The sequence below is a fragment of the Oreochromis aureus genome, linkage group 3, assembly GCF_013358895.1.
Source record: "Oreochromis aureus strain Israel breed Guangdong linkage group 3, ZZ_aureus, whole genome shotgun sequence".
NCBI lineage: Eukaryota > Metazoa > Chordata > Actinopteri > Cichliformes > Cichlidae > Oreochromis > Oreochromis aureus.
Genome location: NC_052944.1, coordinates 85,061,375 through 85,133,463, shown reverse-complemented (window position 1 = coordinate 85,133,463; position 72,089 = coordinate 85,061,375). Strand labels below are relative to the sequence as shown.

General features: G+C 40.5%; 1 protein-coding gene and 1 long non-coding RNA gene across 5 annotated transcripts; one reads left to right on the top strand and one right to left on the bottom strand.

Moving 5' to 3' along the window:
* Positions 1-11,331: 11,331 nt before the first annotated feature.
* LOC120437730 lies at positions 11,332-14,176 on the bottom strand. The gene is made up of 3 exons (XR_005611367.1): positions 14,163-14,176; positions 12,917-12,943; positions 11,332-11,411 (listed from the first exon to the last, which is right to left on the bottom strand). It is a non-coding gene; the product is annotated as an uncharacterized LOC120437730 (long non-coding RNA).
* A 33,702-nt stretch (positions 14,177-47,878) lies between these two features.
* LOC120437722 lies at positions 47,879-65,148 on the top strand. 4 transcript variants are annotated; one of them, XM_039608258.1, is made up of 10 exons: positions 47,879-47,925; positions 48,233-48,268; positions 49,809-49,876; positions 50,029-50,113; positions 59,035-59,399; positions 59,697-59,905; positions 61,896-62,013; positions 63,926-63,971; positions 64,065-64,109; positions 64,793-65,148. In XM_039608258.1, the coding sequence occupies exons 1-10, from the start codon at positions 47,901-47,903 to the stop codon at positions 64,801-64,803; spliced, it is 1,008 nt and encodes a 335-aa protein (XP_039464192.1). In that variant the 5' UTR covers positions 47,879-47,900; the 3' UTR covers positions 64,804-65,148. The 4 variants fall into 4 exon arrangements, with proteins under 4 accessions (XP_039464192.1, XP_039464191.1, XP_039464190.1 ...); XM_039608257.1 differs by having other exon boundaries at positions 61,896-62,016; XM_039608256.1 differs by having other exon boundaries at positions 61,896-62,016; positions 64,786-65,148.
* Positions 65,149-72,089: the final 6,941 nt, after the last annotated feature.

The following is a 72,089-nucleotide window of genomic DNA, read 5'->3' as shown; positions in this document are numbered from 1 at the left end:
TGTTTGTATGAATTCAGCTTGCTATACTTATAGACTTAGATATATTAATCCACTATTTACCCAAACAAGTTACATTGTTTGGGTAAATAGATTGGGTTTGTCCTACAAAATAATTATTCAACAATTAAAAAAAACACAAAAACATCTGCACATTAATCCAGAGTTCAGTTTCATATGTCTGATATTGTTTGTTAAATCTGGTGACACAAACACAGTCAAAAATTCATTGCTAGTGTGACATGTGGTCCTTTTTGCCTTTGACCAATGATATGCTGGTTACTTGGACCAGTTTAGTATTTGCTGTCACAGAGGAATGTTAACCATAAATCCAAAAGACAAAACTGAAAAAAATATGTTAATTACAAACATGTTTTTGCTTAGTAAAAGGATTGAAATTACATGGAAACTGTCACCTTAAAGCCTCATTGTAAATATAATCACAAACAGATGTTTTCCACACAGTTAACAAAGCTCCACCACATTCGATCACTGCATATAAATCTAAAAGAAAACAACAAACAAACAAAAAAAAATATAATAAAAATTAACACAAGGGAAGACTTTTGATTTAATAACTAAGCTTAAAATAAGTGTTACCTTTGAATATTTGTGGGAAAAATCTGATACTACCCCAAGAATACAAAGCCACACTGGAAACGATGACAGGCTTGCAGCCCTCTGTCTTCCTGGAGTGAGGTGCCTGATCAGTAGCAGTGAGTTGACAGAAGTCGGTGTCTGTAAGGGTGGCCAAACACTGATACTCTGTCCACTTGCATAGAGTCTAAGAAACTGGAATGCAGGCACACTGTACGAGCTTGTTCTAAAAAATACAGAAAAAGGAACATTTTATTTGTGTTAAGGCCTAAAAACTAGAAATAAGTTATAAAATGAACAATGTTGAAATACCTTATAGGTGCTGCAGGCCACATAACCAGAATCCAGAGCAATCTCACACTCACATGATGGTGAGGAAAGACAGGAGCTCTGTGGTGAGGTTTGAATGTCTCAGTTGGGACACTGAAGAACTCAGAAGACAGCAATACCTGCACAGAGAGACAGAGTAGAAAAAGCATAGATTTGTAATCCATAATGTGAATTAAAACTCAAAAAGTGTCAACAAGTATAATCATTTGAGTGTGTAATTCTTTATGCAATAATCAGGATTTAAATTAATTAAATGAATTAAAAGCAATGGCATTTTTTATCAAAGATAAAGAATCATACCTCTCTCTGCTCTGAGGATCACTGAGCATTTCTGACAGCAAATACAGTTTCCTCAGTATGAGTCATCATTGATGGTCTCAGAGGTGTGTAGTGTGGCAGCATGATGATGGTCTCCAGATCAGGCAGGAGCTCAGGTGATGGGTGTGTCATCTTCTCCATTGAAGACACACCGGTATGGCAGTTCATAAAACAGCAGTCTCCTTGTGGCATGTAGTTATCTGTGCAGTCCAGCACTGATGGATCAGGTTTGGCTCAGCAGTTCATGAAGATGGTGTTAAGATGTTGTTGTTTCAGCTGAGGATGGTGAAGTTTGAAGGTTTTCCCACAAAGGAAACAGGACTGTGTGTGCCCTGTCTGAAAAAATAGATCTACAAAACATAAAGTGCTTTTAACACCACCCACCCTCCCCACCCACTCATCTCAGCCCCAAGTGTCTATGTAATGCTGGTATGGGGTGTCAGTTACTAAATCTAATTAGTGCGTCAGAAAGCGGGGCTACACCTAAAGCCCCGCTTTCTGATGTCTTTGTTTATTAGCAGCTTTTTCCAGCTGCTCAGAGAATTCTGACTTGGCCTTTATCCACCCAAACCCAAACCCACCCGGATAAAGGCCAAGTCAGAAAATGGATGCAGAAACTTTCCATGTACTTCTAAATCAGTTTTTATACATATTCTGTAAGCTGTAAAAATGTTTTTCTCTACGTAATGTATCGTTATAGACATCTCTGGTAGCCTAAAGATAAGCAAAACCTCATTCATCCCAAAAACATTTGATTCTACAAAATTTACTATAATCAAGAAAATATAATTGTCTGTATTTATTCATGTGACCCATAATAAATACCTGCATTTATCTGGGATTTATTTATTTACTATTTCATATTTGAAAGCCTTTGGAGGGGAAGATCTTGTTTGTTGAGCTACATACGTCAGAGTAAAAAAAGTATCAAAAAAGGAGATGACAATTAACATCCATGAAAAAATGCATTAGTAGATTTAGTCATTTAAAACATGAGAATAAAAAATAAATTATGTCTGTTTAATACTTTTTGCAGCATATTTCAGATCTGAGGTGCATGATAACAGAAAGCAGATCTCCCGGCTCTGCATGAAGTACAGCCATGATTTGGTGAAATGATTAATAACATTGCAATAAGAAAGGGTCTTCTTACAGACAGAGTAGGGAAGACAATATGAAGAAATATGATTTTTCAATGAAAATCTTTTTTCATGCTCTACAATCAGTAAACTCTGTAACAAACATGATCTGTAATTGTTTCAAAACTCACCAGACGACTTCATGATTGGCTGGAGGACAGGACACAAAACACAGGGTTGTGGTAACTGTAATATGTTCTCAGGACACCTGAATGAAGACTGTGCTGTGGCTGAGAAATAAAAATGAGGTCAAGCAAGGTGTTCTTGTCTGTAGTGGCAGAAGTGATCAGCTGTGAATACCCTCTTGACTGAAACTGCTCCAGAATCTGTTTTCTTCCACTCTGTAACTGGTTTTCATTAAAATCTCCACACACAATTATTGGGTGACAGTCCATTATTTCAAGTGAATCTAAAAGACTTACCAGGTTTTGCATGAATGGTGTCAAACTGTAGTCTGGAGGTCTGTACACAACAGCAATGAGCGCAGGGAATGGAGCCTGAACCTTTAACACTAAAAACTCAAGATCAGTGACATTATGCAGATACTGTTTTACCTGAACCTGAAAATGATTCCTCAAATACACAACAACTCCACCACCACTTCTGCTGGCCATGTGAGGAAAGTTTGTGTAGGACACATGTCTGTTGCGTTTGAACATGGTGTAGCCGTCCAAATGAAGACTATCTGCAACAAAGGAGCCTTGGAGGTGAGACTCTGTGAGACACAAAACATCTGCTAAACACATTTCATGATGACTCTTGATGTCACTGATGTGAGATGGCAAACCCTCCGTATTGTGATGGATCAGTGTAAGAGTGTCAGGTCTGCTGGCTGTTTCTCTGACCTGAAGAAGAGGCATCATTTCCTCAACGCTGGCTTGTCTCATGGTTTGGGCGCTGCAGTTACCTCGGGATTGGCATAAATCTTGTTCTCATCCAAGTCCTGCAAATAGAGTCCACTGAGAGACGTCACCCTGCTGAGAGCAACATAAGCCATACCTGGTTCAAAAATGTTCTTCATTGAAACTACAGCTGTCTGTGTTGTAAGACCCTGGGTTTTGTGGATTGTGCAGGCAAATGCGAGCTTTACAGGAAACTGTCTGCGTACCGCTCCTTTAAACTTCAGACTCTCCTCTGCTCTCTCAATGTAAACCAGATCATCAGATGCTGCATTAGCACTGCGGTTGTGTCTCATAGGCTGCCGGTTGTCCATTCTGAGCCCCAGTTTAATTATGTGTCCATCATTTTCAGATCTCACCACCTTTATCAGTATACCAAAAGCACCATTGACCAAACCGTTTAGTGTGTCCAAGTTTCTGGTCAGCATCACTCGAGCTCCTTCAGCAACATTCAGGGTGTCGGGTAAATCATTTCGCCCACCTGTAAATGGTTTGTCTCTCCGTGCCATTCTGCCTGTACATTTATCCTTCTGGAAATCGTCTGCAGTGATGATTATGATGTTTGAATGAAGCTTCTTGAGCGTATCTGTGTTGTGGGATTCAACATTCTTGTTGGTGGCATAAATGTGTAAGACCTCAATTGGACATTCTTCTGGTGCAGTCACAGCCTGTGACAACAAATCTCTGTCGCACTGAGAAAGCTCATCTGTCTTTTCTTTGACTCTAATCCTGTTCAGCATCTCTGCAAAGGCCACATCATCTTTCTGACGCATGATCTCGGTTAGAGTGATCATCTGAAAATGTTCCTGCCATAGGTCAATCTGTTCTGGATCATAAACACAGAGAGGCTTAGACTGTCGCACTGGTGGCAGCTGGTAAAAATCTCCAACAGCTAAAACTGACATTCCACCAAAAGGTCTCTGAGTGCCTTTGATTTGTTTCAGTCTTGCATCCACATAAGCAAAAAGGGGTTTTGAAACCATTGAAATCTCATCAATAACAATAATTTCAGCATTTATAAGCTCACATCTGACTTCATCCAGTTGATTACCAAGTCCTTGAATGGGTGGTTTCAGACTCCTGGGTAGTTTCAGTAGGGAATGTAACGTAGAGCCATTGATAGAAAAAGCTGCTGTCCCGGTAAATGACGTCAGTAAAACAGTTGGATTTGATATGTCAGCTTCTTCTGCATTAGCAGGCAGTCTGCTCAGGATCTTTGATGCTTCAGAGTGAATACATTTAATCAGATGTGACTTTCCAGTTCCTGCACCACCGTTGATATAGAAGAAAAATGGATCTGGGTTCAAACCACAAACTCGCTGAATACACCAGTCTCTTATAGCATAGAACACGCAGGCCTGCTTCTGGTTCAGATTCTGATACATTACACGTACCACAGCTGGATCGACTGCAGGTTGTTCTCTGATGGCTCTGATCTCTGTTACAGCATCAGACTGACGACTGTAGTCAGGGACATTCTCCTGTTCGTTCTCATCATCAGAATGTCTCTCAGGAAGATTCTCATCACATTGCAGCCTCACAACTTCAGATTCAGGAGCAAGATTACACCATTCATCAATAACAACATCCCTATTTTGTTCAAACTCTTCCAGTGCACTCTCAATATCCTCAGAGTTCTTCTCATACTTGTCTTTATTTCTCTTCACAACCCTTTTCACAGACTCACTGTGGTCTGAACATGGAAGTCGTACAAAACCTGAGTTGTAGAAGGACTGATAGGTTTGGAACCCTTGTGGTTTCAGTTCCTGCTCTGATCTGTGTGGAAGGTAAAGTCTCAACAGTCGTCCATAATATTGCTCAGGATCTTTTTCCTGTGAACAGTGGTAATACCTGATTATAGCTGGTTTATCATTCTTTCGCCTTTGTACAAATCCAAGCTGGTTTAGAAGAGGAAGCACATCTTTTCCTTCATTTGGACCACTCACCAACCGGCACAGGGCAGCAAAATCAGCCAGGGACATTTCCTCATATTCTGGTGTCTCAGGTCTGCATTTGTATTTATCACTCAAACTTGTCATCCAAATATTACAACTGTCATGTGTTGTGGATTCCAGGTAGCTCATCGGGCGACTCATTTTTACTGGGTTATCATCTGTTGGTACAAATACAACACTGCGGGAACATTTTTTCATTTTTAGGCCACAGACTCGAGTCACACACTCCTGTGCGCTGATTTCTCTCTTTTTTGAATAAGCCTGCATCACAGCTCTCATTTCATCACATTCATTGACCATGTTCTTATCAGAGTTATCAATAACTGTCTTCAGGTATTCAGAGAGGCCAGATTCTCTCTTCGTTATATATTTACAGAGGTATTCTATACAAGAATAGGCATTCAAGATTAACGAGACATCTAAATTAGAGTTCCAGGCTTCAAGCAGGTCTGGGTTGTAATTGTTGATCCAACAGTCCTTTGGGTCACGTTTCAGAATCAGCGCTGTTTTCTTGTTTATGTCTTGGAGGCATTGCTCATACTCATTCATTGTCAAGTTGCATCGTGACAGAATCTGCTCTATGGTGAGAGAAGCAGCTTCAGGTTCCTTCAGCAGGTTCAACAAAGGTCTGAGTTTGGCTTTTGCAGCTTCAGTGTCTGAATCCTCATCCTGTCTCACAATCATTGTTCTTGTGGCTGGTGGTTTTGGGAACCCAAATCTACAACCAGAGTTCACACTCTTAAAGCATGTCTTTGTGTGGTTTTTGCTGTGCTTTTGTAGTTCAGCAACTTTTTTGTGCAGTTCAGGTTGTTTTTCTGGATCAGGGAGTTGAGCTGAGATGTATCTGTCCACAAAGTCACAGACAGTTTGGTCATCATCCACATCTACTTCTACCTTTTCTCGAATCCACAGCAACATGTGTATATGTGGACTACCTCTGTGCTGGAACTCAACTCTGTAAAAGTAATCAATGATTTCACCAAGGGGCTGTGCAGGAGAAAAAAGCAAATCTCTGAACAAAGCCTCAACACGCTTATCAAACATTCGCATGGTGGTTACTGGATTTGATCTTAGAATTTCACACTTTTCTGACCAGTCCAGGGCTTCAAAATCAACCTCTTCACCTTGTTGTCTCTTTATTGCTTGAATCACTTCAGGCCATCTCATCTCAGCAGCAGAGAAAGTGACAAAGAACTGAGGTGTTCCTATTTGACGGACCATACTGAATAAATCTCTGGTAGTTTTCTGCCAGTAAGCTGGAGTTCCTCTGAGTGGCTGCATAAATCTGATTGCATCTTTATTTCTTACCAGCTTCTCTACTTCTGTCTTACTTTGTAACATTCCTGATGTGATTTTGCGTCCATCTTTGGTCATAGTTTTACCTTTCCTTAGCTGTATTGTCATGCTGGAATTAGCCAAGTGTATTTCAGTGACAAACTGTGAGAAAAACAGGTAATTTGTATCTTTAGCAAATCTTGCATCAATGTTGAAAAGCCTTGACTTGAAGTAAGCACTTGGTGTGAGTTTAAGACGTCTCTTTTCATCCAGTGTATTCTGACCAGTAGGAAACTGCACAGGAAATGCCATGGCTTCCAAATGAGGAGTTCTGAAGAAGCTAACAGGATTGTTTCTTTCTGCAGGAGCCACACAATATGTGTTATCAGTGAAACAGAGAATCTCTTCTGAAATGTCAACAGGCTGCAGACAACTTTCTAGAGCAAAACCTCCATTGTTCAAATCACTTTCTGGTTCCTCTGGATTTTGTTCCTCTGGTTGTTCATCACAGGATTGCATATTAATATCTTGTTCACTTTCAGACTCCCTTTCGCACAAAAGGGCATCTTTTTCATAGTTGTCAATTTCCATTAAATCTGCTTCATCATAATCATCACTTGCCATGCTGGCTTCATCACTGCTGTCATCATCAGGTAACGTTGGATCACAAAGCAATGCATCATCTCTGATAACAACATCTGTGTACTGCGGATGAATTTGTTTCAGTTTACGCAGGGCTTGGATCAGTTTAGACCAGGTGACAGTCTGGAACAGCTGATGGCCTTTGTAGCACAGTCGTCTTTTAAGCTTGATCCTCATTATCTGTGATTGGCTTCTGAGCCTCGGTAAACAGTCAACTGTTTGTTGGACTTCAGATGGTACACACACCACATTACCACGTATGAGTCTTTGTCTGCCCTTTGGAAGTGGAATAATCTTAGCAAAAGGTATGCATTTGGCAATCAGATGTCTCTCCAGAATGTTGAGATCACACAGTTCAGCTGGAATATCCTGCAGATCTAAACCGTTAACAGCAGCAAGCCTTGGCATGCGTCCACTTTTGAGGAACTGTGACACGTGTGACAGATATACTCCTTTTTCTCTCAACAGGAAAGCTGCAGTGATCATTACATGCTTCATCACACATATGAACAAATTTACCAGTTAGACACTGCTGAGCTACAGTTTCGTGTTTTGAGTAATTGTTTCTTTTGCAGATTTTCACCTGATTAGGAAAAGAAGCTTTTAGACAAACAGTACAAACATAAGATGGTGCTGATTTAATGTTTGATCTGAAACGAGATATGGCCTCATTCATTAAAGTGTTATCTGGGTGAGACTGTAAACTTTCAGCTGGTCGATGCATCTGACGATATTTTCTTTTTTATGTTCATTGCACATCTGATATTATGCATCTGTCTAAAGAAAAACTGTTCCAATATTTTACTCTCATTCGTTCTCTCATATTGTCCTTGTGTTGCTGCTGAAATTGTCTCTCTTCTCCATAACGTTTAGTGATATAACATTGTTTTTTCTGTCTAAATTCTTCACTTTCTTTATATAGGTTAGAAACATATGACCTCATGTAAGCTTTATGTTTCTCTCTGAATTCAGCACAAGTTCTGTATGTTCTTGTTATTCGTTCCTTCTGCTTTTCTCGGAACACGGGAGATTCTCTGTATGCTCTTGTTATTCGTTCCTTCTGCTTTTCTCGGAACACGGAGATTCTCTGTATGCTCTTGTTATTCGTTCCTTCTGCTTTTCTCGGAACAACACGGAGATTCTCTGTATGCTCTTGTTATTCGTTCCTTCTGCTTTTCTCGGAACACGAGAGATTCTCTGTATGTTCTTGTTATTCGTTCCTTCTGCTTTTCTCGGAACACGAGAGATTCTCTGTATGTTCTTGTTATTCGTTCCTTCTGCTTTTCTTTGAATATAGGATTGTCTTTATACATCCTTATGACACGTTCTCTTTTTCTCTCTCTAATTTTGGCACTTTCTCTATAGATCCTTCTCATTTGCTCCTTCTGTTTTTCCTTAAAATCATCTCTTTCCTTATAGATCTTTCTCAAATGTTCCCTCTGTTTCTCTCTATATGTAGGATTTAGCTTATATAGATTACTTTTGTACACACTCTTCTTTTGTCTGTGACCAGGATCATTAGACTTTCCACTGGAATTTCTTTTCTTTGCCTCAAAGCTTTCATTGGAAGTGTACATCTGCCTTTCTTTCTTTTTCTGATTTTCCTTTCTTTCTGGTAGTTTTTGTTGGGCCAGTGATCTTCTCCTCATTTTTTTCCTTTCCTGTTTACTATATTTCAGCAGTTTATGTGAAAGTTCCTGTGTTGTCTTGGTTGAACAGGAGGCAGCGGTTGGATCCTTCTGAGGAACAGAATCTGATGTTACCTGAGTTTCTCTCACAGAAGATGCAGATGTTTCTTTTTGTAAAAAATCAGAAGGACGATGGTTGCTTTCAGCAGCAGCTGTCTCATTTGAATAATCCACTCTGGATGATGTCACTTCTCTGGTTAAAGTGTCACTCACAGTTTTCTGTGTCTGCTCAGTGGATGTCTGGGAGTTTAATTCAGGAACAGGTTCATTTAAATCTGGTGCTGGAGCACTTGTAGCGCATTGTCTGTATTCGGTGTTTTGATTAGCATCTCTTTGGTAAGCAGCGTTTTCACTGTGAAACTCGATGGGCTGTAGCTCATAAGTGCAGGTTGGTGCGATGCTAAACATTCGGTACAAACATTTGATCCTGTCAATCATGTCGTTAAGACGTGTGAATTTTAACATTACTGCAGTTCCACCACTTACACTTAGTGACAATGGCATTCCTGTAGACTTACGTGGGTGAGGGTCAAAGTATGCGTATTCACCTGAAGTCAGCCTGCAAACTGCGATGACTGTTCCTCCCATGACTAGCAAAGCGTAGCGAAACTCTGAAGCCAAACACTGTAGTCCCTGTTCAAGGCTCGGAAGATGATCTGTACTATCAAATGTGCCATAACGAGCAAACTGAGACATGTCCACTTGATACTCGTGTCTGCGGCTGGTGACCACTGTGGGAAGCTCATCACAGGCTAGAAACACGCTGTTCACAAACCTCTTTCTGGCATCTGAATACACGGCATTGCCTTTGTCCAACACACGGTTAAGATCTGCTCTGGTAATGAATTCATCCTCGTGTAAGAATGAGAGGAAAACCAAACTGTTCGCCATGCATTGCTGATTCCGGTACTTTCCATACTTAGCAGAGGCCTGGCTTCGGGATGCACAGATGCTACTCACTCGTGGACGACTTTCACTGTTTGTAACCTGTACATGAGATGGTCCTGGAGCTTCTCCATCACACTGCGTTTGCATAGTTACCTGGGGTTCAGTCTGGATTACCTGCTGTACTTTGGCATCTGGCACACATGCTGAGCAAACACCTCTCTTTACCACATCTGCATAAGACTCTGCGGCTGTCTGAACGCTGAGCTGCACTTCTGGACTGGGAATACTTGTAACAGACACCTTTACCTGTTCACCGATCTGAGAAACATTTACCTGTTCCTTCTCCTTTTGCCATCTAAGCTTCTGGGACTGCGACCTTTGACCTTTCCTTGGCATTTTGTGCAAGTACAAACTGGACCTTATATGTATTTATACACAAATGTAAACAAAACTCAACCTGTAAACACTAAAAAAAAAATCAATGACTCCTCAAGTTTCTATTAAATGGATAAATGTAAAACTATACAAATGGTAAAGTATTCTTATAACTATGTAATTGATGTAAAAGGCTGACTTAAATGCAAACTCAATATAAAAGTTATTGAAAGTTCTTTAAAAACAGTTTTATTGTAGCTTTTTCAAAAACTGTATATTATTACTTCTTTTTTTTTTAACCAGACTAGTTAATGAATAGGTCTATACTTCTGTGAAGTAATATGCAGAATAAATCTCAACAATCAATCAGCAGGCTATAATAAAACTCTTAGCTTTGAAGTAGACTTTGTGTAAATCTTTCAGATATCTAAAATTTAAAGCAAATATAAGGAGCTGTGATGGTGTGGTGATCAGATGACAGGCGATGGGGATTCTTCAGCTGGATGTTCTGCAGCAGTCAGGAAACAGGAAGTCTGGGTTCTCAGGGCAGCCTCTAGATAACAATTGTAACTGAATACTTACACTGAGTGACAAAAAAGGGTTTGCCCTTAAATAATAATAGTTTAAACTTGTAGTCAAATGTTACAATCAATGAAACAGACTTGAAAAATGTATTTGAATCTAATTTAATATTTATGTAAATACAGCAGTCTGAATGTATATATTACAAAATAACCAGATTGTCTTATTACAAATAAACCTTTAAGAAGAGGTGTATATTTTATATAATTTATTAAAGCAATTGCACCTGTAAGCCAAACAGCCAATCAATGTTTATTCCAAAGTGTAATGCAAAATTAAAATGACAAATGTAGGGCTGTGTAAGTAGTTTCTACTGTGAGTTCTACTGTACTGTAATTCTACTACTGTATATTCAACATTCTACTTGTAATTTCCAGTAAAATGAGTGGATGAGTTTAACGACAGGAAAGAAGGAGCAGTGAGAGCAGAGATCTCTCAGATTTCTGAAAACAGATCGACGAAGTTGTGGTAACTTCAATTTCCAAAAACTTCCTTTTTTGTCAAACTTGGTTTCTTGTCAAACTTGGTTTCTTGTCAAACTTGGTTTCTTGTCAACACAGGTTTAAGCTTGTCAAAATTAGATAGAGCTCATGGCGGAGAAATGATAGAAGATAGAATGGCTTGTCAAAAAGATGGAGCAGGGAGAGGAGAGTGATAGGACAGACTGAAATTGCTTGTTAATTGCTTGTCAACGATAGAGGGAGAGGGTTTTCTGCAGCAGGTCACCTGTAAGACAAAAAGGGATTGGAATTAGGCATATTTCCAATAAACATGGCTTTCCAGTATTTTTCGGACTATAAGTCACACTTAAAATCCTTTAGTTTTCTCAAAAATCAACAGTTTACCTTATGTATTAATTCTGGCTGTGCTTACTGACCTCAACCCAATTTTATGTGCTACGGCACTCAAACATCTGTCAAAATGTTTTAGTATGACTTTGAAAGCTACAAAGCTGCAGCACTTGATGGATTGTTGGAGCATTACAGCTACAGTAGTCAGGAGCCTTGCCGAGTAATTCGTATTGTTGTTAAAACATAATATTATGGTGTGTATGAGGACCTGGCATCTGTTTAGAGACATGCGTACGGAGCAGATTTCAAACCGATCAATCCATGAAGAATTTGATAGATTTGTGGAAGAGGACTGAACAGAAAAAGTGAGTGTATTGTTATGTGTTACCACTGAAAAATGTTGAGAGTTATTGTGAATGAGTTGAATAGTTTGAGTTATCTGAATATTTGGTTAGCTGCATACGCCTTATAATCCGAAAAATACAGTACATACAGGGCCTTACGTATTGAAGAGTTCCACAGTACATTATTCGACTGAACTTATTGAAAATGCTCAAAAATGGTGGTGGAACTATTCTAAAGAAACTTTTAGATTGTATTAACACAATAAAAACAAACAGTGTCTATAAACTTAAACCAAGATGTGCTGCTACAATAACCTACTGTAAATATCATATGGTAGAACAAAACCCATACACGGAGGTTAGAGCAGACAGTTTCAGGCCACCTGCTTAAAATTTATGCCACATCACATGTTCCTTAATCCCCAAAGTTCTCAAATTCCTGTTTCTGTGTGTACTTACCTGGGACAACAGTACATCATAATATCTGGGCACACAGAAACAGGGATTTGAGATCCGTTAACATAAAAGTAAACAATACTTTATTCAGTATGACTTTTAGCAAAATGATAAATTTGGAGATGGATGGTTCCTACAAAACAGTTTCTACATATTTCAGTCACATGTTTAATACACAGGCATAAGCACTAAATCTAGGACGTACTTATAATGGCTGAGTATGACGATAATTTCTTTGTAGATCATTTAATCATAAAATACAGAAATGAATGCTGTATCTGTGCTTTTGATTTTTTCCAGTCATCAACAAAATCTTTAATAAAAAGACTAATTCAAAGAGCAGTTTTCAGACAGTGACTTAATTTAATGAAGGGAAAGAAGCTTTTGAAATCCACAAGGCCCTACTTGAAGACTTAATTGTATCTAAACTGCTGTTCATGAGCTGCTCTAATGTGAAAAAAGATGCGCTGCTACAATAACCTACCGACCTCTGTAGGTCTGGAAATGTTTACACAGACTTTTCTAGGATTTTATGACTTTTGATGATCACCAATAGCTGTGCTCACTCACTGCACTAAACTGAATCTCCTATAATGAGAAACATTTCCCAGCACTGCACCTCAGAAGAACCTTTACTTACCAGACTTGAGACGATCAGATCAGCAGTCTAGAGAAAGGAAACAATTCATCAGATCACTGTTTGATGATTCAGACTGTTGAGCCTCTTCACACACAATCCAACTTACTGTGACACAAATTAGCTAGTAAAATCCTCAATTACTTTAAGCTTTTTTAAGTTTACTGTAGTCTAAAGAGGAGATAACTGAACTGCAGGGTCTCACATAGCTATAGCAAGTGTAATAAAAGCATTATTACTACAGAAATGCAAAGAACAGCCACCAATAATTGTTGGCACAAGTGCAGGATACACCAAATATTTCCTACACAGAAGCCTTGTGGCTCCAACATTTTCTACAATAGGTCAGAGCTAATAAAGTGTGAAAAACCAAAACTTTTAATGTCCTTTCAGGTTAAAAACATTAAATATAAAGTAATTCTTTAAATCAGAAGCAACAGAAAACCTCATCATGTTTTGGTTAGTCTGATATGAATATGCAAATCCTAAAATACATGTAAATACTGACATGTTACAATAACAGAGGTGCAGAATGTTTGTGGTTAAAATTAAATGTCTTAAAATATTACACTAAAAAGTCCTTTAATTGTACCCGTTGCTAGGAATATTTATGTATTTTGCAATGTCCATTTTTGGCAACATTTCTATTTAATTTTAAAACAAATTATATTCACTAAATAAGTAATAAACTAATAGACACACTGGTAGTAATGTACCTAACAATTTTCACTCACACCTCTGGTTCTCTTCGTTTTTATTATTGCTTAACTGTTAAAGCTATTACTTATACCGAGTCAGGCAAAATACTTCTACAGTGTTCTGACTTTAATGTACTACATCAGCAGAATTTGAGAGACAATATGAATCAATACCTGTGCAGCTCTTAAGTGTTTGAGCAACCACTTATACTGACTCCCCTAAAACACTTTCATTGTTTTGTCTGCTACTTAAATCCACAAACATAAGGAGAAAATGAACAACTGTATAAAGACTAAGACTACTAATTTAACTATGTTTGGATTCAATAAGCCATAAAAAATTTAAATCATACATAAATGGGCTATTAAACTTCAGGGACAGTCAGAGGCCCTGTGTGGGGGCTTTGCTGCTACAGGTCACAAATCCTGTGTTTTTGCCAATCAGTAAATGGAAACATATCACAAAAAGTCAAACTACTGTATGTAAGTTGCCAAATGTGCTACACAATGCCAGGTTCATACTGCTTCAGTTACAATCACTGTTTACTTACCAGCAAAGGCAAAACCAAAGATCTCTTTCACTCTGTGTAACAAAAGACAAAGCACAAAAACACAGAATGAAACAACTCAAATCAGCATCACAATCAATACTGCATCACTCTGTGTAGTCCAAAAGATTCAGTACACTTCTTTGTTTACCACAGCAACAAACAACTCACCTGTTTTTTCTACACCTTATTAAATATTACTTTCTTCATTAAGGTAAAGTGTGGTTTCATCCATTTATAATAAGCCACACAAGTTTCTCAGTTATGTGATAGCTCTATTAGTTTGGTGCTATTAGATAACAGAGTAGATTTAATAAGCAATGATTTGCTACACCTAGCAGTGCACACTTTATCAAATTCTGACATCACAATTTAAAAGCATGAACAATCATAAATGAAAGCTTGGATGATATATTTGTAGGCTTCAACATTTGAGTTGGTGGGCATTCAAATTCTGCTTCCTAAAAATATCATCACCTGCACACAGTATCATTTAGTATCATTTAATATGCTGTTGTTTTAAATATCTACATATCATAATTTATTATATTAATGGCGCACTGCTGCATTTTATTTATTTGAAGGTGGCCTTTTTTATATTTCATTCATTTTTCACAAAGTGAGAAGTTAAACAGAGCTGCATGTGTAGGTTTTATTTAAAAAAAAAAAAAAAACAACCTGCACAAACAAGTGTTTGTTAAAGAGTTCTTAAAATTTAACTAAAAAACTAGAATGAATTAATTTAAAAAAATTTCTTGTTAAGAGATGTTATTATTCTTATATTATGGGTTTTATCCTTACTCTCTCTCTCCCTTCTGTTAATTAACCCACAACACAAACACACACTGGCACAGGCACGTGACTCTTTTTCTCCCGGCTTTCAGTCAGAGGGAGTAAAATGGCTCCTTTGAAGTTGCCACCCTGCTGCTTCAGCAGCTAATCAGTGGTTCTAAAATGGCGGCTCATTACCTTACAACCTAAAGAATGAGGCCGTTTTAACTGACTGATTTGTGAAGAGGAGAACTAACTTCAGCTTCCCTAAGAGACTCAGAAACACTAACACACCGACTGAACCAAATAAAACACAATAACTGTATTAAACAATCAAATGAACCATATTAATTTCACACTGGGCCTATAGGAGCTAGGCTAGGCGTTAGCGCTTAGGTTGTTAGGGCTAGCATACCAAACACTCCTTTTAAACACTAAAATTACAACGTTTCACTAAAAAAAGCAGCCATTGTGTTACTTTTACATGACTTGTACTTCGACTGGCTTTATAAGTCACTAACAACAACTGGGTAAATCACTCAAACAGCTTGTAGACATTTCATTTCAGAGAAGAGAGACAGAGAAGCAGCGTTTACCGGCAGGGATCCAGCAGAGAGTGGGCGGAGATTAAGGAGTCAGCCAGAGACGTAAAAAAAGAGGCATTCACGGGTAGTGGGAAATTTCGCCATTACACAAACTTGGCATTGAAAACGTGAAAAATATATGTAAATTTAAATATTATTATACTAGATTTTTTTGCAACAAAAAACAACTAGCAGAAATTTAATTCTATAAGTTTAATAAATGTTTCAAACAGGATTCTTTGAATTTGAAATAATGGTTAAAAGACATAAATAAACAAGGTCATTATGTTAAAATGTACTGTATTATGATAGATTTATTTAACTGACTGCAGTAATAGGAACAGTCTTCTTCTGAACACCAACACCAAGGAGCTGGTGTTGGTGTTCATGAAGCTTCAGCTTCAAAGCTTCAGCTGTCTGCAAAAACTAGCTGACAAGCTGAAACGTTGCAGAAATTTGTAATAACTTTGCAGAAGCATGAGAACCTAGCAAAAATGTAATTACTTAGCAGAACTGCAATAACATAAAGAAAACATAATACTTGGCAGAAATACAATAACATAGTAGAACTTAGCAGAAATATTGTAACTTACCAGAAACATGATATCTTCTCAAAAATACAAGAATTTAGGAGAAATAGTATAAGATAACAAAAAAATATATTTAGCCAAAAATACTTAAACATTACAGAAACACTATGATTTAGAAAAATAGTACAACATAGCAGAAATACTGTGATTTACCAGAGACACTGTGATGAACTATGAATATTGTAATTTTAAATTAATACTATGTTTTAGCACAAATACTATAATTTGACAGAAATACTATCATTTGGCAGAAATACTATGTTTCAGCACAAATACTCTGGTTTAGCACAAATATTATAACATAGCAGTAATACAATTATATAGCAGAAATGCTATATTTAGAAAGAAAAATATAATATAGTAGAAATACTATGATTTAGCAGAAATACTGTAATCAGCACATATACTGTAACATGACAGAAATTCCTCCACTTGGTAGTAATACTATAACATAACACAAATGTTATGATTTGGCACAAAAACCATGATTTGGCCTGTATTTATATAGCGCCTTTCTGGTCCCTAAGGACCCCAAAGCGCTTTACATATCCAGTCATTCACCCATTCACGCACACATTCACACACTGGTGATGGCAAGCTACGTTGTAGCCACAGCCACCCTGGGGCGCACTGACAGAGGCGAGGCTGCCGGACACTGGCGCCACCGGGCCCTCTGACCACCACCAGTAGGCAACGGGTGAAGTGTCTTGCCCAAGGGCACAACGACCGAGACTGTCCGAGCCGGGGAGGAGTAATACTTTAAAATGGGAGAAATATTTATACACACAGACATGCACAGAGCCTAGAGGGAAGAGTATTTGTGCCATGGAGTGTTAAGAAGAATGTGAGGTCCATATTAGAAAAGCTGCTAAAATCCTAAAAGTTTGCAGAATTGTAATAAATGATGAATATGAATTAGTGGTCTGTGATAGTGTATTAATTTGTAGGGAAAAAAAAACATGTTACCCAAGGTGTAATTGAACCCACGGCCTTTGGGTTGCAGACCTGTGTCATTACCAACTGCGCCACTGGGAAAGACAGCGAGCACCTGGAAAACAGGGTGATGAGCAGTCAGAATTAGATTGCGGTGAGAGGCGAAAAACGCTGTTTTTTGGAGTTACAAAATGTCGTGTAACTCAAAAACTAGGTGGACTAGAAGCATAATTCTTGTACTGGGTGAATCAGCGTACTTTCGTGTACTTTGACTGTGATTTGCATTGCTCTTTGTACATCTGTCGCTGAGATATGACGAGAGAAGAAAGGGCAGACCTCAGATATGATTGGCTGGCTGGGAAGCCGTGCAGGCCCTGATATGTAAATTTTATATGTATCAGTCCTCACAGAGGATTAGCTGCCTGGGGACCTGGCAGAAATATATACAAATAGTATGATTAAGCATAAATACTACATTTAGTAGAAATACTATGTTTTAGCACAAATACTATAAAATGGCAGAAATACTATAATTAAGCAGAAATACTATATTTGGCAGAAACACTATATTTAGTACAAATCTTATGAAATAGCAGAAATAGTATGATTTAGCAGAAATGCTGTATTTGGCACAAATCTCATAAAATAGCAGAAATAGTATGATTTAGCAGAATGCTGTGTTTAGCACAAATACTGAAAAGCAGCAGAAATGCTATGACTTAGCACAACAGTAATAACTTATAGAAAAATTGGAAAAGCAAAATGGACAGCTGGAAAAATCCTGAACATGCTAAGGGTCCCTCAAATCTAATTGTTAAATGAAAAAAAAAAAATCAGCAAAAAAAGTATAACAGTCACACAATCACAAATATGGGCACATATGGAAACACACATGCACAGAGAGACACACACAGGACCAAATTCAGTCAACCAGTCTAAATATATTGAATTTAAATGATATAATAAGATGCTCCCATCAAAAGGCTCTCTCTCGCTCTCTCTCTCTCTCTCTCTCTCACACACACACACACACACACACACACACACACACACACACACACACACAGAGCCTAAAGGGAACAGTATTTGTGCCATGGAGCGTTAACAAGAATCTGACGTCCATATTAGAAAAGCTGCCAAAATCCTAAAAGTTTGCAGAATTGTAATAAATGATGAATATGAATTAGTGGTCTGTGATAGTGTATTAATTTGTAGGGAAAAAAAAACATGTTGCCCAAGGTGTAACTGAACCCATGACCTTTGGGTTGCAGACCTGTGTCATTAGCAACTGCGCCACTGGGAAAGAGAGTGAGCGCCTGGAAAACAGGGTGATGAGCAGTCAGAATTAGATCGCGGTGAGAGGCGAAAAACGCCGTTTTTTGCAGTTACAAAACGTCGTGTAACTCAAAAACTAGGTGGACTAGAAGCATAATTCTTGTACTGGGTGAATCAGCGGACTTTGGTGTACTTTGACTGTGATTTTCATTGCTCTTTGTACATCTGTCGCTGAGATATGATGAGAGAAGAAAGGGCAGACCCCAGATATGATTGGCTGGCTGGGAAGCCGTGCAGGCCCTGATATGTATTTGTATGTATCAGTCCTCACAGAGGATTAGCTGCCTGGGGACCTGGCAGAAATATATAGAAATAGTATGATTAAGCATAAATACTACTTTTTAGAAAAACTATATTAAGCACAAATCCTATAAAAAGCAGAAATACTATATTAAGCAATATAAATATCCTCTAAAGATCCTATAAAAAGCAGTAAAACTGTACTATGATTTGGTAGAAAAACCCTAATTAATCAAAAATACTATATTTGGCAGAAATAGCAGAAACACTATATTTAGCACAAATCTTATGAAATAGCAGAAAGAGTATGATTTAGCAGAAATGCTGTATTTAGCACAAATCTCATAAAATAGCAGACATAGTATGATTTTGCAAAAATGCTGTATTTAGCACAAATACTGAAAAGCAGCAGAAATGCTATGACTCAACACAATAGTAATAACTTAAATAGAAAAATTGGAAAAGCAAAATGGACAGCTGAAAGAATCCTGAACATGCTAAGGGTCCCTCAAATGTAATTGTTAAATGAAAAAATCAGCAAAAAAAAAAAGTATAACAGTGACACAATCACAAATATGGAAACATATGGAAACACACATGCACAGAGAGACACACACAGGATCAAATTCAGTCAACCAGTCTAAATATATTGAATTTAAATCATATAATAAGATGCTCCCATAAAAGGCTCTCTCGCCTCTCTCTCTCTCTCTCTCTCTGTCACACACACACACACACACACACACACACACACACACAGGAGAGAAAAATCAAGTTTCTAGGTCAGTCAAGCAGCCTGGGAGCTGCTAAATTTGAATCCACCAATCAGAGAGGCTGTGTACTTTTTCCCGCCAAAACAGGTGCACCTGTTTTTACACACATGCAGCACAGAGAAAGGATTTGTGCTGTCTATTTTTCATAGTCAGGATTCCCCTCAAACAAATGGCTATAATTTCCTAACCGTAGGGGCTAGAACGGTCATTCTTACACCGTTTTGTTCAGAAGAGATGGGGGAATCTTAAAGTGTTGACAATTTATCATTAAAATATGAATTATTAAAGATATTTGACTTGTAATGCACCATAACTGAGTAGAGGCGAAGCAAAAACTGCCTTGACCTGCCCTCAAACAACGCTTTCTAACTCTAAATCTATTTGGAGTATCGATATCATTCTTTCACCGTAAGAGACAGCAGGCTTTGGTGAACAGTCATGGAAATTTTCAGGTCTCTGTGGAAATCCATCAAAAAGATATGACGAGAGAAAAAAGTGGTTCATTTCCAGAGTTTGAAATCTGAAGAAATCTGAGCGAAGGACGAATTTCCTACCCTCAAACAAGTCTAACTCATTCCAGAATGGTAATAGGTGAGAAAAAAATTCTTGAATTGTGAGCGTCAGGAGTGTCTGAAGATATACCGGGACAAGCCTCATGTCTTAACGTCGCTTCGTTAAGGAGATATGACGATTCGAATATGCCTCTCATTACAGAAATCCAGAGGTGATTTTGAAGAAACTCTCCATTGACTTTCTATGGAGAGTTTTCCGACTTCGTGTTGGTCTGAGGAGATTTGCCAGAATTGTATAAAACTCACAACAATGATAGTGACATTTTCTGAAAGCCAGCAAAAATACCTACGTTTTGATGTATAATTTGTGGAAGTTGAGTGAAAATTGAGCAAGTAGCAAGAAGTTGTTTGGACATGAAGAGAAAATTGCCAAAGGTACAGTGGCTCACTTAGAACCAAGTGCATAGCAACCATAACAACGCATGTATTTTGTGAAAAATCACAAAGATGAAACTCAAAACTTAAAGAGGGATAAGATGAAAACGGTAACAGATATGAAAAAGCTGAATCATTCATGAATAGCCCAATAATTTGTGAACATTTTAAAATTTGAATGGTTGTTCTAGGCGAAAGTATGAGAAAGTAGTTAAGTTTCAAAAAAGAGTAAGTTTTAGCAGAATTGCGGAAGTTTCCCATTCATTTCAATGGGACAAATTAAAGGAAAAAAGCTTAATATTTTAAAAAGTATAATAGCAGAAAATACCAGAAGTCATTGCAGGAATTAGCAAAAATAGCAGAATAGTTTAAAATTTGAACGGTGAAAATCGGCTGAAAATTGTGGAAGTAGTTAACGGACGAAAAAACGGGAGCAACTTGAAGAATAATAATAACTAGAAAAATTTGCATTTCCTGCGAAAATGCTGTGTGGATGCCGGAACGCTGAAGCTGTCTGCTGCAAAAATTGTATGGCAGTAAAGAAACTGAAAAATTATGTTGAAAACAAGTGAAAAAACAGAAACTTTTGCTGAAAAGAGGTGAAAAGGCAAAGATTCTGCTTCAAAGGGTACAAAGTTCAAATTTCTACTGAAAAGAGGAGAGGTGAAAAGGTTTCCTCTGAAATGAGCAGAAGATACTGAGATTTGTATTGATAAGAGGTGAAAGGCTGAAAATTCTGCTTAAAATAGGTGAATCAGCAGAATTTCTACTGAAAAGAGGTAAAGAAGTAGAACGTTGCACTGAAAACAGGTGAATCAGCAGAATGTCTGCTAAAAAGAGATTTCTGTTGAAAACACCTGAAAAAGCTGGGATTTGTGCTGAAAAGGGTGAAAACACTCACAATTCTGCTGAAACGGGGTGAAGAAGAGGTGTTGGGCTGTTGAGAAGAGTTAAATAAGTTGAACTGATATGTTTGGGTACAAATACAATGATTTGGCAATAATACTGCGTTTTAGCACAACTCCTGAGATTTGATTGAAATACTATGATTTAGAAGAAATATTATGACTTTGTACAAATACAATATTTTGGCACAAATACTATGATTTGGTTCGAATGCTATGATTTGAAACAAATAATATGATCTGGCAGAAATACTATTATTTAGTAGAAATACTATGATTTACCAGAAGTACTATGTTTCTGCAAAAATACTATGATTTTGCAGAAATACTATGCCTTAGTAGTAATACTATAACATCACAGATATATGATGATTTTGCAGACATTCTGGTTTTACACAAATACTATAATGTGGCAGTATACTATGTTTCAGCACAAATACTATGATTTGGCACATATACTATATTCAGCAGATATACTATAACAAAACAGAAAGTCTACGACTTAGTAGTAATACTATAACATAATAGACAGACTCTGCAAAATCATAGTATATGTTTTTGCACAACTAGCACAATATGGCAGAAATACTATGATTTGGCACAAGTACTATGATTTAGTACAAATACTCGTGTTGGCAGAAATACTATGTTTCAGTACAAATATTACAATTTGGCAATAATACTGGGTTTTAGCACAACTACTGAGATTTGGGTGAAATACTATGATTTAGAAGAAATACTATGACTTCATTACAAATACAATGTTTTGGTTCAAATAATATGATTTGCAAAAATACTATGATTTGACACAAGTACCATGATTTAGTACAAATACTACGATTTCGCTCAAATACTATGAAATTGCAGTAATACTATGATTTTGAAGGAATACTATGATTTGGTAGAAATACTATGCCTTAGTAGTAATACTATAACATAGCAGATACACTGTGATTTTGCAGACATAGTATGTTTTTGCACAAATACTACGATTTTGCTCAAATACTATGAAACTGCAGTAATACTATGATTTTGAAGGAATACTATGATTTGGTAGAAATACTATGCCTTAGTAGTAATACTACAACATAACAGATATACTGTGATTTTGCAGACATTCTATGTTTTTGCACAAATACTACAATTTGGCAGAAATACTATGTTTTAGCACAAATACTATGGTTTGCTATAAATACTATGGTTTGGCACATATACTGTATTCAGCAGATATAATTTAACAAAATAGAGAGTCTACGACTTAGTAGTAATACTATAACATAATAGATATACTATGATTTTGCAGACAGTCTATGTTTTTGCACAACTAGCACAATGTGGCAGAAATACTATGAATTGGCACAAGTACTATGATTTAGTAGAAATACTCTTATTGGCACAAATACTATGTTTCAGTACAAATACTATGATTTGGCAATAATACTGCGTTTCAGCACAACTACTGAGATTTGAGTGAAATACTATGATTTAGAAGAAATACTATTACTTAGTTACAAATACTACTATGTTTTGGTTCGAATACTATGATTTGCAAAAATACTATGATTTGGCACAAGTACCATGATTTAGTACAAATACTACGAATTGGCAGAAATACTGTGACTTAGTACTAATACTTTAACATAACAGATATACTGTGATTTAGCAGACATAGTATGTTTTTGCACAGATACTACGATTTCACTCAAATACTATGAAATTGCAGTAATACTATGATTTTGAAGGAATACTTTGATTTGGTAGAAATACTATGCCTTAGTAGTAATACTATAACATAACAGATATACTATGATTTTGCAGACATAGTATGTTTTTGCACAAATACTACAATTTGGCAAGAAATACTATGTTTGGGCACAAATACTATGATTTGCTATAAATACTATGATTTGGCACATATACTATAATCAGCAGATATACTATAACATAACAGAAATTCTACGACTTAGTAGTAATACTATAACATAACAGAAATTTTAATTGGGCAGAAATAACATGATTTGGCAAAAAAATACCATGATTTGGCGCAAATTACAAATACTATGATTTGGCACAAATACTATGATTTAGCAGAAATAGTATGTTTTAACATAAATAATATCTTTTGACAGAAATTTCTGCTGAAAGGTACTATTTCTGCTTTTTAGCAGAAATACTGTAATTTTGCATAAATACTATGATTTGGGATAAATACTATGATTTCCCAGAATTACTATGATTGAGCAGAAGTACTAAGATGTAGTAGAAGTACTTTGATTTAGCAGAAATACTATTATGGAGGAGTAATACTTTAACATGGGAGAAATACTGATACACACACACACACACAGGCGCAAAGGGAACAGTGGATGTTAAGAGTCTGGGCTTGGTATATCTAGGTCAGCTAAATTAGCTGCACCTGCTGTAATCAGCACTTACACACACAGACACAGAGAGAGCTCTCTGAGTTTTCTTTAGTGTATTTCTCACATTCAGGATTCCCCTCGAACAAATGGCCATAATTTCCTAACCGTGGGGCTAGAACGCTCATTCTGACACCGTTTTGTTCAGAAGAGATGGGGAAATCTCCAGGTCTTCATAATTCAGAGATAAAATATAAATTATTAAAGCTATATGACTTGTAACACACTGCAACTGAGAAGAGGCGAAGCAAAACTGCCTTGACTTGCCCTCAAACAACGTTGTGTAACTCTAGATCTCTATGGAGCCTCAAAATCATTCTTTCACCGTAAGAAACAGCAGGCTTTGGTGAACAGTCATGGAAATTTTCAGGGCTCTGTTGAAATCCATCAAAAAGATATGACGAGAGAAAAAAGTGCCTCATTTCCACAGTTTGAAATCTGAAGAGATCTGAGTGAGAGACAAATTTCCTATCCTCAAACAAATGTAATTCATGGCCAAACGGTAATAGGTGAGGAAAATACTCTTGAATTGTGAGCATCAGGAGAGTCTGAAGATATATTGGCACAAGCGTCATGTCTCAACTTTGTTTCGTTAAGGAGATATGACGATTTGAAAATGCCTCTCATTAGAAAAATTCAGCGGTGATTTTGAACAAGCTCTCCATTGACTTTCTATGGAGAGTTTTAAGACCTTGTGTTGCTCTGAGGAGATTTGCAAAAATCTGTAAATCCCACAAGAACGATAGTGACATTTTCTGAAAGCCAGCAAAAATACCTACGTTTTGATGTATAATTTGTGGGGGTTGAGTGGAAATTGAGCGAGTAGCAAGAAGTTGTTCAGACATGAAGAGAAAATTCGAACAGACCAGCCCTCACTCTGACTTAATTGCATAGCAACCATAGCAACGCATGTATTTTCTGAAAATCACAATTTTGCAACTGAAAACTTAAAGAGGCATAAAATTAAAACGGTAGAAGATCTGAAACAGCTGAATCACACAGAAATAGCCCAATAATCTGAGAACATTTTAAAGTTTGAATGGAGTTTCTAGGTGAAAGTATGACAAAGTAGATAAGTTTCAAAAACAAGCAAGTTTTAGCAGAATTGTGGAAGTTTCCCATTCATTTCAATGGGACAAATTAAAGGAAAAAGTGTAATATTTTAAAAAGTATAACAGTAATAAACACCAAAAGTCATAGCACCCATCTCCAGAAAGAGCAGAACAGTATAGAGTTTGAGCGGAGAAAATCGGCTGAAAACTGAGGGAGTAGATAAAGTCCAAAAAAAGCGTCGGAAGCAACTTGAAAAAGAAAAATAAAGAATAAAGAGAAACAGGAACTCAATAGTGTGGAAGCCCTTTTAGGGCATCCACACAATAATAATAATAAAGAATAAAGAGAAACAGGAACTCAATAGTGTGGATGCCTAAAGCATCCACACAATAATAATAATAAATCCGACGAATAGTAATATGTGTGCCTCTTGTCATAGGCACACATAATAAGAAGAACTAGAAAGCGAAAATTTCAGAAGAAATTTTATGTGTGCCTATGCCGCTGCGAATCAGTGTAGTTTGACATTCATACGGCTACAGAGAGCAAAACTCAGAAGAGCAGCCATTCTCCACCGTGAACTATGGTAAAAACAAACACCGCTCGCGCCTCACAGATGACAGCTTACAGTTTTGGGTAAAGATGAAGTGACTTTGCACAGCCCCGATTTGCAGATGCTGTGCACACAGGTTCATGAGCAGAAGTCCCATTGTACCACGGCAGACCCGACAATGTTTGCATGAACACTCTTTGAAGCATTACGTTATGGACCACTTTTCACACATGCTTGGTGTACCCACACAGCCGGCTGTAGCTTTTCAACTGACAGCCCGACACACACCCAAAAACAGCCGAAAGAGCACAGACTTTACGCCCGTGGGTCCACCTCCCCTGCAGCGGCACTGCAGACCACGCCCGCCACACACATCAAACAAGTAAAATAAATATTTATGCACTTTTGCATTTACTTTTTGTTTTTGTTATTTTTTACAGTAAATGATTAACAATGGTCTACAGCCAAACTTGTGTATTATTATACAAACTTTGGTTGTAAGATGCAGATAACTATTTAATAAAAAGCTAAATATTTTATACGAGAGTAAGAAAGAAAAGTATATCTTTGTGTCCCCTTTCCTGTTAATGCCCTACCTGGCCCCTGGCAAAAGCTTTGCTAGATCCGCCCCTGCACAGTTACCAGCTGTCAGCTACACAAAAACAGGAGCTGGGTGTTTATTTGTCTCTGAGAAACAGTTCATAACTTCCTTCAACTCATTCATGTCACCTAAAGCAGGGCTCATAAAATTTCAAAATCCCTGGTAGCCCTTGGGGAGGCACTCTTCAGTTTTTGGTAATAAATTTAAGTAGCCGAATAATAAAAAAAAAGAGGACAATTTTTTGATTGATGTTTTGTTTCCTTTACAATATTATACATTAAAGTATAATACTGTAAAGGAAACAAAACATCAATCTAAAAATATTTAAAACACAAATTACAACAACAATTTCAATCATCAACTCAAATATTTGGTTCTAATTGAACAAATTTCTATGAACTTGTAAGAACTGTACAACAGGAATCAGTCTGTGTCAGATCCTTATTTTTGACATTTCCACTGAAATCACAGGTAAGAGGCAAGTGCAACCAAGATCTAGGCCATTTGCTTTTTGAAGTTTGCAAAGACTGCTAAATTTTGTCAGTGGTAGTTCACTCTTTGCAACATAGTAGGCTGTTCTAAACAGATTTTTCAGGACTTCTTGTTATGCTTGGTTTATTTTTAGTATGCTTTTTGCAATTGGTGTTTGTTCTGGGAAAGATATTGCAGACTGGGCAATAATGCATTTCTTGCATTTGTCATGGGTTCTGATGGGGTCTTTCTTAAAATGACTGGTCCCAGTAACAAAGGCGCTTGTCGACTCAGAAATCGAGGGAAACTCACAACACACCGGCAGAACATGAGGTTATTTAGCTCGTCGTATTCCAGCCACATAAATTCTTTAGTCCATGAAACCATAAAGCTGCGCTTTCTTTTTCCCTCATAGTCTGATTTGTCATAACTTTTCCGTTTTGTGGTTGGCTTTTCTTTGGCTGCCCTTCTTCACCCTGACCTCTCTTGTTTGGCTCTGCAGAACTAAAATACCTGCTTAAATCCATCTGCTCTTACATGCATATTTACATAACGATCAGCAATTCTCTGCGTAATCAGCCTCTATCACGTTTAAGCTTGCTGCAGGAGATTTCACTTGTCATGTTTGATAGTAAGCTAACGATTGATAAGACGATGTCAGAGGAAGTGGTGTGCAATTAATCTGTGACTTACCAATTAGTGCTGTCGCTCTCTACACACAGTTAGCGCAAAGTGAAAGTGAAAGCAAAAACAAGCGCAAATTCAAACGCGATTTCAATGTGTCACATATTGACAGTGGCTCATCGATGCCGATGACATAATTACTCAGCTACATTTGCGAAAGAATGCAAAAGCATTGACATATCTTTCCCTCCCATGATAGCCCGACGGGCAGGGCTGAGATGGATTTTGGTAGCCCGACTGGAAAAATCGCTAGCCCCGGGACGTCGGGCTAGCGATTTTGCGAGCCCTGTAAAGGGTAAACCTGTTTCTCCATCACCAGTTCAGCTCTGATGATTCAGTAAGGACATCTCCTGGTTTGGACCAGCCGCAAAATTAAAATCAAATGAATTCTAACAACAGCTGATCAAGCTTAAACGTGCTGCTGTTGTTTAGCGCGATAAACAAGAGCGAAAAGCCGATCGTTGATCAGTTTCACGATTGAAGTTGCAACAGGCCAGAGAATGACAGGGGAGGCTTCATAACGACAGAATAAATTGTAATATTTTCTCTGAATGTGGGACGATTCCGTTTGTACGGCAACTCTACGGACTAACCGTTATGAATAAAATAAAGTTCAACGTCAGTAACTTAGCGCGCACACACAGCTCTATAGAAACTCCTGTGCAATTCATAACTTCTTACCTGAAATTCAGTTCACCTCACGCTCCTGCCTTAGGTTTGCCTGATCCACGATCTACCACCGGTCGATCGGCGGTCCCCGCCGCCTCCTATGTCTCGTTCCGCATGTTTTTCTGACACACACGGTAGATAGCTGCTCTCTGTTGTAGCTGCGCGTTAGCCAAGACCAAACAACTCAGTTATTATTTCCACATCGACCAGCATCATCGGCCCATATAAACGAAAAATAAGTCCACCTAAGACAGTCTGTTGGCGGCGAACAGGTGATGGTCAGCAGTCTCACTGAAGGCAAGCCGGGTGCTCGAAGGGTCGCTAGCCACGCTAGCTAGTTAGCCGGCAACATCGTCAGATATAATATGGGATGTTTTGACAAAACGAGCAGATATTTGAAGTTTACACACCTACATTCTCGCCTGAAAATATCTTAAAAGTTCATTTTGTGACCTAGAAACACGAATAAAAGGCGTTTAAAACGAAGAGGTGTCCGCCATTGTTGAACTCGGCAGAGGCGTGCTATGCATTATGGGATATTGAGTTTAAAAACAAGCATACAGATTTCGGCCGTACTACTCCCGGTATACCACTAGAGAGAGCCAACCCACCACAAATAAAGTCTGTTTCTATGGAAATTGGCCTAAATTTGCACTAAAATCTAAATATTTCAAAAACTATAAAAGTCATGAACACCAAAAGTGTATACCATACTAGTCCAGCTCCAGCCGCACAAAATGATCTAACATATGTAACCCTATTGTCAAAACTGTTAGGCAGAGAGGCGCGAAAAAATTTTCACTAAAATATTAATATTTAAAAAACTATAATAGTTATAAACACCAAAAGTCATAGCACACCATTCCTGATCCAGCCGCACAAAATGAGGTAACATATATGAAGCTTGTCTCAAAACTGCGGGGCGAGATTAAGCTGCAAAATTTCAGGCGGAAACTGGAGAATAATAATAATAATAACTAGAAAGCGAAAATTTCAGAAGAAATTTTATGTGTGCCTATGCCGCTGGTAATCAGTGTAGTTTGCCATTCATACAGCTACAGAGAGCAAAACTCAGCAGAGCAGCCATTCTCCACCATGAATTATGATAAAACCAAACACCGCTTGCGCCTCACAGATGACAGCTTACAGTTTTGGGTAAAGATGAAGTGACTTTGTACAGCCCCGATTTGCAGGCGCTGTGCACACAGGTTCATGAGCAGAAGTCCCATTGTACCACGGCAGACCCAACAATGTTTGCATGAACATGCTTTGAAGCATTATGTTATGGACCACTTTTCACACATGGTTGGTGTACCCACACAGGCAGCTGTAGCTTTTCAACTCATAGCCCAACACACACCCAAAAACAGCCAAGAGAGCACAGACTTTACACCGTGGGTCCACCTCCCCTGCAGCGGCACTGCAGACCACGCCCGACACACACATCAAACACATAAAATAAATATATATGCACTTTTGCATTCACTTTTTGTTTTTGTTATTTTTACACAGTGTTCTGAATGATGAACAATGGTCTACAGCCAACCTTGTGTATTATTATACAAACTTTGGTTGTAAGATTCGGATAAGCATTTAATAAAAGCTAAATATTTTATATGAGAGTAAGAAAGAAAAGTATATCTTTATGTCCACCTTTCTCTGTTAATGCCCTACCTGGCCCCTGGCAAAAGCTTTGCTAGAGCCGCCCCTGCACAGTTACCAGCTGTCAGCTACACAAAAAAAGGAGCTTGGTGTTTACAGGGTGCAGAATTATTAGGCAAATGAGTATTTTGTCCACATCATCCTCTTCATGCATGTTGTCTTACTCCAAGCTGTATAGGCTCGAAAGCCTACTACCAATTAAGCATATTAGGTGATGTGCATCTCTGTAATGAGAAGGGGTGTGGTCTAATGACATCAACACCCTATATCAGGTGTGCATAATTATTAGGCAACTTCCTTTCCTTTGGCAAAATGGGTCAAAAGAAGGACTTGACAGGCTCAGAAAAGTCAAAAATAGTGAGATATCTTGCAGAGGGATGCAGCAGTCTTAAAATTGCAAAGCTTCTGAAGCGTGATCATCGAACAATCAAGCGTTTCATTCAAAATAGTCAACAGGGTCGCAAGAAGCGCGTGGAAAAACCAAGGCGCAAAATAACTGCCCATGAACTGAGAAAAGTCAAGCGTGCAGCTGCCAAGATGCCACTTGCCACCAGTTTGGCCATATTTCAGAGCTGCAACATCACTGGGTGCCCAAAAGCACAAGGTGTGCAATACTCAGAGACATGGCCAAGGTAAGAAAGGCTGAAAGACGACCACCACTGAACAAGACACACAAGCTGAAACGTCAAGACTGGGCCAAGAAATATCTCAAGACTGATTTTTCTAAGGTTTTATGGACTGATGAAATGAGAGTGAGTCTTGATGGGCCAGATGGATGGGCCCGTGGCTGGATTGGTAAAGGGCAGAGAGCTCCAGTCCGACTCAGACGCCAGCAAGGTGGAGTACTGGTTTGGGCTGGTATCATCAAAGATGAGCTTGTGGGGCCTTTTCGGGTTGAGGATGGAGTCAAGCTCAACTCCCAGTCCTACTGCCAGTTTCTGGAAGACACCTTCTTCAAGCAGTGGTACAGGAAGAAGTCTGCATCCTTCAAGAAAAACATGATTTTCATGCAGGACAATGCTCCATCACACGCGTCCAAGTACTCCACAGCGTGGCTGGCAAGAAAGGGTATAAAAGAAGAAAAACTAATGACATGGCCTCCTTGTTCACCTGATCTGAACCCATTGAGAACCTGTGGTCCATCATCAAATGTGAGATTTACAAGGAGGAAAACAATACACCTCTCTGAACAGTGTCTGGGAGGCTGTGGTTGCTGCTGCACGCAATGTTGATGGTGAACAGATCAAAACACTGACAGAATCCATGGATGGCAGGCTTTTGAGTGTCCTTGCAAAGAAAGGTGGCTATATTGGTCGCTGATTTGTTTTGGTTTTGTTTTTGAATGTCAGAAATGTATATTTGTGAATGTGGAGATGTTATATTGGTTTCACTGGTAAAAATAAATAATTGAAATGGGTATATATTTGTTTTTGTTAAGTTGCCTAATAATTATGCACAGTAATAGTCACCTGCACACACAGATATCCCCTAAAATAGCTAAAACTAAAACTACTTCCAAAAACATTCAGCTTTGGTATTAATGAGTTTTTGGGTTCATTGAGAACATGGTTGTTGTTCAATAATAAAATTATTCCTCAAAAATACAACTTGCCTAATAATTCTGCACTCCCTGTATTTGTCTCTCAAAAATAGTTCATAACTTCCTTCAACTTATTCATGTCACCTAAAGGGTAAACCTGTTTCTCCATCACCAGTTCAGCTCTGATGATTCAGTAAGGACATCTGCCGTTTTACAGCTGTAGCTCCAGCAAACATCAGCTGATACCAGAAATTAAAAGCAAATGAATTCTAACAACAGCTGATCAAGCTTAAAGGTGCTGCTGTTGTTTTCTTGCGATAAACAAACAAGAGAGAAACGCCGATCATTGATCAGTTTCATGACTGAAGTTTCAACAGGCGAGAGAATGACAGGGAGGCTGTCATAAAGTTCACCATGCGCACACAGCTGTATAGAAACTCTGTCGTGCTAGCTAGAACGCATGTACGAGTTATTGTAACTGATTGTAAAAAGTCAGCACAACAAAATAAACTACACCTAAACTCGGTTTATATCTGACCCAAATAGAGTGCAGGTCATAACTTCTTACCTGAAATTCAGTTCACCTCACGCTCCGACCGGCAGCCGCCTGCTTCTCCTGCCTTCGGTTTCCCTGATCCACGATCTACCACCGGTCGATCGGGCGGTCGCCTCGCCGCCTCGTTCCCCACATGTTCTTTCTGACACACACCGGTGGATAGCTGCCCTCGGTTGTAGCTCCGCGTCAGCGACTACCAAACAACTCAGTTATTTTTTCCACATCGACCAGCATCTGGACAATCCACTGCCTTTCACTGTTTGTACCGTTACTAAAAAAAAACCCTCATCGGCTCATAAAAACGAAAAATAAGTCCAGCTATGACCCTGAGTCAAAAAGACAGCCAGCTCGGGTTAGCTAGCTACCTGTCTAGCTCTTTGCAGGCACCGAAAACATCAGAGCTAATATGGGATGTCTTGGTAACACGAGCAGATATTTGAAGTTTACATCTGGCCAATCCACCACCTTTCACTGTTTATACCGTTACTAAAATGAATAAATAAATAAATCATCGGTCCATATAAACGAAAAATAAGTCCAGCTAAAACACATACTGTCGGCGACGACCGGGTGCTGACACGAGTTTCACCCGCCTCAATATAAGCCAAGCCTGGGTGCTTTTTCACGAAGGGTCGCTAGCGGTGCTAGCTAACTATGCTAGCGGCACTAGCTAGCTAGCCGACTATCAGCAACACATAAGAGAACTGCTGCTAAATAAACTACACCTAAACTCGGTTTATATCTGACCCAAATAGAGTGCAGGTCATAACTTCTTACCTGAAATTCAGTTCACCTCACGCTCCTGCCTTCGCTTTCCTGATCCATGATTGACCACCGCGTTAGCAATCGCCTGCCCGGCCTCATGTGTCTCGTTGGCGGCATGTCCTTTCTGTCACACACCGTGGGTAGCTGCCCTCTGTTGTAGCTCCACCACCAAACAACTCAGTTATTTTTTCCACATCGACCAGCATCATCGGCCCATATAAGCGAAAAATAAGTCCAGCTAAGACACAGACCCTTGCCGGCGATCGGGCGATTAAACAAATTTTAGCCACCTCACTATCAGCCAAGCCTGGGTGGTTTTTCACGAAGGCGCTAGCTAGCTAAGCTAGCGGCGCTAGCTAACTAGCGACTATCAGCAACACTTAAAAAGAATTGTCGCTAATATGGGATGTCTTGATAAAGCGAGCAGATATTTGAAGTTTACACACCTACATTCTCGCCTGAAAATATCTTAAAAGTGTATTTTGTGACCTAGAAACACGAATAAAAGACATATAAAACGAAGTGGTGTCCGCCATTGTTTGACTCGGTAGAGGCATGCTATGAATTGTGGGATATGTAGTTTTCACCAAGCATGGCACCCTTTAGGCCGTACTACTCCCGGCATACCACTAGAGAGAGCCAACCCACCACAAATGAAGTCTGTTTCTATGGTGCCAAAAGCAGAATCTTTCTCAGGAGCCTAGAAATTGGCCTAAAGTTGCACTAAAATCTAAATATTTCAAAAACTATAAAAGTTATGAACACCAAAAGTCACACCATACTAGCCCAGCTCCAGCCGCACAAAATGATGTAACATATGTACCCCTATTGTCAAAACTGTTTGGCAGAGGAGCGCGGGAAAATTTTCACTAAAATATTAATATTTTAAAAACTATAATAGTCATAAACACCAAAAGTCATAGCACACCATTCCAGATCCAGCCGCACAAAATGAGGTAACATATATGAAGCTTTTCTCAAAACTGCGGGCGTGATACGTGCGAAATTTAGGCGGAAGATGGAGAATAATAATAATAATAATAATAATAATAAGAATAATAAATCCGAGGAATAGTAATATGTGTGCCTCTTGTCATAGGCACACATAATAATAATAACTAGAAAGCGAAAATTTCAGAAGAAATTTTATGTGTGCCTATGCCGCTGCTAATCACTGTAGTTTGCCATTCATACGGCTACAGAGAGCAAAACTCAGAAGAGCAGCCATTCTCCACCATGAACTATGGTAAAACAAACACCGCTCACGCTTCACAGATGACAGCTTACAGTTTTGTGTAAAGATGAAGTTACTTCAGTACAGCGCCGATTTGCAGACGCTGTGCACACAGGTTCATGAGCAGAAGTCCCATTGTACCACGGCAGACCCGACAATGTTTGCATGAACACGCTTTGAAGCATTACATTATGGCCCACTTTTCACACATGCATTCACTTTTTGTTTTTGTTATTTTTAGACAGTGTTCTGAATTATGAACAATGGTCTACAGCCAATCTTGTGTATTATTATACAAACTTTGGTTGTGAGATTCAGATAACTATTTAATAAAAGCTAAATATTTTATATGAGAGTAAGAAAGAAAAGTATATCTTTGTGTCCACCTTTCTCTGTTAATGCCCTAGCTGCCCCTGCACAGTTACCAGCTGTCAGCTACACAAAAAAGGAGCTTGGTCTTTGTCTCTCAGAAACAACTCATAACTTCCCTTCAACTCATTCATGTCACCTAAAGTGTAAACCTGTTTCTCCATCACCAGTTCAGCTCTGATGATTCAGTAAGGACATCTCCTGATTTCATCTTCATGCTCCAGCAAACATCAGCTGATACTAGAAATTAAAATCAAAAGAATTCTAACAACAGCTGATCAAGCTTAAACGTGCTGCTGTTGTTTAGCGCGATAAATAAGAGCGAACAGCCGATCATTGATCAGTTTCATGATTGACGTTTCAACACGCGAGAGAATGACAGGGGAGGCTTCGTAACGACAGAATAAATCATAATGTTTTCTCTGAATGTGGGACGATTCCGTTTTTACGGCACGGCAACTCTATGAACTAACCCTAATGAATAAAATAAAGTCCAACGTCAGTAACTTAGTGCGCACACAGCTGTATATAAACTCCCGTGGCAGTACGATTGTAAAAGGTCAACGAAAATAAATTACACCTAAACTCGGTTTATATCTGACCCAAATAGAGAGCGACCGGGTGCTGACACGAGTTTCACCCGCCTCAATATAAGCCAAGCCTGGGTGCTTTTTCACGAAGGGTTGCTAGCAGCGCGAGCTAACTATGCTAGCGGCGCGAGCTAACTATGCTAGCGGCGCTAGCTAGCTAGCCGGCTATCAGCAACACATAAGAGAACTGCTGCTAAATAAACTACACCTAAACTCGGTTTATATCTGACCCAAATAGAGTGCAGTTCATAACTTCTTACCTGAAATTCAGTTCACCTCACGCTCCTGCCTTCGCTTTCCCTGATCCATGATTGACCACCGCGTTAGCAATCGCCTGCCCGGCCTCATATGTCTCGTTGGCGGCATGTCCTTTCTGTCACACACCGGTGGGTAGCTGCCCTCTGTTGTAGCTCCACCACCAAACAACTCAGTTATTTTTTCCACATCCAGCTGTAACTCCGATTCTATGCGAGCATTTGCGAGAGACCGGGGAGGTGAAACGACAGAGAGAGTCCCCTCGCTATCCATTTGCAGCCAAGTGCGGCAGCTAGCTAGGTAGCCGGCTAGCTGTCAGGCAGGAGCGACGTAGTCAGAGCACTGTCGCTAAATATGGGATGTCTTGATAAAACAAGCAGATATTTGAAGTTTACACACCTACATTCTCGCCTGAAAATATCTTAAAAGCTTATTTTGTGACCTAGAAACAAGAATAAAAGACATATAAAACGAAGTGGTGGCCGCCATTGTTCACTCTGTAGAGGCGTGCTATGAATTGTGGGATATTGAGTTTTCCACCAAGCATTACCATAACTTTTGAATGATTTGCGCAACCTTAAAAATTCCAATGGCTCCTGAAAGCAGCGACGCTGTGCGCACCGTTGAAATTGTCATCATTACGGTAATCCAAACAAGGGTACACAGGCTGTACCACTCCCGGCATACCACTAGAGAGAGCCAACACACCACAAATGAAGTCTGTTTATTTGGCGCCAAAAGATGAATTGGCCTAAATTTGCACTAAAATATTAATATTTAAAAAACTATAAAAGTTATGAACACCAAAAGTCATGACATAATAGTCCAGCTCCAGCCGCACAAAATGATCTAACATATGTAACCCTAATGTCAAAACTGTTCGGCAGAGGAGCGCGGGAAAATTTTCACTAAAATATTAATATTTAAAAAACTATAAAATTCATAAAGACCAAAAGTCATAGCACACCATTCCAGATCCGGCCGCACAAAATGAGGTAACATATATGAAGCTTGTCTCAAAACTGCGGGCGAGATTAAGCTGCAAAATTTCAGGCGGAAACTGGAGAATAATAATAATAATAATAATAATAATAATAAATCCGAGGAATAGTAATATGTGTGCCTCTTGGCATAGGCACACATAATAAATCCGACGAATAGTAATATGTGTGCCTCTTGTCATAGGCACACATAATAATAAATCCGAGGAATAGTAATATGTGTGCCTCTTGGCATAGGCACACATAATTAGAAAGGTATAGTAATCATCCACAACTATTTTCAGTTGCGGATGATAAAGGAGTCAGAAAGTTTATTCATGCAGGCCCATATGACAGAGAATGTGCATCTTCTTTTTGTTTTCATATTTTAATTTATATTTAATTGTGTTGTGTCACTTTAAATTTGTTTAAGAGGAAAAAGCTGAAAGTTGAAATAGTTAAAAGTTGAAATGTAAATAGTTGGTTTTTGTATTATATGATTTATTTATTACATTTTATGTGGAGTGAATAAACAAAAGTATATTTACGGTGGCCGCTAGAGACAAAGCACGTACAAACTCCAAAGCACGTACAAACCCTGAAGCATGTACAGACTACAAAACACGTACAAAACACAACAGAAGTGCTCCAGGATGCTAGGCACAGTGTTGAGCTTTTGTTACCTAGTGGCTACACAAGCCAGCAAGTACTTACGACCGGATTTGGTGTGTGGTAGTAACAGGTAAATGAACATTTTTCTAAAATTATTTGAATATATATGAGTGTTTGTGTATAAATACACAAACAATACACATATGCTTTCAATTGTGTAATTTAAGTGATCTAGGTAGCTCTGTTTTGGAATTTCAGTTAATGCTAGAAATGTGTTTTGGAGTTTGTACGTGCTTTGTCTCTACGGGCCACCGTATATAATTAGATATAATTATTTATAAATAAAACGACGGGTTTTTTTTATTAGTAATGCCTTTTGTGAATAATTTTATATTGTTGTTTATAAAAAATTAATTAAAGCAACAAAACAACCTGAAGAGCCGGTTTGGAGCCGAAAGAGCCGGTTCTCTAAAAAGAGCCGAAAATCCCATCACTATCTGCTACAGAAACATTATCAGAGTCAGAATCACACTCCTTAGCTGTGTCCCAAAACGTCGGCTGCATCCTTCGGAGGACCCGGCCTTCGCGGTCTATGTGGGCCGGGTCCTTCGAAGACCGAGAAGGCCGGAAGTGCGAGGCTGTGAAATGGGACGGTCTAGCCTTCAGATTTGCGTCACCGCTGTCTCGGTGGAGTTTAATAAACTCAGTCGTCTGCTCCTTGCTATCTAAAATATAACAGGACACTGGCGTAAATTATCGACCGTCTCACACTTCTGTTTAATCAGTTTTCTGTTTGACATTTATTCAGCTGTGTGAAAACCAAGGAGGAACACACCCAATGGATTAATAAAGTTTTATTTAATCTAATAACTTTGATCTCAGCCAAACCGATTTACTCCGGAAAAAATAAAACACCGAAAAAAGGCAAACAATTACATTTTTAAGTTATCCGAGTGACTTATATATCATGTTTAACCTGAGTAGCGAAAGAGCGGGGGTCTGAAAACGATGAAGCCGGGAGTCCGCTGCTCTCGCCGGCTTGAGTGATCATTGAACCCCCCGGCTTGCTATCGAGCGGGTGGGTAACAGACGTCTCCGAAAACGTTGGCGCACTTTTGCAAATATGCAATGTCTTGATAAACCAAGCAGATATTTGAAATTTACACAGCTACTTTCTCGCCTGAGAAATGTTAAGTTTATTTTGTGACCCAGAAAGATTAATAAGACTAATTTTAAAACTTAGTAGCGGCCGCCATTGTTGGCAGCTGAAATTTGGCTGGGCCGCGCTATGAATTCTGGGATATGGTCGGACACAAAGGACACACCCGACCCATCCTTCAAATTCGGGGAAATGAAGGACGCATTTGTCGGCCGCATTTGAAGGAGTCGACGAATTGGGACAGCCTTCGTCGCCTGGCTGTGACGTAATCGGCCTTCAAATGAGGCCTCCGGAGGATGCAGCCGACGTTTTGGGACACAGCTCATGTCATTCGCGTAGTTACCATAACAACCAGCAGGCGTCCTGCACTGCTGCTCCTTTACCCCTCCTCCTCCTCCCGAGGCAACAACACACTCTACACCCAACTCAGAGCTCCCCATTTCATCCCCATTCCGTGCCGTACTGACTGCAGGTCCAGCCTCCACCCTCTCTTTCGACTTGGTTGTAGTCATTCAATCACTGAGCTCACTCCACACCAAAGCCGTAGCGTCCGCGGGAGAAAAGCCGACCTCACCTCACACCGAGGGCGCAGCGTCCTCTCCAGATAGGGCAGTTTCACCACGCGCTGGAGGCACAGCTCCAGCCGGGTCAACAGCGGTCTCACCCCGTGCCAGAGGTGCAGCCATGTTTAGCGCTGCTGCCCACTAACCCCCTCCCCACTATCATCCACAGCAGGTCCCGCTGCAAGCTGTCTGTGAGGACTGAGGACACATTTTCTTATGACCCACATCTCCACACTCAAAACATTTCATGTTCCCAGAACTAGCATACACCGTGTAGAACCCTTCTTCATGTTTGACACGGAAGGAGACATCCAGTCTGTGTGGGGGAGTCTAAAAACATGAACACTTGCCTCCGAAGGGACTGCACATGCTTTAACTCCTTACAGCCCAGACTAACTCTCCGGAAGCCACTTGCAAATCTCCCAAAGTGCTTCAGTTCTTGCTCCAAAGCCGCATTGGGAATAAACGGAGGCACCCCCGACACAGTGATCCGAGCGGAGGGCACTGCGAGGGGTGAAACCTGCATAAATTCATCATTCAAATACAGGCCACTCTCTATAAGCTGATTGACAAACCCCTGCTCCTTCAAGAATATGACAACCGCTTTATTCATACGTGAAGCATACGAAATGTTTCCATGCCCCACCCGCTCACCTACAGCCAACAACACCTGCTCTACAGTGGTGCTCGGCTGCAGCACCACCCTGACTCCATGCTTCATGGTCAATAGTTTTGTGAGCTTTAACCTGAAATACAAACTACACAACCACAAACAGCTATGAAACGATCATACAATAAACACAGCAAGAAAACGGGGAGGAGAAAAAAAAAAAAAAAAAAAAAAAAAAAAAAAAATCACACACTCTCACTGTGACACAGGAAAAATGGCTCCAGAGCTGCTGAAACCTGCTGACAGTTTCTAACAAGTGTTTTCAGGCTCCTGTCAGGAGCCTGAAAACCAACAAAAAACTAAGCAGCTCAGTGATGTGTTATGAGTAACACTGGGCCTGTGTGTGACAGAGTCAGTGTAACGCGGTAAAGGACCAGGGCGCCTGACTGCAGCTTCATAGATAATGAGCAACCAGAAGTAGTTTCGACTATGGAGCCCGAGTGTGTGAATAAAACACAGGAAACCAAAATAGAGCTCAAAAATATATATATATATTATGTATGTTATGAGAAATATATAGACAGATGTACAAAAAAAAGAAAAAAATATATGCATATATATCGCAAACAAAAATAATGTTGACAATACAAAACAGCTTATTAGGTTCCAAAAGGAGGTGGGATGAGGTTTAGTCCAGTATGAGAAATATAGTTTAGTTTCATTGACCTGTGATAGGTCATGTGTCAACAGTTCGAGTCAATCCATAGGATTACAAGTCCTACCGCAATGCAGCGGTGGTTGGGTGGCTCGCCATCCCGCGCTGATCAGGGCTGATCGCGGGGAAAATATACCTGACCTAAACAAGGTCAAAAACATAAATGATCATTCACAGAAGAAAATGAAACAGCATTCTACTGCTGTGACAAAATAAATAAACCATAAATAACAAAGTCAAGTAATTAATGCATGAATTCACATGACAAGGTGGGGCCAGGTTTCACAATGGGCTCACCCGAAACCCTGGCTGATTAGGTCCCACACCCGCTTTCACACCTTGGCGCATGTGATTAGAGGATCACCAGGGGGTCCTTTGTCCCTCATTGGGGGGGATACTCCCACTGGGTTTAAATCTGGAACTCTCGGCCATTTGACCTTAGAACTGAAGAAGCTTCTCGGATGAGAGGTGAAACGTCTTCAAGCAACTTAAAGAAGTCCAGACGCTTTTCTTTGCAAACTCCTTTGACTACGATGACCTGGATGACTGAGAACCTTCACAGACATAATTAATGCAATGTTTCGTACAACAATCAATAAACCTGTAGTCGTCATCTCTTATAATGAATATCATTCAAAATACTATTATAGAAAAACATTCTCATGGGTCCCATCAAAGTATATCAGCAATAAAGCTAATAAACATCCAAAGTTAATCAAATATATTTACAAAACTTATTTAATCACAGGTGTTGCGCAACAGATTCAATAATCTAAATGGAATTTAATTCAATGCAAAAGTCTCATAGGCCGCTTTGGCATTTAATCAGAAAAGTAACGAAAAACATCCAAAACGGACAAAACTACAAAATTCAAATCACTCGTTCAACTCTTGATACGTTAATTCAACATTCGGCCATAGTGGAATAAACAAAAACAACAATATTCGATAAATAAAACTAGTAATTGCACTTTCTGTCACTAGCCTAGCATTAGCTTACCGGCGTTTTAGAATGCGTGACCGCGGCTCCGCATTTTCATTCATTGTGACTAAACAAAACAAACAAATAAGTCACCGTTGAGTCGATTGTGAGGTGGTGTAAAGATGAATGAATCGGCCGGGTTATTGCACGTTGTCAACTAGTATGTAGTGTAAAATTTGTCAATATCTGACTAGTACGCCAACCACAGGGACAACAGCAGCCAGAGGAGCAGGGAACATGCAGCTGATTGACCCGGAACTTATACAGGGTTCCTTCCCGCCGCAATAAAGGGATTGGCGGAAGTGGGGTCAGAAGTTACCATGGTTACATCAGGGTGTTTTTAACATAGATTCCCACAGTATGTTTACAGAGTGTGTTTTACTTCCTGCAGGGTCTGCTTCACATTAAAAGCTGTTTTCAACAATTTGGATTGGAAGACCTTTATTTTGAAACCAGGGGAGGAAGTGCTAAGTTTTATAGACATGATTTTATTATTGCCACACTGGGGAAATTCACAGCAGCAAAATGGCCAGAAGAAAAAAGCGAATTAGAGATGTATTAGGAAAATAATAAGTGAATTTAAAAAATAAATGTAAAAAAATCCCAAAAGTGTTAAGAATAATTTCTACTATCTACAAATAGTTAGAATATATAAAATAAATACACTCAGATAATTTTTCTCGTGTGCATAATGTGCAGTGGAAGTGATAATATACACACATATTTTATCCTGTATGTATGTGTGTATTGTGGAGTCTGACTACTATCAGCTGTAACTGTCTACTGATGAAAGAGCTCCACAGCCTCATGCAGGGGTGAGAGGTGTCCATGTCCTCTCACCCACCTCCTCCATGGGGTTTATGGAACTTGCCAGGACAGAGACGACCCTCTTTACCTCTCCATTGAGATGTTTCCTGTCCCTGGCAGTGCTGCCAATTCCCCACTAATGTGCCTTGATAAACAGGCGGGTATTTATAGTGTGCTTTTCTTCTCTAACTGAACACTCAGAGCACTTTTTACTGTAAGCCTCATTAAACCAATCACAGTAGTTGTAGATACCTCACCTAACCTTCTCACACACTGACTGGGGCACTTATTCATGACCCTTCAGCCATGGGCCTTAGCACATCAGGTATGGATGGGCACAGCCTGAGGAGAAGACGTGGGCTCACCCACCTGTGGGCCCACCACCCGCAGGTCTCCTGGGGTGCGATGTGTATCCAAGAAGCGTACAAAGACAGAGTCACTGGTGGTACAATCCCTGGTTATCATGCAAGGATAGTTTTGACATATTATTTTTAAATCTACAGCAATTAGTATTAAAAGGTTAAAAAGATGGTGTTTGTCCTCATTGTGTGGGTTAAAATGTTTAAATAATCACAGAATTTTAATTTTATTTACATTTTGTTTTAAACAATTATTACTTACTGTACATCTAACGGGATGTGACTTGGTTCCAGGATGACGTCTTCACCCACTGAAGAAGACGAGGCTGATGTCATGGCTGGCGTCACCACTGAGCATAATTTCTAATATAAATTTTCTCTTTCCTGATCTGTTTTCACTTTTCAAGAATTTCTGGTTGTTTATTAATGCTTTCCTTTTCCCCCCAGTGTTTTATCAATAAAAAAAACCCCTCACCTTATAGTATGTTTCAGTTAAGATAAAGCAGTATTTGTCCTAGTAATAGAAATAAAGGCAAGAGTTAAAGGCAAGTTTTTATTTGTACATTCTTTTTGAATTTTAACTGCCCTGTTAACTCTGTATGGGTTTGAGGCTGTAGGTCACAATGTACAGAACCACTTATAGTGATATGCTGCCCCCTGCTGCCTGCTTCCTGTCAGTACTCAGGTTATCCATCTCTGAGGAGAGGCTGTGGAGCTACATAAGGGAACTGAAGCCATGTGATGTTAAAGATGGAGATTGATTAAAATACTGCCAGACGTTATTTACATGTGGATATGACAGTGAATAGTCACTCTGTTTTAGCCCAATGATGGACTGAGAGCAACCCACTTTAAAAACTGCAAGCACTGACCAAAGTGCTGAGTAAAACTACCCTTCTCACTTTGTGGGCTGGAAAAGGTCCAAACCAGACCGCGAGCATGTTTGGATAAATGTTTATGAAAAAATAAGACTAAGGACAAACCCGTGAGAGGCTCCAGTTTCCAGGATTACAGCTGATGAGTTGTGGCCTCTATCCTGGTATTTTGGGATCTGTACAGAACAACAGTAAGAAAAACAACTCTGATGATCCAATATGGATTATTGTGTTTATTGTTGTACTTATTACCAAAAAGCCCCCTGAAAGCTGTTGTATTCACTCATCTACTGTCACACACATATGACCTTCAGTGAAATCCCATTCTTAGTCTATAGGGTTTAAGAGGACATCGGCCCACCCTTCGCAACCAAAACAGCTTCAACTCTTCTTGGAAGGCTTTCCATAAGATGTAGGAGCAGATTTATTGGAATTTTTCTTATGTAGTTCTGGTCCCTTGAGTCCATTCTGTATTCCTGGTTCACTCATGTTTAGTTTACTTCCTATTAACATGCTGATTGGTTCATTTGGAATTTTATTATATTATTATTTGTAGTCTGTTTATATTTTGGTCATCTTCTGAGTTTTCTGTGACCTGTAAGTCCAATAATAAACTCAACTCCGTCCCGATCGGAGTCCTGCACACAGGGTCGCCAACTGTGCCTACCACACAGTGCTTCATGACACTGAGCTGAGCCATGTCTTTATGGACCTTGCTTTTTCCACTGCGGCAGTCATGTTGGAACAGGAAGAGGCCATCCCAAAGCTGTTCCCACAAAGTTGGGAGCATGAAGGTGTCCAAATGTTTAAGAGTTCCTGTCACTGGAACTAAGGGGCCGAGCTCAAATCCTGAAAAACAAACCTAAACCACACACGCCCACCCCTCACCAAACTTTACACTTACACAACACACACAATACATTGAAACAAGTGCCGTTCCCCTGGCAACCATTAAACCCAGATTCAACCATCAGATTACATCACTGCGTATGGCTGCCAGCCTGGATGCTTGTACCAGTAATGATTAAGCATACTGTATTTATATTCTATGTCATTGTGATCAGCTGTGATTTACATGTGAAGCTTTAAATCAAAGCTTAATAAATACTTATCATTAATACACTTCAATATTAAACCTTGAGGCAACTGTTGTTTTTATGTGGCGCTATAAAAATTGAATAAAAAGTCACACTGCATCAGAGGTGTAAGCATCACAGCAGATGTCTTTGTGTCAAAGTAACTGAGGATGAAACACAGAAGAACATTAAGGAGATTTTCCTGGCCTGACTTTTTATTGCAGATAACCTTAAAAATATTCTGCAGTAGATCAAAAACTGAAGAAAACCGTGAATTAACATGTGAACATTACCTGATGCTGGTGAAGTGAAGCAGAGCAAAGTTATAGAGGTTTTATTGGACACACAGCTAAGAGTTTTGCAATATGGTATAATTTTAAAAAGTTTAAATCTCTTCAGCATTGAACTGGAGAAATGAGACTTTCTTGTCAGAGGTCATTTTTGAGAAAACAACAGTAGACTGCAATCGAATAATGCCAAAAACAGAGATTCGAGATGTGAAACTGTTCTTGAAGTCCAAACAGAGAGAGAGAGAGAGAGAGAGAGCTGTGCAGGAACTGTGATTTTATCATGGTGGAAGCAAAACAGCAAAAGTAAGAGCGAATTCCAATGTTTGTTAAATGTGAAGCGTTGATCTTGTTTTTCTGCTGGTTCGGGGAATTTTGGTTGGAGAGAGACAAAACCTGCAGCATCAGAGTCTGTGTGATGTTGGCTTTTGGCACTGATGCTGTGTCCATGTATGTATGTATTTATGCATGGATCTATGTATGTTGGGTGAACAATCCACGCTTTGTGTTTACGTCTTTGTGTAGAATCTGTTTACCTGCCTACATTTGCTGTTTTAGTTGTTTGGCGGTTGTTGAAATAGTTTTGTGAGCTTTAACCTGAGATTTTGGCCTTTCTGACAAAATACATTTATATTTAAAAATCAATTTAGGATTTAATGACTTGATATCATGTTATTCAAGCTAAAATTGATTTGAATAGAAAAAGAGATTTTTTTTTAAACCCTCCCCTACTAATAAGTCATCAAAATTGTAACACACATACACAGCCCTGACCTTCTCATGACCTTATGTGACCACATCTAACAGGGCTTAAAAACATTGTTAGAGCAAAGTTAAGTATGGTGTTAACCACAGGATCCACTGCTTTCTCTCACCAAGGCTTGAGTATTTTTCATCCTGAGCTTATCTTCAAGTAGTTTCAAGTGTTTTGCATTAGTGTTTGTAATGATGATACAACAAGGTGTGCTTTAGAGGAAGTCCACACAGAGGTAATTCACTACAGTATGTCTGGTTTAAAAAAGCAAACATGGCAATATCACATAGATCAGGCATTCAAACCAAGACCTCAGAAACCTTTTAGTTTTGTGAACAGTTCACACCACACTTAACACATTACCACAGGAACCAAAGAGCCAGTGTAGTCTGCAGAATAGGTGAGAAAAACAATCACTCACACATTTTAAGTCCAATATTTCTGTCAAACATTCTTGGGGATCTTGTGTGATACTGGTACTGAACCAATATCACACAGCTAAAACAAATGGGTTTCAGCCTTTAATCTATACAGAAACATCCCATAAACATAGTAATAATATGTAAAATTGGCAGATGCCGATAAATACTATGTCTCTATACTTTCTGCGTTGGTCATAGATATCACTTTCAAGGGATTTCAAGTGAGACTTCAGTCTTATAACACAGAAAGTGTGTGTTTCCTGTTTCTGCTTGTAACCTCAAACAGTACATCCTCAGTCATAACCACAGTCAGTCAGACAAACACCAGTGGAAAGAAAAACCCTTATAAAGTTAAAGTGTGTCTGCTTCTTGCATAGATGCACCAATATCAGTTTTAATAGTATTAGCATACTTCATACCTTTGAGTGATGTGAGCTGCAAAAACTTAACTGTAAAGTGCCAAATAAGGTGAATATCATTACATAAAATGCTTTGTATGGTCTTGTTAAGAGCTTCTGGGGATGCCCTTGATGGGTTGAGCTGATATTGCTGTCTCAGTCAATGCATCAAGCACAGGTGGTAATGACCAGGTTGATTGACTTATCAACAAACTTAAAAAAGAGAGCAATGAATAAATTAAGATACCATATTCTTTACATACTGCGGTAAATACTTGTCACAGTTTTGCAGCAATGGTGCAAAACTGTGGCTATTTTCAGGAAGCCAGATGCGTGACTGTGGGTGGAAGACATCTAAAGAGAAAAGTATTACTGAACAGCAATGACATGAGTAGCATTTTGTCCAGATGGCCACAAGAAAGAAAGTCAGTCCAGACTTGTAGGCACAAAGAAAGTTTGGATTTAACTGTTTAATGTAACTTCTTTCTGTTTGTGATTTCTGTATTCATTTAACCTTTAGGTAACCATTGGGTTGTATTTGCTGTAAACCAAGTGAGAAAGTATGTGAAAGTATGTGCAATGGACATAGCTGCCATTACATCATCACTGAGGTAGAGCAGAAACGTGCAGGTCCATGTGAAGTCCATGTATGAGGCCTCGAGCTATATTTACATCATAATCTTGGTATTTTGAAACCACATGAGGTTGGTAAGGATGGATCTTACTATCAAAGTGAGAAAACTGCACACTCACTAGATAATAACTTGTTATTACCAAATTTTAACCAATTATAATCATCTCTACAATTGTATTTTTCATCATCATCCTGTATTTATTTGACCTCAGAGACCATGTCAATTTGGTATACTGTGTGGTGTCTAAGTGTGTCGTGAAGAACATGTACGCCTGGTCTATATGTTTAGTCCACAGTGTAAGCTTCAAAGTGGTTCAGTGACAGCTCTGTGTATCCAATGATATATTGTATAACAACACAAGTTAATAAACAGATTGGTTCATTTAAAGTGAAAAAATTAAAATGAAAAACAAAAAAATAAAAAACAAGAAGCCATGTTGTACTCCATCACATCATTTGCTAAATCCATGCTAACATTGTACCTTTTGGTTCTTGATCAGTTTATAGCTGTTTACACAAGTGAAGGCGCAGAAAAACCCAAGAAAATCATCAAAACTGGATGCCAGGTGAGTCAGTACAATTAACCTGTTCATTTGTTATGAAGGGAGAAATTAGCTATTAGACTAGACAGATTTTTTCCATCCATCCATCCATCCATCCCAAACCAGCCAAGAGGTCTCTTTAGCCCATAGCCTCCTCTTGGTGGGACATGCCCACAATACCTCACCCAGGAGGTGCCTGGTAGGGATCCTAATCAGATTTCTGAACCACCTGAACCGGCTATGAGGATGATTGGCAGCTCTACACTGAGTCCTTCTGATATGAATCAACTCTTCACTCTGTTCCTGGCTCATTCAAATATCTGACGTCACAGGAAGCCACCCTCTGATCCACTGGGAAACACCCAGAGTGCAGGCAGCAAGCCTACAAGAATTGTAGGAGCCATAACTAAATATATAAAATTGTGATGATCACTGGGTTTTCATTTGTTTGGTTGTTATGGGAGTCACGTGTGTGCTAGCGGTGACATAAATGGGCGTTGTCAGTCTGTCATTCACTGGGTTTGATTTTGACACAGAGGAGGGCTGGGTAGCTGTAGTTTTGTTGACCGCTGCACAACATGTTTTGCTTTGTTACATTAGAGCCTGTGACGTTGTAAGAGTACAAATCGTGAGATGATCACATTACTCTGTAAACTCTCAAAGCACTTTAATAAATAAGCAAACAATTCCACCTCTCGCATTATTGCGTAAGTTGACAGCGTGTCAGGCAAAGAGGCAAGCTCCATCCCCGGCCTCTAGCGACTGTGGAAGTCGCTACAAGAATACCCACCACTTTCTGCTGTATAAATGACATTTTAAAGAGGGAAACTATTAGTATGACTCATGTCTCACTTCTTAAGTGGACATTACAGGAACAGCAGCTTTTGGCAGTTCAGTGTTGTCTTCATGTTTCTTCATGACACTTGATACTAAGCTGTTTAGAAGATCGTGGATTCACAGAGCAACTTCAAATAGACTTTGCGACTTGGAGTAACGAGCTCTCCCCCTATGTTCCAGGAAGGAGCAAACTTATACCAGGCAGATGTGCTGAAATCTATCAGCTACAACCGGCAGATTATTATATTCATATTATATTAACCACAAAAAAGTCCTCACTTTATTCCTTTCATAAAAGCATTCGATGGCTTCTAATGAACAGCTGGCTGTTTCATGTCTCAGTTCCCTCTTGCATTTATCTTTTGTTTTTGTCAAAGTTTGGTGTCAGAACAAGAGGATCTGAATCATGTTTTATTTTTCCGTGTTCACTCTGTTTACAAACACATTAACATAATGTGCTATACCAGATAAAGGATTTCTTCTTAAATGCCTTTAAAAAATATTTTTTGATGTTCTTTTTGGTTTGAACTCACATCCTCCTCCCCCTCACCACCGTGTGGTTTCTTTAACAGGATGTTGTCGCCACTTTTGCTACAAAACGGTCAGTGAAACTGCAGCGTGCAGACGCTATGAAGGCAATTCTGCTTCTCCTCTGTAAGTACAGAACAAAAATTAACAACCAAAACTTCTCGTCACACAATACTGCAAAAGTATTGTAGATTAAAATGCACGGAGGTGTGTTTTCAGTTGTTTGTTTATATATAACTCGTTATAACGTATAAGGTTCTTTTTACTACACACAGTTCTGTGACAGACTGAATTGCTGTATTATGAAAGTTATCAGATGTCTTAAAGTTAAGAGTTGCAAATGAAACTTAGTGATTTTATGTTTGTGTCACATGAATGAGAGTTTTTAGAAACACTTGCACACTGTGTGGTTTGACTTTGACTTTCATTTCAGTGTTAAGCACCTGCCGGACGTCAGCCCAGAGTCGTGGTAAGGTTCAAGCCCTGTTTATGTCTGCATGTGTCTGCGTGTGTGTGTCTTTGTATGTATGTCTGCATGTGTTTTTCTGTGTGTCTGCATGTGTGTGTCTCTGTGTGTCTCCATGTGTGTGTGTGTGTGTGTGTGTGTGTCTGCATGTGTATGTGTGTGTGTCTGCATGTGTGTGTGTCTTCATGTGTGTCTCCATGTGTGTGTGTGTGTGTGTGTGTGTGTGTCTGCATGTGTATGTGTGTGTGTCTGCATGTGTGTGTGTCTTCATGTGTGTATCTGCATGTGTGTGTGTGTGTATCTGCAGGCTTGGGGGTGTGATGTCCGCAGCTGGGACACTGTGTGAATTGTCTCATATGCTGCTGCCACATCTGCCACTGGCAGGATGTACATGGTTAGTGCGATGAATTGTAATACGGTTGGATGCTAACTGCTAATAGCTCTACATCTCGAGTACAGCGCTGCTCCTTAACACTGATGTGCCCCGATTTACACCATCTCTCATTCACATACATCACAATCCCCCCCACCTTTCCTCTTGCCGGTCTTCTTCTTGTCCCGATCCGCTCTCACCAGGTGAAATCCCGGAACAGTCACGTGAGAGTTTGGAGTGAGGTGTGTTAGCCACGACTCTGTATAGCACATCATTATTATCCATTATCATTATTATTATTATCATGCTAACCTCGGTACTCCTTCTGGAGTCTGGTCAGCACCGCCAATTCTTCAATCTTATGGGGAGAGATCAGACATTTCCCATAATGATCGAGGGTACAGATGGTTTGTACTGTCTCTTCCGCTCTCGACACTCCAGCTCTACAGCACTGTCTCCTCCGCCGTAACTCCCTGGGGATCTCTGGTCTTTCTCTGGGGGAATCAGCTGGTTGCTAAGTGCTAACAGCTGATCCCGGGTGTAAACAATGGAGCCGCTGCTTGATGGCTCTCTGCGTACTGGGTTAAACAGTCTGTATATGATCAAAAAAATAGCTTGCATTCAATGGGAGCCTGCTAGCTGAAATCACTCATCACATACAGGAAATAAGTCTTGTCTGGCACGTTGAGAAGATTTGTTTGTTTCTGTTCAAATCACAACAGACTCCATTAGTATTAGGATACCGGTGGCTCAAATGACATAACCCCCAAATAGACTGGGACCAGGACCAGGCTTCTTCTTTGCTTAAAAGGAGGACAAGACCCTTCATCCCTGCATTGACTTTCGTGGTCTAAACAAAATTACTGTTAAAAACAAGTATACCCATGCCCCACTTAGTGTCAGCGTTTGAGTTGCTCTAGAGTGCAACAATTTTTACCATGATAGACCTCCGCAATACCTATCACCTGGTTCTCATTCGCAAAGGTGGAAGACGGCGTTTAACACCCTCCTTGGGTATTTTGAGTATTTAGTCATGCCTTTCGGTCTCACTAATGCCCCAGCTGTCTCCCAGGCCAATGGTCAATGACAGGTCAATGACGTTCTGCACAATTTCTTCAACCACTTTGTCTTCATGTACTTAGAGGACATTCTCTTCTTCTCTCAAAACAGAGCAGAACATGTCAAACATGTGTGCCTTGTCCCGCAACGTCTACTTGAAAACAGACTGTTTGCGAAAGGTGAGGAATGTGAATTTCACATGCAGACTATTCCCTTCCTTGGCTTTATTGTGGAGCAGGGACAGCTGAGAGCGCATCCTGTGAACATCTTTTTGCAGAGGGTGGAAGGTAAACTGCACACATGTGCCTTTTTTTCTGGTCATCTTTCTCAGGCAGAAAGCTACTATGATGGAGGTGACCGGGAGCTCCTCACGATCAAACGAACTCTGGAGGAGTGGCACCACTGGCTGGAGAGAGGTGAGCACCCGGTTTTGGTCTGGACCGACCATAAGAATCTATCCTACATCTGGATGACCAAACAGCTATGGTTTTAACCCTTTAAGGAAAACCCTTCGCTTGTCCAGCTGGACGCCTGTAGGAAGAGGGATTTGCATGAGGTGGCATCATTGTATAGCATTTCTATCTCCAGGGCTCTGCGTAAGGCTGAGCTGAAAGCTGCTCTTGTGTCTGGCTTGGTGGAGAAAGGGATAGTGGCCTTGCCAGTGTCTGCCAGTCCACTTGAGCATGGTGTAGCATCTCAGCCTGTTCCGCAGGTGCCAGCTCAAGCTGTAGGTCCATCGGTGTCTACACCTGTTGCTCAGGGGCTGCCTGAGGATCCACCCATGACATTGCCTCACTTTGAACCTCTCTCCGTTGAATCAAGTGTAGGCTCGAAGCAGGATGCTAAGCTCCGTGTACGCCTGGCTCGTCTCCAGTTGGAAAAGGAGGAACGTGAGAGGGAGTTCCAGTTAAGGAAGGAGTTGGAGCTTAGGCGTTTAGACGCAGAGCTTGCCAGAGCCAGGGAGGTTGAACTGAAAAAGGTGGAGGTGGAGGCGGAGACAGCTGTTAAGTTGCGGCAGCTGGAACTCCAGCAGGCTTCCCTTCCTCCGACTGCCTCCATTCGCCAGGCAGACACACCGTTTGATGTAGGAAAAAACAGTCGTCTGGTTCCGGTGTTCCGTGACACTGAGGTTGACAGCTACTTCGAATCGTTTGAACGGATAGCCACAGCTTTGCACTGGCCACGGGATTCGTGGGCCATTTTGCTCCAATGTAAGCTGGCAGGTAAGGCTCAGGAAGTTTGTTCCTCGCTGTCAGCTGAGGACAGCTTGGACTATGACAAGCTAAAAAGTGCTATCCTGCTGGCTTATGAGCTGGTCCCAGAAGCCTTTAGGCAGCGTTTCCGGGGGTTGAAAAGGGGACAGGGTCAGTCTTATCTTGATTTTGCCAGGGAAAAAGGTTTTCTTTTCGATTGGTGGTGTGCGGCCTGCAAAGCCACTGACCTGGCTTCGATCCGGGAACTAATGCTCATAGAGGAATTTAAGAACTGCATTGCCGAGCGCATTGCAGTATATATTAATGAACAAAAGGTTTCCTCACTACAGCAGGCGGCGACATTGGCTGATGAGTTCACGCTCGTCCACAAAACCAGTGTCAGCAGGTATGACAGACACGATGCCCCAGTGAAGCCTAGCGAGGTGCCAGTTGCACAGCACCCGAAGTGTGAGGTACTTGTGTCTCGTCCCAAGGCAGACCGAAAGTGTTTTTTCTGTTTTAAGCCTGGCCATTTGATTGCAGATTGTGAAGCTTATAAACGGAAACAATCAGTCTCGACTTCACGTAAACCAAAAGGAGTAGGGCTGATTAAAACCATGCCTCCTGTCAGTAGGCCCCCCTCCCCTGAGACCCCGGATGAGTGTTTTGAGCCCTTCATTTTTAGGGGGACAGTTTCGCTGTCTAGTAAGCCCGAGGACAAGCGTGAAGTGACCATTCTGCGTGATACTGGTGGCTCACAGTCCCTCATGCTAGCCAGTGTGCTTGAATTTGATGAGAAGTCTGACTGTGATGCTAGCATCATTGTGAGAGGTGTTGGGATGAGTTTTGTGCCTGCTCCCCTCCATCGTATTTGGGTACAGAGTGAGCTAGCGAGTGGTCTCTTTTCAGTGGGTGTGCGGCCTTCTTTCCTGATTAAGGGGGTAGATTTTATAATGGGGAATGATATAGCGGGTGGGAAAGTTTATCCTACCCCTGAGGTGACCAACAATCCTGTTATAGGGCCTGTGCTAGATGCCCTCAGCCAACAGCACCCGGATGTGTTCCCGGTGAACGTTCTGACACGTTCACGTGCCCAGCAACAAGTTGGGGGGGTTGATTTGTCAGAATCAGTGATTGGCTCTATTCTAGAGAAGGATGTGATGCCCTGTACTGATGAGGGAGATAATGGAGCCTTAGAGTCGGCTCAAAGTGTGGTTGAGCCAGCTCCTGAGTCTGGAGCTCCTTTTCTGCTCACCCGGGAAGCACTTGTGAAGGCTCAGAAAGAAGACCCTTCGTTAGTTAAGTGTTTTACCGCTGCAGCTCAGGATAAGGGTGGTGAGGGGAGCAAGAAGCAGACATTTTTCGTTTGGGAAGGTTTATTGATGCGCAAGTGGACCCCAAGGCCTGGAGAAGACTGGAGTGCAGTGCGGCAGATAGTGGTTCCGACAAGTCTGCGGCGGCATGTGCTACAGTTAGCACATGATCATTCATGGTCAGGTCATTTGGGTGTCACTAAAACGTATGACCATATACTGCAGCATTTCTTTTGACCGGCATTGAAAGCAGATGTAGTGCAGTTTTGTAACACCTGTCACACTTGCCAGCTTGTGGGTAAACCAAACCAGGTGGTGCCCCCCGCCCCTCTACGTCCTATCCTTGCTGTCAGTGAACCATTTGAGCATATCCTGGTAGACTGTGTTGGCCCCTTACCAAAGACGCGGGCAGGGAATCAGTTCTTGTTAACCATAATGTGTGTGTCCACTCGATTCCCCGAGGCAATTCCACTGCGGAGAATTACAACAGCAAGCATTACCAAAGCACTAGTCAAATTCTTTACCACCTTTGGCCTCCCGAAAACTGTGCAGACAGATCAGGGCACCAATTTCATGTCCAGGGATTTTAAACGGACTTTACAGTCCTTTGGAGTTTCTCATTCTGTGACAAACCACTGGTTTGTATTTATGGGAGGGGGTGTTACGGCCCTAGCTGGGCCTCCTGAAACTGCCCTTGTGTGGGCGTGGTGTTTTTCTCCGCCTCCTCCTCTCTTGCCACTCCTACCCCCTCTGTTTCTCTCACTCTCTCTTCTCTCTCCCCAGGACACAGCTGCTGTTCATTGGCCTCATTACCACCTGGGCCCAGTTAGCAATCACCTCTCCTAGGTTATATAAGCTGGGGATGAACTGGATGTAGGGTGGTGTTCTCTGGTGTCTCTGCTTTGTGTTCTTGGTGTGTGGTCATCCTGCCTGAAGTGTGGAGTTGTGGAAGCGGTCTAGCTGCTTTACGTGAGTAGTGTGGGCTTGTGGGCCTCGGCAGCAGTAAAGCTAGCTGCTGCTAGTGACAGGGTGAGCTTGTGGGCCCCTGGAAGTGCCTCCTCGTGGTGTGGAGTTTTTTTTGGTTGAGTGTTCTTTGTTGTTGTAACCTTTTTTCCTTTTTCCAAGTGTCATTGGTAAAACGGCGTTGCCGGCTCTTTATGTTAAGATTACTTATAATAAAGACTATTTTATTTACTAAACCTCTGTCTGTTTTCCTTTCATTCTGTTCTGGACCCATTTGTTACTGGTCCCCTCACTCGCACGCCTAGACCCCTTCGGGGGGGGACGTAACAATGAGCAAAGTTCCTCCTTTTGAACAGAGAATGTGTACGTGTATATTAATATGAGGCAGACATGGAGGAACATGTAGACCAGGGATCGGCAACCCTAGGCACGCATGCCACAGCTGGCACCCGAACAGTTAACTGATGGCACGACCATACCTGGACTGGCCATCGGGCATACCGGGCATTTGCTCGGTGGGCCGATGGTGATTTTTCGTTTTTATGGGCCGATGATTTTTTATTTTTTTTTGTAACGGTATAAACAATGAAAGGTGGTGGATTGGCCAGATGCCGGCTGATGTGTAAAAATAACTCAGTTGTTTGGCTGTTGCTATGGCGAAGCTTCCACAGATTCAGTAATATTAGCAAGTGGTGGAGGCCAGCAGGTGGATGAGGGAAAGGGGAGGCAGGAGGAGCAGAGACCCGAGGCTGGGCCGGTCCGAGTGTCAGGTGAACTGAACTTCAGGTAAGAAGTTATGACCTGCAGTCTATCTGGGTCAGATATCAACCAAGTTTAGGTGGAGTTTATTTTCGTTGTGCTGACTTTTTACAGTCAGTTACAATAACTGGTACTGCGTACTAGCTAGCATGACGGAGTTTCTATACAGCTGGGTGGGTGCTATGATGTTACTGATAGTGAACTTTAATTTATTCATAAGGTTAGTTAGTAGAGTTGCCAACCGCCCCCTAAAAACGGAATCCTCCCGCATTCAGAGAAAATATTACGTGTTTCGCATTGAGCTGAAAAGAAACGCGATTTGTCCCGTACTTCCAGTGTTGGGGAGTAACGGAATACATGTACCGCCATTACGTATTTAGAATACAAAATATGAGTAACTGTATTCCGTTACAGTTACCGTTTAAAAAGGTGGTATTCAGAATACTGTTACTTTGTTGAAATAAATGGATTACACGGCGGTACTTCCCTGTTTCATATTGTCGCGGGTCAGGATTGTTTGGGTTTGTTTGACAGCTACGTTCTGTTGTTCCAGGCGGCAGCGTTACGGTTGCCATGGTTACAGGGTGACGCGCTCTCTCTGCGTGTTTCCTGGGTGAGAGCGCTTTTTTTGTTGTTGTTGTTGTGCTAAGCTAATAGACAGAATGCTACAGGCATAGCTCTAAAGAATGTAGCCTCATGGGCAATGTAGTCCGTGCTGCAGGGAGAATGGACTGCCATACACGTTATGTGTCTGTGAGCGAGGGAGGGAGAGAAGGGAAAAGTCCGAGCTGTCACGGAGCAAAAACGGGAGCTGGAAGCATGTAAATATAATAATAACCACAGCAGCCAAGAAGAGTGCCTGACGAGCCCATTTGTAAGTAAGCTATTAAGACTCAACTGTACACTGTGTTCGTGTTTTCCTCTGGAAAAAATAAGTTCCGTTGGAGAAGCCTTTCAACGCCTCTCTCTGTCTCCCGCAAGCAAAGTTGACTCAGACAACAAAGTAAAGCTAGTTTTCGGCTACCAGCCCGACACGGAACCCACCGTATTAGCCAGAGGTCCCTTTACTACGTTTCGGAGCCGCGGACCTTCAGTAACAGTAATAAATCACAGCAATAGTACATTCACGTAGTTGTAAACAGCATGATAATATATTAAATAATCCAAAGTATTCAGAATACGTTACTCTCATTGAGTAACGTAACGGAATACGTTACAGAATACATTTTGGGGCATGTATTCAGTATTCTGTAGTGGAATACATTTTAAAAGTAACCTTCCCAACACTGCGTACTTCAGACACAAAGCTGGATTTATTCTGCGTCTTTACGCTGCAGCTGCCTCTTCTTCTCTCATTCTCTCCCCTCTCTCTCCTGTAGCTACTTCAATCATGAAACTGATCAATGATCAGCTGATCGGCTTTTCTCTCTTGTTTGTTTATCGCTCACTTTGCGCCAGAAAGAGGAAACCGGCAGATGTCGCGTTAAACAACAGCAGCACATTTAAGCTTGATCAGCTGTTGTTATAATTTATTTAATATTAATTTCTAGTATCAGCTGATGTTTGCTGGAGCCACAGCTGTAAAAGCTGCTGGTCATGATATTAGTTTGGATATGTGGTGAGTGGGAAACATGGAGATGAAACCAGATGTCCTTACTGAATCATCAGAGCTGAACAGGTGATGGAGAAACAGGTTTACCTTTTAGGTGACATGGATGAGTTGACGGGAAGTTATGAACTGTTTCTGAGAGACAAATAACACCAGGATCCTTTTCTGTGTAGCTGACAGCTGGTAACTGTGCAGGAGCGGATCTAGCAAAGTTTTGCCAGGGGTCCAGGTAGGGCATTAACAGGGAAAGGGGGGCACAAAGAAATACTTTTCTTTCTTATTCTCATTTAAATTGTCTGGCTTTTATTAAATAATTTTCTGAAGCTTACAACCAAAGTTTTTATCTGACGTAAAATGTAGAGAAATCATACATATAACAACAAGACAGTACATCACTGTCACAACAGCGTTTCTTTTCATTCAAAGGCTTTATGGCTTTAATACCTGCTGGGCCGGTCTTTAGTCAAAATGCCCGGGCCGATTCTTTGTCCCAGTCCAGCCCTGGGCACGACACGCAGTGAATTAATCTGAGAAGGTGCATCAAAAAATAAATGGCCGCGCCAGCGGTGCACATCGCAAATCAGCTCGCATAGACACATTAGTTGTGCCGCTTCTTAATGACGGTATCTTAGCTAACAACCCCAACTACCAGATTCAACTTGTAATTGGGCTAAAAATAACTTAGCCTACCTACTGTTAAGAGGGACGTTGTTAGCTTTCCACATTCCGACACTTCAAAAGCTTCAGGAGGTTTCCGCTCAGCGCAGCATCAGCACCGTGGAAATACACGGATACATCCGTAGACTCAAGACACAAGGCGTTTTTGGGACTTTCAGGTGTATGGACCAATGTTTTATTTTCTGATCAAACCAGAAAGCTTTAATGAGCAGCTGGATTTGTCTCGCATTAACTGGCTGAGTTAATGCCAGTTAATGCAACATCGAAGCAGCTGGAATCCACAGCTGTGCGTTTATGGAGCTTGCATTTTCACCTGCTGGACATCACTACCTGACAACTTTGACTGTCTTCAGAACATTGCAGAGGCATTATTGACAGTATTTGGCTCTACATGTCTGTGTGAGCAGATTTTCTCTTACATGGAGAGTGTCCTCAGGTAGCCATCTGAATGCTGGACACTTGGAGTCCTCTGTCTCTGAGTGGGAGACCAGAGATCACATTAACATGTGTGTCTCTGTATTAACAAACATGCCATATTGGCCCAGTTTATTGTTCTTATAATTTTTGTGAGGAGACCATAAATAGCATTTGCATTTTCTGTTGTACAGTTCATTTGCTGTTATGGATAAAAAGTGTCTTTTTTTTGTTTCAAAATAGCTGATAACTATTCACTGATAGCTGCCAACATCTGCGAACAAATATAATTCTATAAAGTGGTTCTATATAGTGTGTAACTGTTAATATAGAGCGTTATTAAATTTATTGCTAATGCAATAAAGGAAATTTTAGATGGCACTCGTCATCAGAAAGGTTGCCTACCCCTGATGTAGACTATATGAATACATTTGAATCGTTCAGCTTGAATCTCTAAAAAACATCAGGATGTGCTTTTTTTCATTTGGTATTGAACATATTCATTAAAGGAGTGAATCTATAAAGAACCTACTCCTAACTGTGGTCACATTAAAGTGCACATGAAACATACATGTATGAAGGTTAATTTACTGCATGGAGCCATTATCTCACAAACTCTCACCATCTGTCTGTGAAGCCAGATTTAAGAACCAAGTGTTTAAAGTTTTAGACCATGTTTAGAACGCAAGCTATGTTTTAGAATGTTTTAGGTACAGAACATGACATCACCTGGTTGTCTGCGAAGGTTCTCAGTCATTGTCTATTGAGCTTGGAAAGAAAAGCGTCTGGACTTTCCGGGTTTCCGGGTTGGTTGGTTGGTACTAACAGACATGTTACATGACATGTGGGGAAGTGGGGGAAGTCCACGAGTGGGGAAGTCCTCATCAAAAGTTCCTGTTTCAAAGAAACATCCAACAAAAGGTCAAAGGTGGCAACAGGAGACAAGGTTATTATCGTTAACTAAAACTAACGAAATAACGCAAACTAGAAGTGAAAAAACATTTTCGTTAACGGAAATAAAAATAAAAATGAAAAAAGGAAAACTAACTAAAACTGCAACGAGTGTTCACAAAACTAACTAAAATTAACTGAATTTAGAGCAAAAATGTGTTTAGTTTTCGTTGATGTGTGCGTGTCATACAATAGTCAAGGGTAAAAAAGAAGTTTAGTTTCCAGGTTTTTTTCTTGCTGTGTCTCATTACGCCAGCAGGTGGCAAGTACGTTAGTCGAGTCGTCTGTGTTGCTGCTCCGTCCACGCACAGAATCATGTCAGGAAAAGTCTGGAGAAAGCGCCAGCTTCCAATTTGGGATTACTTTGAATATGACTGTGTTTTGGATAAAGCAAGTGTCTTGTAATGGAAAGAGACAAATTATGAGGGACATTTCTAAAGGGAAAAAAATCCCACAAACCTTAAAGTGCACTTGAAAAGCTCACACAAGAAGGTTAACCTAGCTGTGTGGAGTTTGCATGTTCTCCCCGTGTTTGCGTGGGTTCTCTCTGGGTACTCCGGCTTCCTCCCACTGTCCAAAGACATGCAGCTTGTGGGGATAGGTTAATTGGATAATACAAATTGCCACTAGGTGTAAATGCGCGAGTGAATGTGAGTGCGAATGGTTGTCTGTCCCTGTGTGTTGGCCCTGCGACAGACTGGCGACCTGTCCAGGGTGTACCCCGCCTCTCGCCCTATGACAGCTGGGATAGGCTCCAGCGCCCCCCGCGACCCTGAAAAGGATAAGCGGAAGCGAATGGATGGATGGATGGATATCAGTATCGAACCTTTCAATATCACAGTATTGTCGGTATGCAGCTATTGAGAGACATTACTTTGGAGACACTCATATGGATCCTCTTGCTGTTTGATGCTGCAGGTATTTAATAAACTTCTGTAAACATCTGTTAAACTGAAATTATTTACTAATGACTTTCATTAGTCTGCTGTCTGAGCTACAGTTGGGTTTAATTTCATTAAACCCTGAACGTGTAACAGAAGAGGAAACAGTGCAATAGAGGTAGATGACATACGTTTTGTGGTTTTGGAGGGGGAAGTGTGTGTCTTCTTTTTTTCCCTGTGTGATGTTTATCAGTGCTGGTGCTAAAATATGGAAGTTGTTGTTTAGAGTATTTCCCGTGTCAAGGCGTTCAGGCTTTGTCCCACTTGCATGGACAGTGTTAGAGCGTGAAAGTCGAACACCCTAGACTATCGGGGCGTGGTCTGAATATAAGCCTGGTGATCAGAGATCGCTCAGAGAGTGATCACTTCTGACAGGAAGCATCAGCCTCCACCTGATCATGCAGACACAAAGAAACAGGAGAGGATATATACAACACTTCATAAACTGTAAGCATCTGTGGCTTAATGAGTTGAAAAAGCTTGCACATGACTTGAAGAACCCGTATCTTTTAAAAGAAAACGTCCCCGAGTACCCCCGACCCGAGTTTCACGTGTCTCACCTGAAACACGACACAGAGCGAGGGGCTTTATGTTGGATCAGGACAGACGGTGGCTTCAAGGATCCTCATAGAGGCTTCAGGGATCCACACAAATGGTCACTGGTGTGGTGGAGTCTGGCCGTGAGACCCGAGGAGATCCAGGCGGCCGAGATGATGCTCCTGAAGAAGACCTACCCAAACCAGACGAAAGAGCAGGCTGCGAAGCAGCAGAGATTCCTGTGGAGGTTCGCCACCTCTCCAGCCTTCAGTGAGAAGTCCAGGTATGGCTCATACCGCTTCACCTTCCCCCTGCAGGATGTGCTGACCGCCTACAGCAAGCAGGTATGTCTACATTTACATGATGGGAAATTTTTTTCTTCCTGAAGATACAAACATTAGTCAAAACTCAACAACTCTTTATCCATATTAAAAAAACCCTAATGAATCCATCTCATCATACTGAAGAGACACAACGGTCTAGGTTTGTGTCAAACCTACACACTAATAATAATAAACATCATGTGACCAGGAACAATCTGTCAGCCAGCTTTTCTCTCTGTGTGTTATCAGTAAATCATGTACATTACCTCAGGTGTGTGACAGGTGCGAGTCTCCCACTGAAACTTTTGTTGTGTCCAGTTTTGCTTTGGAGCTACGCCGATCATGAGAGTGTTCAGGACCTGCCTGTTCAAACAGGAAGTGCAGTACTCTGTGTTGGTCCACAGCCCAGCCAATCGGGAGCTCTTCTCAGATTTTCCTTTACTTCCTGGTAATGACCCAAATGCTGTCTGCGCCTACAGAGATGGACGCTTAATCTGGAGGTCAGAGGCCATGTGTGAAACACACAGGTAAGAAACACAGAGATAAACATCACATCCCAGACAAAGAAGAAAGTCGGCTCTATGTGACTTTGAGTTATAGTCTGTGCTCATGCTGAACAGCAGGGAAGAATACCTGGCCTTGGAGTATCTGGGATGTTAGGAACATTTGGATATAGGAAACAGGGAGGAACAGTCTGATCTAAACCAGAGTGGTGTTGGTTTTTCACCCATAACAAAGATCATGTTACAGGATAGGGTTGCTCCAAAATGCACTTGTACCAGGGCACGCTGTCAAAGGTCAATGATTAGCTTTGCCATACATCTGAGTGCCAAATTTAAATTTTAATTCAAGGGTAGTGATGTGCGGATCGATCCTGAAATATCGATTCCTCCGATACCAATCATTCATGTTCTAGAATCGATTCTCACATTAAAACATCAATATTTTAGTAATTTAGGGTAAATTTGTAGTTTATCATTAACAGGAACACAGTGGAAAGAAACTATAACATTCGGATTGTCTACATTCAAAGGAACTACTTCCTCTTCCAGCTTTCATAGTCATGTGCGAAATACGGCTGTATAAATGTCTCGCAGCCCCTTGGCGTGCGCACTCACAACAACGGCTGAGGGTAATTGTACGGAGGTATTTTACCTCCACAAACAGCTGAGACGTGGTTTGCGATACATGTGGCAAAAAAGTGAGGTGTTGTGGCCATACTTGCCAACCTTGAGACCCCAGAATTAGGGAGACATTCAAAAGGGCTGTTTTGGGGTGATAAATACATTTTACAGTGTTTATTTATCGGATAAAATATGTTAAATGTCATTATGGGCTATCAGTGTGTGAAGAGTGGGAGAAGAGGGTTGCATTGACAATCCAACACAATGGGCAGCCCATTGAACACATTTTATAAGTGGTCGGAAACTTGTAAATAACTCATGAAAGAATAAAGTTACGTTGAAACCAAGCACACCATCATTTTTCTTGTGACATTACCAATAAGTTTGATGTGTCACATGGCCCTCTTCCTATTGAAAAAACAAAAGTTGTATCCAAGATGGCCGACTTCTAAATGGCCACCATGGTCACCACCCATCTTGAGGAGTTTGCCCCCTCACATATACTAATGTGCCACAAACAGGACTTTAATATCACCAAACATCCCCATGTTATTACGGTGTATCCATATAAATGGCCCACCCTGTAGTTAGTGTGTAGTGTTGTGGATAGTTTTGTGTTGTGTGTCAGGACAATGAGGCGACTGCAGTCTCCAGGTAGAAACAGGAGTGATACACCTCCTGCTATCAGACCTGCAGGTATCAGGCCGTGATCTTCTCCTTTATAGTGGACAGAAGTTATTTTTTTGGAGTGGCACAAATAATTTGTGTGGCATCTTATTGAATGCAGAACAGCTGATTGTTTTGTAAATAGTTTTAAATGGTTACATAAATAACACCTGAGGCCTTGGCTGCATTTTTAGGTAAATAGTACCATATAACTTTGTTGTTTGCAAAACTTGTGCATAATTTTTAGAAATGTATAATTTCTATTTCCATTTCAAATTATGAAAATGATTTGTTAAACATGTTTGTGGTTTTTACAGTAAAAAATATAACTTTTTTCTACTCTGATTTAAATTTTTTGTCTGAATTTAGATCAATTGTGCTAATATAGTATGTCAAAATAAAAAAGAACTCCGATATCAGATCTTTGATGTTGTGCTGAAAAAGTTGCTCAAGCAACTTAAAGAAGTCCAGATGCTTTCCTTTCCAAGCCTTTAGCCTATTGAGTGTGCTGCCACTATAACCTTGTGTAAGTGGATAGGTGGAGCCATTGCATAGACAATTAACTAAATTTAAAATGTTTCCTCCTGTCATTCAGTCAGCTGATCTTTTCCAATAATTTTACGTATATATTTAAATATATTTAAGACTTACTTACTGTCTGCTTTATATGCAGTCAGATAAAACTGCCACACTGATAGTGTCTTTTTGTCTTTGGTCTTCCTCTCAGGTACAAGCTGATCCACAGACCTGATACAAGCCAGATGCACACTCTGAAGTTGTTTAGACAGCCTCAGTTTTATCTTTGGGATAATGTTGCCATGGCCCTGCATGTGGAGAACGGACAGGTGGTAATGAGATATTTAGGCTGTAAATAACAAATAAATAAAAAATGTAAATAACAAACTACCCCCTCTGTGAATTGCTGTTTTATTGTGGTGGAGGGGTTTGTGTGTCCCAGAGATCCCAGGGGCTATGTTTTCGGGGGCTTTGTTGTTGGGGTGTTTGCGGTGGCCAGCACACACTTGCGGACTGATCCAGACTCCAGGGGACTGACTCAGGAACCAGTCTCCTAGAGAGGGCCTGGACTTTGTCTCAGTCTGGAGTTTCCCTTGTTGAGAGGTGGCAGGCTGGGGTGGATATCTTAGTATCCCCTAGTTTTCCCTGGTGGACAAGAGGGTTTGTTTCCTGCACCTTCAGGTCGGAGAATAGGTCCTGATTGTCATCTGTGCCTATGCGCCGAACAGCAGTTTAGAGTAATTGGCCTTCCTGGAGTCCCTGAGTGGGGTGCTTCAGGGTGCTCCACCTGAAGACTCTGTTGTCGTACTGGGAGATTTAAATGCTAATGCAGGAAACAGCAGTGAGACCTCGAAGTGTGTGATTAGGAGGTACAGTCTGCCATATGTGAACCATAGCTGGACTTCTGTGTTAACCACAGTTTGTCCATAACAAACACATTGTTTGAATGCAAGGGTGTCCATAAGTCCACATGGCACTAGGACACCCCATACCACAGGTCGATGATCAATTTTGTAATTGTAATTGTATCATCAGATCTGCGGCCGTATGTTCTGGACATTTGGGTGAAGAAAGATGCTGAGCTGTGAGCTGATCACCACCTAGTGGTGAATTGGACCAGGTGGCTGAGGAGGATGCAGGACAGACCTGGTGCACCTAAACGTAAAGTGAGTGTTTGCTGGGAAGGCCTGGCGGAGGCCCCCCGAGATCTTCAACTCCCATCTCAGGCAGACCTTCAACAGAAACATGGGGACGTGTTCAGCACCTCCATTGCTGAAAATGTTGCGCTGAGCTGTGGCTGCAAGGTCGTTGGTGCCTGTTGAGGTGGTAAACCCCAAACCAGATGCAGGACACTGGAGCCCTGCTGATTTTGACTGAGGATATTATCGGGTAGTGGAAGGAATACATCAATGACCTCCTTAATCTTAATGGCAAGTAGAGGAAGCAGAGTCTGGAGACCTGGGGAGTGACTAGTTCATCACCAGGGTGAGATCACTGAGGCAATTAATCAAATCCTTGGTGGCGGGGCCATCGGTGTGGATGAAGTTTCTGAAGGCTGTCTTGGTTGATATGCTTTCACAATGTTGTGTGGAGATCAGGGGCAATACCTCTGGACTGGCAGAATGGGATGGTGGTTCCCATCTTCAGGAACGGGGACTAGAGGGTGTGCTCCAACTTTAGGGGAATTCCACTCCTCAGTTTCCTCGGGAAAGTCTATGTCAGGGTTGATGTGAGGGTTCCTCTCCCTAAGAGGTAGGTGAGGAGTCTGTGAGGAAAAGTAGAGCCATTACTCCTCCACATCGAAAGGAGCCAGTTAAGGTGGTTCGGCCATAAAATAAGGAAGCCTCCTGGGTGACCTACTGGGTGAGGTGTTCCGGGCATTTTCCACTGGGAGGGTGTCACGGGGCAGACACAGGACACACTGGAGAGATTTTTTATTGGAATTCCAATAAAATTGATCCATGTTTGTGGCTGTAATGTGACAAAATGTGGAAAAGTTCAAGGGGGCCAAATACTTTTGCAAGCCACTGTATCTCTTTGCTGGCCTGGGAACACCTTGGTGTTCCTCCAAACAAGCTGGAGGAGGTGGTTGCTGCCTCTATAACCCAGACTCTGATAAGTGGAAGATAATGGATGGGTGGCACAAACTCACAGGCTGATGTGTGTCTGATAGTTTAGCTCATAACTAATCTTTGTAGTCTCTAAGCTTTATTTTGAACTCTCCTTTCTTTTCCTTTTCAGGTACTAAAGTTTGATTCTGACCAACTGAGAGAGAACCTGAAGTTCTGTGAGTCAGACAGACCTACGATCACACCCAACTTCTATTTTGATCATTTTGAAAATGCTAAAATCTTGGTTAACCAATTGTGGCCTGACTCAGACACCGTGCTGGAGGAAGAGCCTTCACTCGAACTCAGTTTCAAAGGTAATTAATCCATAACTGATACTAGCATTTCCTTTATTGGACTAGGTGAAGATGTCAGGTTTATGCTTTGATACAAAACTTTATTCGATTTTTTCCTAAAAATCACTAAAGCCAGTTTGTTTGTGGGACTTTGGTCCAGTGGGAATCCACAGGTCAAGCTAATGGTTCAGATGACGCATCACACAGATACTGGCTAATCAGTGCTTACTACCATCCAGAGAAATATATGGAATTTGACCAAAGCTTTCATTCAGACTTTCAGACGGTCTATTACAGTAACCTCAGAGCAGCTATGTTATTGGTCAGGTGGTGTAATTAAAAATGCTCCAAAAGGCTCCAACAGCAAAAACATGGTCCAGAGGTCTAGTTCAGATGAAGCTAGCAGCTACAGCCACCTGTGTCACCATCCACCTTTCAGTCACAGAGTCCACGCCCCTATTAATGCAGACTTTATACAATTTAAAAAGGTGTTATGAAAGTAGAGAGGAGAGAGACAAAACAGTTTGTGTATCAGGCTGTAAACATGTTTAATTCTTCTGTAAAGCTTTAACATGGGAGTCTATGGGACTGACTGACTGCCACCTCTGCTAGCATTAAACATTGGCTTCAGTTTTGGAATAAAGACCACGTCTGTCTCTAAAATATTCTCCTCTTTCTTGCTCTTTCTTTCCATGAGAAAACAGAAGAGGATTAAAGACTGTACTGAAGTTTGAAGCCTGCCTGCAGTGAGACGACGCCTCCACTTTAATCTCTGTTTGTATCCTGTTCTGTATTTTAGACCAACCAAGCGTATTGTTCGATAGCGGTATTACAGCTTTTGAATTGGCACATTCATGGGGTTTGAACCTATAAATTCATACATTGTTGTGTTGTTTTAACCTTTGGCGATAAGACAGGTGCATCTGCCGAGGGGGCGTGGCAGCAATTTTTCACACCAGCCTAAAAACCAATGAAAGAACAACAAAAGACTTTTAATTCATTTGAAAGCCTGATGCTTAACCTCGTCCACCCCAACTGTAAAACTCAGAAACCAGTCTTATTTGTTATCATCGATCCTCCACCTGGGCCTTACACAGAGTTTCTGTCTGATTTCTCAGACTTTTTATCTGATTTAGTGCTCAGCTCAGATAAAATCATTAATGTGGGTGATTTTAATCTTCATGTAGATGCTAAAAATGACAGCCTCAACATTTCTATTAATCTGTTATTAGACTCAATTGGCTTCTCTTAAAATGTAAAAGAACCCACTTTAATCACACTTTAGATCTTGTTTTAACTTATGGCATAGAAACTGAACATTTAACAGTGTTTCCTGAAACCCCTCTGCTGTCTGATCATTTTCTGATAACATTAACATTTACAATAATTGATTACACAGCAGTGGAGAGTATATGGGCAGAAATCTGTGCCATCAGAAACTGAATTTGAATTTTTAAAGGAATTTTTAAATTCCTTTAATTTGAATTTTTAAAAGATAAAGTACGGTTTCAAAGCAAATGAATTCATTTTCAAAATATAAAATTCAATTTCAATTTAGTGATGGTCATTTTCAAAACAATAAATTGAATTTCAAATTAGGCTAATTCATATTCAGTTTGTAAAAGCATTTATTCAAGTTACAATTCAGATTCAATCCGAGCAATTCAAATTCGAATTTAATTTATTCAAATTCAGTTTCTGATGGCACAGATTTCTGCGGATAAGAATAGACTTTATCACAGTAGATGTCTTTCTGAAAGCGCTGTTATTAAGTTTCAGAATATAATCCACCCACTGTTATCATCTTAAATGCCCTGTACCAACATAGAGCAGAGCAGCTACCTGAACGCTACTCCAAGATCACAATGTGTTCCATCTTGTTAATAATTTTAGCTCCTCACTATGTATGACTCTGGATACTGTAGCTCCTGTGAAAAATAAGGACTCAAATCAGAAGTACTTGACTCCGTGCTATAATTCTCAAACACGTAGCCTAAAGCACTTAACATGTAAGCTGGAGAGGAAATGGCGTATCACACATTTAGATCATCATTTATAAGAACAACCTTAGGTTTCTCTTCAGCACTATAGCCAGGCTAACAAAAAGTCAGAGATCTGTTGAGCCAACCATCCCTTTAACATTAACTAGTAATGACTTAATGAACTTCTTCACAAATAAAATTGTAATCATTACAGAAAAAATTACCCATAACCATCTCACAGATGAGGACGGGGCTATGGCTCCCCATACCATCTAGCAGGTTCCTTCATTACATGAGGGAACCTTTTAAATACAAGCACGCTCATGCTCACAGGTGTACACACGGGTGCTCACAGACAAAAACTACACCCTTATTATTGAAATTCCACGTGAAAGACCAATACAAAGTGGTGTACACGTGAGAAGTGGAACACAAATCATACATGATTCCAAACATTTTTTACAAATAAATAACTGAAAAGTTATTTATTTGTAATAAATAAATTATTTGTAAAAGTTCTAAATTCTCAAGTACGCGAGTCTGTACTCGCATTCTCTGTGAGTCCGGACTTGCCGAGAACGCAAGTACGGACTCGCAATTTGTACAATTGGAACACCAGCATACTTGATGATGTCACAGAAAACGATATGCCGGGAGTCCGCTTTTCTCGCCAGCTCTAGTGATCCTTGACCTCCCAATCTGCTATGGAGCTGGTGGGTAACCGATGTCTCTGAAAACGTCAGAGCACATTTGGAAATATATGATATCTTGATAAATCGAGCAGATATTTGAAGTTTACACAGCTACGTTCTCGCTTGAAAATAACTTAAAAGTTTATTTTCTGACCCAGAAAGAGTAATATTTAAAAGTTTTTAGCCGCGCTCCTCCACCATTGCTGCGTTTGAGTTTTGGATGAAATGCATTCTGGGACATTTAGCTGTACCAAGTACACACAAGTCACCATCGATGCATGCTGGATAAAACAGGCGGAGCGAGAACACATCCGAGAATCGTGTTCTCGGCTTGATGCGTACTTTGAGTTCCGACAGTACTTGGCCTCCGACTGATGACGTATCACGAGTACACAAGAAAGCAAGTACACATATTGAGACAGGCCCACTATGTGTTAATAAACCTCTCTGCATTGAATCGTACATGTTTTTAATCTCTGTCTCTCTTCCACAGCATGTCTTCTATCCTGTCTTCCTTCTCTCACCTCAACCGGTCGCAGCAGATGGCCGCCCCTCCCTGAGCCTGGTTCTGCCGGAGGTTTCTTCCTGTTAAAAGGGAGTTTTTCCTTCCCACTGTCGCCAAAGTGCTTGCTCATAGGGGGTCATATGATTGTTGGGTGTTTCTATGTATGTTTTATTGTAGGGTCTACCTTACAATATCAAGCGCCTTGAGACAACGCTTGTTGTGATTTGGCGCTATATAAATAAAATTGAATTGAATTAAATTGAATGTGTACGTTCCTTTCTTATAGTGGGTGGAGCGTCACAGTGCTGCACCTCAAACCTACAGCAGAGGTTGTCGGTATCGGTGTGCCGAGTGGATGTCGATGTGGTGTGTTAATGTACCCAAAGTTTAATATGAGAAATTTCTGTATTTTGCATTGACAACGTGAAAGCTGTTTTTATTTTGTATCTGTAACACAAAAATGGCTTTATTCATTTTTGATGCTTTGATCCAAACAGGTTTAAAACTCATTTTTATAAAGAACACGCTCTTCTCTGTGGAGATGCTGACCAGAAATAAGTCAGCCTGTTGGGTTTCAACATTTCACCTGTAAAAAGATTTACATTGATTTTACCAAACACATATCATTCTGCTCTAAAATGATCAACAATCAATATATGTTTGAATACAAATGATCAATAACTGCAGTTCAGTTTCTTGAGAAATTACTTTTGACATGATAAGGCAAAGACGAGTGAATGGCTAGGACAAGGTTAGGACATTTTTTTTAAGTGGGTATTAGAGTTGACTATTGTAAGATTGTACAAAGTCATGTGACCATTACTTCTAAGTGCCCTAATTTGGTTGTCATTGTGCAGATAGATCTAGACCAGGGGTGGACAACTCCAGGCCTCGAGGGCCGGTGTCCCTGCAGGTTTTAGATGTGTCCTTGAACCAACACAGCTGATTTAAATGGCTAAATTAGCTCCTCAACATGTCCTGCAGTTCTCCAGAGGCCTGGTAACGAAGTAATCATGTGATTCAGGTGTGTTGACCCAGGGTGAGATCTAAAACCTGCAGGACACCGGCCCTCGAGGCCTGGAATTGCCCACCCCTGATCTAGACGATTAGAAGCTTTATTTTCAGCTTTAGAAGTGCAGACACAAGATGTAGGAAGCTGTTTTCATTGCACACAAGAAACCACAAGTTCCTGTTTTAATAAGTTTAGCAGGATTACTTACTTCTGCTTTTTACATGTCACGTACACATGTTAGTTTGTGAAAGGTCTAGGAGCTCCTGTTGAAAGACCTGGGGCACAAGATTCGCCACCAGGCCGGTGTTGTAGGGTGGGACCCCCCCCTCGGCGGATGTCGGTTGACGCGTTCCATGGACTGTTACTGCTACCAACACACGCACCTTAAAGAGTTAGTTGAAAGAGGGTGACTCTATAACCGTGCAAGTGTTGTAAAAGCAGCTTTCACTTCAGCTACTCCGCCGTTAAGGAGGTTTAGGATTCTCCGCCATTTGGGGTGTTGAGAGTTTCCAACAGAAATTATAGGCCTATTTTGTGTGTGTGAGTGTGTGTGTGTGTGAGTGAGTGCGGAACAGACAGTCTGTGGCATTAATTGTTGTCAAAATGGGAAATCAGGTGAGTAAGACTGCTTCAGAGGGGGATGAGAAATTTATGGAAAAATGCTCCCCAGGCAGCACACGATGTGTAGGTTATTGGCATTTTTAACTTTAACGACTTTGAGGGAAAGTCGTTAAAGTTAAAAAGGGTTGGAAATAGACCCGATCAATTGGAATAAATATAAGTACATAAGGAATAAAGTAAAATAAACAAAAGCAAAATTATAAATTATAAATTATACTAGAGCTTAACTGTAATGTATTCAAACTGATAATAGCAAGAATAACAACTATAAACTGGTTTAAATAATGAAACATAGCTGGGATGAAAACCATGTCACAAAATTGACTAGAATGTAGTGAAGAAAATGATTCACACAAACACATATTAAATGAAATAGAGAGACGTGTAATGTATTTTAAGGTTTTGTCATCACTCAGCAAAGGGAAGTGTGTGAAATCACAGTGCTGAGGGGAGCAGTGATACTGCAGGTTACCCTCTGCCCTCGTTGGAAACAGACCTGAATCAATTTTCCACATACAGCCGTTGGAAGACAATTATAGGTCAACATCATTAGAAACACCCAGCCTGAATTTTTGGCTGAAATGTTTTGCAGCTTCACTGCAGTGTTCCTCATCCTAAAAAGCAAGCTCCAAGGATGTTAACCTCTCCCTGAATGCAGTTCCAAAATTGACAACATGGCAGGTCAGGAGACAACAGCATGGTCCTGAGCAGTGAGAGACCCAGCACCAGCAGCAGGATCGGCAAATGGCATCAGAAAAATTGTCATGACTGGATGGATGGAGATCAATGTTCCCGCTAAGCTGCGCACGTGCGCAATTGCGCACTGCTGGCACGGTCTCTGCGCACAGAAAATCTGTGTTGCACACAAAAAAAAAATCTAACCTGAATTGAAATTAAAATTAATACTTTAACTATTCTGTTTTGCAGTGTTAGTCAGTGAGTGACTGGCTGCTCCCGTATGGGATTAGAACGATGCCACTTTATCCCATCGTCCAGCCAATAATGCGATTCACATTTGTATATACGCAGCTAATCAACATGGTTGACAGGCTATGACAGCGTCCTTATGTGCCAATACCGGTGTTTTAGCTAGCAAAGCGGCGTGGCTGATGAGGAGTGAAGCCACGTTAATGACCACGTGTACAACCATTGGAGATGTGAGCAGGACAGACGGAACAATTGAGGGAAAAAGTGTGGACTTTATACCAGTTTTTAAATTGTGTTGATAGGCCACGTAAATCCAGAGTTATGATAAAAATATATGCAATGTTTGGTTTTCTTCCTGAATACTATCGTTGTTTATATTTACTGCGGGAAGAAACGGTAAAAACGGCGTTTTATAAGGAAAGCGCTCGAAAGCGCTCTCCGCCTGTGAGCAAAAACAAAACCAAAAAAACCCCCACCCTTTCCTATTGGTCAAAAAATGTACCATGTCGACCAATCAAAAAATGATATGGCAACGTGGCATCTAGTTGTTAAGAAATGTTGGGAAGTGACGGCGGTGTTTTGAGATGTGAGAGATTTGAGACGTTTAGCGCAAATCTTGTGTAGTTAGTGTGTAGTGTAGTCAATAGTTTTGTTGTGTGTGTCAGAACAATGAGGCGGCTGCTGAATGTTACAGGTGTTACAGGAGTGATACATCTCCTGTTGTCAGGCCTGCAGGTATCAGGCTGTTGTTCTCCTTTATCTCATAGTGGACAGAAATTACTTTTTGGAGTGGCACAAATAATTTGTGTGGCATCAAATTTGATGCAGAACAGCTGATTGTTCTGTAAATAGTTTGAAATGTTTATTTAAAAAAATGCCTTGGCTGCATCTTTAGGTAAACAGCTGCAAAAAACTTTGTTGTTTGCATAACTCAGTTACTTTTTTGAAGAAGTAACTATATAATTAATTGCCCAACATTGGTCATTATATACTGTATTTTGCAGACAGAGAGTTACAGGACTCTCTCCCAGATCACAGACTCAAACTCATAATACAATTCAGAAGAAAAAAAGAAAGTTGTATTTTCAAAATTGGAGTTCAAGTTATTTTTACTTCCAATAGTGTTAACATACTACACAGGTCATGAACAAGATTTTTTTTTAAGTTTCATTGTAAGTGGGCTAAAGCAGTTAATTAAAAGTAGTCTAACATAAATGTAAATGCTGTAATTTGATTATTTTAATAAACCATGTAACTTGGATGGATTCGATGCTGGTGTGACCACAGTGCACACGTCTGATGTCGTTCACAGTGGTCCAAGGGATTGCTCAGGGAGTTTGTGTGTTCGCTCAGACACATGAAAAATTAGAGGGAACATTGCTTCCAAGGGATGATTCCTGACAGGTTCTTCTAAGTCACATGTGTCAAACTCAAGGCCCGCGGAACACATCCGGCCCGGCGGACATATATATCTGGCCCGCGAGATCATTTTATATAGATTTATTATTATTGTTATGCATGCCCTGGCGATATGAGGTGCTAATAACACACAAACTACAGATCCCATAATGCAGCGCTGCAGCCTCGTTGCCGAACGCTAGGCTAACTGGGAACATTCCCGTGCAGTGTTGCCAACTCCTCAGTAGGGAAAATCGCTATTGGTTGTCCTAAAAGTCGCTAGAAGTCGCTAAATGACGTCATCACCTAATTTGCATAATTGGTCATGCTAATATAATTGTAACCTACGTTGTTGGAGAGAGAAATAACATCGTGGAAGAGACATAAAGTGAGTAAAAAACGTCCTAAATGCATTTAGAGTTTATTTAGAACTACAAATTAAATTTCTTTTAGCAATTATTGTTTTTTTTAATGTCACAATTCCAACCCTGCTCCTTTACCTGGGCTTGGACCGGCAAAAGTGATCCGAAATAGGCACTCTGGTGGAGTTACTTTGTGTGTGTGTGTTTATAAGTAGTTTTAAACCTTGTGATCCACAAAACAGCATAAGAGTAAAAGAGTAAAAGAAGAACTGACTGTGTTACAGCACCCGCTGCTTGTTGAGAGTAAAAGCGATACGCGCTTTCACGTCTTTTTTTAGCGACTTTTTAAAGAAAAAAAGTCGCTAGGGGGTCTGAAAACTCGCTAAATATAGCGACAAAGTCGCTAAGTTGGCAACACTGTTCCCGCGTCAATCAAGTCAAACTTCTTAGCTAGCCCCTCACAAAGGTGAAGAGAAAAGTTGATTCTGAAAACAGAGCCTTT

Bases quoted from the DNA above. Each gene is read 5' to 3' on its own strand.
- LOC120437722 (XM_039608255.1), top strand. From the start codon at position 47,901: ATGAAGGCAATTCTGCTTCTCCTCT. The intron at 48,269-49,808 runs GTAAGGTTCAAG...CTCTCAAAACAG, and splicing joins GACGTCAGCCCAGAGTCGTG to AGCAGAACATGTCAAACATG. The intron at 62,017-63,925 runs GTAATGAGATAT...TTTCCTTTTCAG, and splicing joins ATGTGGAGAACGGACAGGTG to GTACTAAAGTTTGATTCTGA.